The sequence below is a fragment of the Quercus suber genome, unplaced genomic scaffold (genome assembly GCF_002906115.3).
Source record: "Quercus suber isolate HL8 unplaced genomic scaffold, Cork oak 2.0 scaffold_369, whole genome shotgun sequence".
In the NCBI taxonomy this organism is placed as follows: Eukaryota; Viridiplantae; Streptophyta; class Magnoliopsida; order Fagales; family Fagaceae; genus Quercus; species Quercus suber.
In genome coordinates, this window is record NW_027069821.1 from 156,628 (window position 1) to 222,785 (window position 66,158).

At 35.8% G+C, this 66,158-nt stretch overlaps 2 protein-coding genes, 1 non-coding gene and 1 pseudogene across 8 annotated transcripts in view; 1 reads left to right on the forward strand and 3 right to left on the reverse strand.

Annotated features, from left to right (window-relative positions):
- The window catches only part of LOC112022572 (pentatricopeptide repeat-containing protein At1g18485), a 5,484-nt gene extending 1,205 nt beyond the window's left edge, over nt 1–4,279 (reverse strand). Inside the window, exons 1-2 of one of the 3 annotated variants that reach the window (XM_024055189.2) lie at nt 1,174–4,279; nt 462–547 (exon numbers count right to left, since the gene is read on the reverse strand). In XM_024055189.2, coding sequence (XP_023910957.1) covers nt 1,314–4,232 — 2,919 coding nt within the window. In that variant the 5' untranslated portion in view covers nt 4,233–4,279 and the 3' untranslated portion in view covers nt 462–547; nt 1,174–1,313. Of the gene's footprint in view, nt 1–350; nt 548–1,173 lie in introns of those variants that run through there. The other 2 variants (XM_024055188.2, XM_024055190.2) reach the window with 2 other exon arrangements.
- Nucleotides 4,280–9,067: 4,788 nt separating this feature from the next.
- Nucleotides 9,068–9,972, reverse strand: LOC112022530 (uncharacterized). The gene is made up of 2 exons (XR_010623821.1): nt 9,845–9,972; nt 9,068–9,718 (listed from the first exon to the last, which is right to left on the reverse strand). It is a non-coding gene; the product is annotated as an uncharacterized LOC112022530 (transcript).
- Nucleotides 9,973–12,185: 2,213 nt separating this feature from the next.
- Nucleotides 12,186–33,523, reverse strand: LOC112022560 (serine protease SPPA, chloroplastic-like; annotated as a pseudogene).
- A 3,762-nt stretch (nt 33,524–37,285) lies between these two features.
- On the forward strand, nt 37,286–54,623 carry LOC112022569 (alpha-galactosidase). Of its 4 annotated transcripts, XR_010623819.1 has the most exons (16): nt 37,286–37,671; nt 41,279–41,337; nt 41,568–41,624; nt 41,770–41,804; nt 42,027–42,130; nt 42,291–42,366; nt 42,593–42,651; nt 42,924–42,989; nt 43,247–43,330; nt 43,822–43,886; nt 45,084–45,166; nt 45,289–45,379; nt 45,448–45,497; nt 47,884–47,984; nt 48,070–48,241; nt 54,044–54,123. XR_010623819.1 is itself a non-coding variant. In XM_024055181.2 (15 exons), exons 1-15 carry the CDS (start codon nt 37,472–37,474, stop codon nt 54,429–54,431), a joined length of 1,311 nt encoding a protein of 436 aa, XP_023910949.2. In that variant the 5' UTR covers nt 37,286–37,471; the 3' UTR covers nt 54,432–54,623. The 4 variants fall into 4 exon arrangements, 3 of the variants coding, with proteins under 3 accessions (XP_023910949.2, XP_065616551.1, XP_023910950.2); XM_024055181.2 differs by lacking the exons at nt 47,884–47,984; nt 48,070–48,241 and adding an exon at nt 54,300–54,623 and having other exon boundaries at nt 54,044–54,193; XM_024055182.2 differs by lacking the exons at nt 47,884–47,984; nt 48,070–48,241 and adding an exon at nt 54,300–54,623 and having other exon boundaries at nt 37,290–37,671; nt 54,044–54,184.
- The last annotated feature ends 11,535 nt before the right edge of the window (nt 54,624–66,158 follow it).

The window sequence follows — 66,158 nt, forward strand, 5'->3', positions numbered from 1 at the left end:
TACACTTCCTCTTCAAATCGTGCAATTAGATTTCAACATACAATATCAAACATATTCTCTAGAGACTGATTGATTACACATTAATTTGAACTTTGCATCTTTGCATACAACACAGACACGATTACTTTTAAGCCTCTCATCATGATGCAACTACTTTCAAAGACATAATTCCGACATCAATGGGATTTATTTATCTAATTGATCGCATGGATCCTCCCAGCAAATATGCAATTAACTGCAACAAGCAACAAATGCTTGCGCATATGCAGCATGTACCATTCTCAGGAACACAGATTCACCTTGCCACAGCCAGGGCATAGCACACAGCAATGTTACTAAAACAGAACAAATTAGAGAATAGTTATAATATAACCACTAAATTTCCAAATTAATCTAACACACGACATTTATATATAAGCAATTTCACCTAAGTTTGTAACATATAATCTTTACAATGCTACCTGATTTTATAGAATACTTGCTATTGAAGCCTTTCACTGATTGTAGGAAAGTGTAGTAAGCGAATCAGCACTTCAGCATCAACTATCTAAAAAAAATCAAACAGAAGAAAATATTTAAGTTAAAAACTTTATAAGCATGTCAATATAAAGAAAATGATATTAAAAAAATACTACAAATTAGATGAGATACATAACAGACTAGTACAGAAAACAGGTTTAGAAAGGTACTTTTCTTAGCAAGATCTTAGATGTTTCCAAATCACCACATACTCGTTATTATTTGTTTTTTTCTTTCCATTACATAATAAATGTGCATGTATTGATGTGTCACAGCAGCAACTTAACCATCTGAGTGAACAAATCGTTACTATTGATCCCTAACCTCTTTATCATATTTAAACAGCAAGATATGACTCGGGCTATTAGGAAGCTATAGGGTGCTGCTTGGCAAATTATGCAGTAATTTGACTACAGACTACAGAGATGCTTCCCACCATTAATGGTAAAAAAGTCTGTTTCTCATCATTTAGAAAATAAGATCTTTGTATTTTACATAGCTCATATTTTCTACCTCCACCTTTTAGAAGTTCTAAATTTTAATCTACAATGTAAAATTTATTGTCTAGGAAAAGAGCTTCAATGAGGAGATGCACAATGTGTTTCACATAGAATATGCTCAGAAATTAGGACAATGTCAATTGAATTTAATTACCATACAAGTTGTAAGGACATGGGAGAACGTGGGAATAAGCTGAAGCAATCATTTGTGCAGCTAGAAACCCCTTGATACGCTCTGAGAAATTTTCACTCAAAATACGACTGGAGAATACTTGCCCAGCCCCACACATTCACCTACCAATAATCTTGACAAGAACAAAACCCATCTTTGAAATGGTGAAAGCGTTTGTTATCTCTCACAATTATTTCCCTTTCAACAGCCTTTGATATCAACTTAGCCGCATTATGACAATCTACACAAATGCGCAGATTTTTGCAGATCCTCAGTGTTGCACCTTTGGTCGTCTTTAACAACCCAAAAGAAATTGCAAGCTTCTCACTGTGTCCCCGTAACACCTCAATCTTCTCCTCTTCTCTCAATTCATGAAGCACGGAATCTGTGTTGGGTTTATATCCAATTATGCTAATCTTCTCCTCTAATCTTCTCCATACATCTCGGATCTCTTCTGACTCTGGTAGCAACTCATCACCCACAACAAAGCTAAAAACTTCCCCTCCAAGTTCAATCCAACTGCGGCCAGCATCTTTCTGAAGGCCAGTCTCCTTCATTATTTGCCGCACCCTTCTCACATCATCCCATTTCCCTGACCCAGCATATAAATTTGAGAGTAGAACATAAGTCTCTGCTTTGTCTGGTTCCAGTGCTAGTAACTTTTCTGCGACTTTTATTCCCATATCCAAATCACCATAAATTCTGCAGGAACTGAGCAATGAGCTCCAGATTCCAGCATCTGGTTCTTCAGGCATCTCTAGTATGAGCTTTAGAGCTTCATCCAATTGGCCAGCTCGACCCAGCATGTCCACAACACAGGCATAATGTTCCAGTTTTGGCTCTATTCCATACAAACTTTGCATCTGATTGAGATATTTTAACCCCTCTTTAACCAACCCAGCATGGCTACATGCCATTAGAAGTCCTATAAATGTAAACCCATCAGCCTTGTAGCCTGATCTTTGCATTTTTTCAAATAGCTCCATGGCCTTGTTTCCATGTCCATGAATTCCATATCCTGCAATTATAACATTCCACGATGCCTCATCTTTCTCCTTTAAACTGTCAAAAACCCTTTGAGATTGTTCTATGCAGCCACTTTTTGCATACATATCTATGAGTGAACAACCAACAAAAACGTCTTCTGTTAGGTTAGCCTTTAAAGTAAAGCAATGAATTTCTTTTCCCAAACGCAGAGCTGACAGCTGAGAACAAGCCCCAAATATAGTTGTTATGGCAATCTCATAAGGTTGAATTCCATTAGAAAGCATTTGACGGAAGAGATTGAGGGATTCATCAGGAAGTGCATTTTGTGAGTAACCAGCAATCATTGCATTCCAAGATACTAAAATTTTATTTTCCATCCTATCAAACAATGCCCTTGCAGATAACATTTTGCTGCAATGAATATAAAGTGATAGTAATGAGATTCCAATAAATGAATCCATTTCTAAACCATTTCGTAGCACAAATCCATGAATCTCTTTGCCATAATGCAAACATTTCAGGTGGGCACAAGCTAAAATAAGGCTACCAATGCTATACCAGTCAGGAGCTAAGCCTGAATATGTCATTTGAATGTACAAATCTAAGGCCTTTCTTGGATCACCATTTTGTGCATGGCCACCAATAAGTGCATTCCAGGAGTTCACTGTCTTAGTTTCAATTCCATAGAACACATGTTCGGCAGAGCTAAGTGACCCACATTTTGCATAAGCTGCAACAAAACCATTGGCCACCAATTCATCATCTTGAAGCCCATGTCTTAATGAATGACCATGAAGTTCCTTCAAGCAAGGCATTTCTGATTCCTCTAAACAAGCTTGCAAAACATTCAATATGGTGACCTCATTCACCTTCATTTTCCATGGTTCAATCTGCATCTCCCGTAACAGATCAAATGTTCTGCTTACATTTCCTTCCCCAGAGTAACCTCCAATCACGGTATTCCATGAAACCACATTCTTGTTATCACTCTTAGCAAATAAAGTTTGGGCTTCAGCTAAGTAGCCACATTTTGAGTACATGTGTATCAATGCATTATTCACCATTAAATCATGATTCAGCCCCAACTTAACTGCCAAACAATGAACTACCATTCCTATAACTACGTCTCCTTCAGCTGCACATATAGGTAATATCGTGACAATAGTCGCAACATCCGGTACCAAACCCTCCTCACCCTTCAAAATCTCCCTAAATGTATTATAAAACTCTTTAAAAAACCCATTCTCAGAAAACCCAGAAATCATGGAATTCCAAGAAACCAAGTTCCTCTCAGGCATATATTCAAACACCTCCACTGCATCCTCAACAAACCCACATTTCCCATACATTGCAATAAGCGCATTACCCACAAACACGTCAGAAATCAAACCCATCTTCATTGCCATCCCATGAATCACTTTCCCCAACCCCACATCCAAAAGCCCAGCACAAGCCTTAATCACACAAGGCAAAGTAAAATTATCTGGTTTAAACTCTGTAACCGAAATAAGCTCCATAAACAAGCTGATTGCTCCATCATAAAGCTCATTTCTAACGTACCCACTAACAAGTGCATTCCAAAGAAACAAGTTCTTCCTCTGTAACCCATCGAAGACTAGACGAGAATCCAAAGGAGAGCCACACATGGAGTACATAGTAACGAGACGGGTGTTGAGAACGAAGTCATTGCTGAACTGGGTCGACTTCGAAACCAGCTCGTGGACTTTCCGGCCAGTCTCGATGTCCTTTTGGCGACCACAGGCCTGTAATAGGACACCCATAGCTTCTGCATTGTTGAGAGCGTTTGTTCTTTGAAGGAAATTCAGAGCTTCAGTGAGGTTCCGAGACTCACAGAGCTTGTTTATTTCTTGAAGTAAAGGGTTGCTCTTTTTGTTGTGGGTTTTGGTGGACAGTGAGAGAGTTGCTTTTGGAGTGAAGATTGGAAGAAGGGAATGTTTGGTAGTGTTTGATATTGGGGTGTGAACGAAGGGAGTGTGGTGGTGGTGGCGGCGGCGGTGGTGTAGTGAGAGTGGTGGTGCCACTGTAGAAGCCATGTTGAGGTGTGCAGAGCTGGGGGACTCTTATCTGTAGGATTTGTTTAGTTCAGTTCTTGCAGTAATTAAAATCAAAAAATATATTCTATTAACCCTATTTGTTTCCTTATAAAATATATTTTCAATTTTTTTAATATTTAAAATATTTAAGACAGTTGAAAAACTTGATAAATATTTGAATTATTAGACATAAATATATTTTCAAATATGCTTTAAAATGTTGAAAATAATTATTTGAATATTACTAGACATAAAATTTTAAGAAAAATTTCATTTTACCGCCTAACCTATATTTCATATTACACTTTCATCCTAAATTATAGTCTTTATTACATTTTGCACCTTAACATGACATCAAGTTTACCATTAACTTGAATGAAAGAATATGTTATTATGTGAAAAGATCAAATTACTCTTCTTTTCAATTTTTTAAAAATAAAAAAATAAATTACACTTTATTACTATAAACTATACTCCTAATTATATTTTGCACTTTAGATTTTTAATTTCCATCAAAGTTAATAGCAAGCTTAAGGTTATTGTGTAATGTGTAACAAAAGCCATAGTTTATTGTGCAAAACATATATTCGAAAAGTTTATGATGCAAAATATAATATGAAACATAGTTTAGAATGATAAAGCGGAATTTTTCTAAAATTTTGGCTAAAGTCCAAATATACCCATTAAATTTGGGTTTCGTTGATTATCATTGTCATCTCTACTTTTTTTTCTTTTTCTTTTTTTTCATGTTTAAAGTGTTTTTTTTTTTGGCGAAAAGCACATTTTCGTCCCTACATTTTCACGCGATTTCTATTTTGGTCCCTAAATTTTTTTTTACCGCTTTTAGTCCCTATCCTGGAAAACGCGTTTCGTTTTTGTCCCTGCCGTTACATTAGAAACGGAAATTGCATAGGTGGCAAACGGAAGATGACGTGGCCATTAAAATAATAATAAAAATATTATTTGACATTAAAAAATGCCACGTCAGCACCTAAATTAAAAAAAATTAATTTATAAATTTTAACTAAATAAAAAGAATTAAAAACAACAACATCATACCCAAAAATAAGCCCAGCACCGTATCAAAGTCAAAATCAAAGAGCAAACCCAGAATAAAAGAACATGAAAATCAAAGATCATGAACATCAAACCTACTGCTATTACTACTTTCCTCCATTCCCCTCCTCCCACTCTCTCCGATCCCGATCCCGATCCCTTCTACAACAACGACGAATCGTCGCCTTCTCCGACGCTTAAGAGGCTGAAATTCCGATCGAAGATCGAATCCTTGGTCGCGAACTTCGCGCCCAAGTGAGGGCGAGGTTCTCATTCTCGCGCCTCTTGGTGAAGTAGTTGATGGCTAAGATGATGAGGAAAGTAACGCTCACGATCTCGATCGTGTAAGTTTTAAGCGAAAACGGTTCCGGCGACTGAACCGGTTTCGATTTCAGATTGAAGGGAGTGGCATTTTCGGTAGTTGTTGGGGTTTCCAAGGGCGGTTGTTGGATTTCCTCGATAGGTAAGCCTTTGAATTCGTCTTCGTCCCAGTACTCGAAGCTAGTTGGCTTCGGAGAATTCGAAGGGATTGGGTTTGAATAAAAGAACATGAACATCAATCTTCTTTTTTGGGTTTTTTTTTTTTTTTGGTTGTGGTTTGGGTCGATCTGTTATTGGTGGATTGCGGTAGTTATGGGTTGTAATGGGCTGCTTTTAACTAAAGAAAATTAGTAAAACAAGTTCTTCCAAAGAACATGTAAAATCATGTTCTGGGAAAGATCACAAAGAACATGAACATGTTCTTCCAAAAAATTAACGAAAAGGAAAGTATGTAAATTTGGTTTGTTGTTTTCATTCATTTTCTGTTTTTATTTTTTTTTAGTTTTTAATTTTTTTCTTTAGTTAAAATTAATAAATTAATTTTTTTTTTAATTTAGGCATTTTTTAATGTCAAATAATATTTTTTATTATTATTTTAATGGCCACGTCATCTTCCGTTTGCCACCTATGCAATTTCCGTTTCTAATGTAACGGCAGGGACAAAAACGAAACGCGTTTTCCAGGATAGGGACTAAAAGCGGTAAAAAAAAATTTAGGGACCAAAAAGAAATCGCGTGAAAATGTAGGGACGAAAATGTGCTTTTCGCCTTTTTTTTCATGTTTAAAGTGTACACTAGTTGTCCGCACCTTTTATTTTCATCTTTAAAGTTTATACTAGTTGTCAACCATGCTTCGCATGGATTATTTTATTTTCAAAAAGAATAAATTTATAAAAGGAGATGATTTGTTACAATTTTATATGCAGTAATTGCTAGTATAAGGTAATGTGACAGCCAAAGAGAAATGACAACAAATCATGTGTTAAGTTGGTTATGTGCATTTCACATAACTCTTGCACACCTATCACTTCTTTTTGGCTGCCATCTTATTCTATATGCAGCAATTGTTGCTGCATACAAGATTGCTATAAATCCTCTCTCATTTATAAAATCTATAATGGGTATTTTTATTATGAAAAATAAGCACGAATGTATTGTAAATTTAACTTATTATTTTTTAGCATCAACACGTAACTTAAATTCTTTTGAAAGATTTAGAAAAAAAAAATCTTCTGAAAAAAACATGTATATTAACTCATTTCTCTATTAAAAATGAAATAAGCAAAATTTATAGTTCAACTCCACCCATTTTCCGTATTTTCCTACCATCTACCTATATCATGCATTTTCCTAAAATTAAAATAAATAAATAAAAACTATATCATGCATTATTATTATTATTATTATTTTTTTTTGGTGAAGGGGAAAATACAAATAGACTAAGCCACTATATCAGTGAGTACAGAGTTAGAAATCCTGTTATATAATACACCAGCAGCATCAGTATTAACAAAATACAAAACATCAGGACTAGGAGGGGTATCAAAAACCAAAAATTCCTCAGCCATGTTGCTACCCAGTCTTGCAAGTGCATCAGCGCACCTATTCCCTTCCCTGAACACATGCACCACTCTGGTCTGGAGGAACTTGCTTAGTAAGTATCTGCAATCATTAAGAAGAGGAAGATATGGTTTATTAGCACCACCTGTGGAAGTAATGAGGCTAACCACTACTTTAGCATCCAACTCCACAACCAGCCTCTGAACTCCCATGCCTAAGGCCAGTTTTAATCCATCTCTTAACGCCCAAAATTCTGCAACAAAACTGGAGGCGAGCCCAATGGATCTCGAAAAACCTTTGATCCATTTCTCATTACAGTCTCTAATTAAACCACCACCCCCAGCCTTACCAGGATGCCCACTTGAGGCACCATCCGTGTTTAATTTAAACCACTATTCAGGCGGCTTGTTCCACTTCACAGGTATGAAAATCAATCGTTTCTTTCTCCCAGTTTTAGCAATACAATAAAAATACTCCCTTGCTTCATTGAGGCAAGCTCTATGGAGATTCAAATTAAGAGGGACATTGTCAAACACAACTTTGTTGCGGTGTTTCCAAATGTTCCAGACAGCAAGCGGAAAGATAAAATTCCACGGGATAGAGCTGCGATGACTTAACTTACTTTGACAGTTAGCTTGCAGCCAATCACTCATATTATGGATAGGTGTAGGTGAGACCCGAGGAGCATGAATATCAGCCTAGAATTGCCGAGCAAAAACACACTCTCTAAGCAAATGCTCCATTGATTCATCTTGCTCTTTGCATATGGGACATAGCTTGTTGCAGTTGATACCCCTAGCAGCCAAAACCTCCCTGACAGGAATGCTATTATGCAGACATAACCATAAAAAGCTTACAATTCTTGGATACATGTCTATCTTCCAAATCCAGTTGCCCCTAAAATTATTACCTTCTCCGGCACTACCAATAATTTGGAGATAAGCCGAGTTGTAGCTCATTAGTTTCCACAACTAGTCTGTGTCTAGCTTCATGGTGCTCTTCATTTCTGTTACTTGTTTAAGAGTCTTTCTTGTATTCAAACTCACTACTATTGGTTCAGCCTACTTCTCTTTCCACAAATCTCTCCACCATTGCCAAGCCTATTAGGTACCTCTGTAAGCTTGAATATTGAGGTAGCGAGGCTGAGGTCCCAAAAAGACCAGCAACTACCTGATTATAACACAAACTGGATGGCCATAGTCCATACCACCTTAAACAGTCAGTTAGACCAACTTTCTTGAAAATATGAAATAAAGAGAGCCCCGGAGTAACCAAAAAAAGAGTCATGCAACAGTAACTGGGCTATAGCTAGAACTAGAATTTCCACTAGATGAAACTTGAGTACAAAACTTAGGAAGAGTAAGAGAGGGTCAATTTGATGTTTTGAAATATTATTTACTAATTTTACAATGATGAATGGAAAAACCCCTGCTAGACATTGCAATATTCACCTTCTGTCCCAAATTGTTAGATTGAGCCTAACAAGCGGAAAGACAAAATTGAAAACAAATTAAAGTTAAAAGGATTGAAAAACTGTTGGATTGAACATGACAAGCGGAAAGACAAAATTGAAAAAAAATTAAAGTCAGAAGATTGAAATAAATAAATAAATAAAACGTAAAAGACCAAATTGAAACAATTTATAATTTATACAAGTTTTAAAATTGTTGGGCTGGACTGAAATGGAATCCATTTGATTCAATTTGTCAGTGTCAGCCAGCAATCCTAATGCGTATTTGTGAACTTTGAAAAAGCCTAATGCATATTTATGAACTTCATAATCAACTCTCCCACAGATAACTCAACATTGGTCACAACTATTTCTTCATCTATCATTTAAACATGGGCATTGGTGTCCTAATATTGGATATCATAGTTGTCAAAACGTCAATTGTATCGTGAATCAATTTTTTATTTTTTATTTGTATCGTGTATAATATCATAAGATATACAAATACCTAATTAAATTTGTAAAAAGATTATAGATATACACTGGTTGTTATACATAACATCTCCCAACATTCAAATGCAAGGAAAATTACAAACCTACGCTTCCAGTTTCCGCATAAATAATCAATTTACTAGGCAGGACAACAATAGCAGCAACTAATTTTTTTATACCCTTCCTCCAATTTCTCTTAAACTCTATGCAAGCTCACCATATTCTGTGAGTTCCAAAACCAGGTCATATCACATCCTTAATTTCATATAATGGGATATGAGCAGCAAGAAATAGCTAGCCAAACCAAACAAGCTACCAGTAGCAAAACCTGCAATGGAAGCTTCCCCGGCAAATTCCAAACAGTAATATATATATAACATAGGAAGCATAGCAGGTGCAAACATTAAATCTATACTGTTTTCAATGAACTGAACAAAACCCTCAAATCTCAAACGATTAACCACATTAGCCTAAGTAGCACAAATCTCTCTCTTACATCTATCCAACATTATCCTTGAGATGACATATGGAAGAATATGTCTCAAACTAAGGTGAATGTTCAGAAGTATGGACTGCAACGCATTGGCATTCTGAATCTTGGAACCTTCCTGCATCATAAATATTTTTGATGATTTACTCAAAAGATTTCAGGAAGTGCAGTCAAATACCAAATCTAGGAAAACATAGGGAGCAGGAGAAAACGACCAAGAGGAGGCAATTGTCAAGAAGCATACCCATATCCATAAGGGGAGAATACAAAGGGAGCAGGTATAAAGGGGCTTCTGGATTGCATATTGGGGTTGGGTCGACTAGCATGATATAGTTTCATCCCAGGTACATTGGTCCGTTTAGCAGTCACCTGCAAACACATTAAAAAGGTTCACATTTTTTTTTGGTGAAGGGGAAAATACAAATAGACTAAGCCACTATATCAGTGAGTACAGAGTTAGAAATCCTGTTATATAATACACCAGCAGCATCAGTATTAACAAAATACAAAACATCAGGACTAGGAGGGGTATCAAAAACCAAAAATTCCTCAGCCATGTTGCTACCCAGTCTTGCAAGTGCATCAGCGCACCTATTCCCTTCCCTGAACACATGCACCACTCTGGTCTGGAGGAACTTGCTTAGCAAGTATCTGCAATCATTAAGAAGAGGAAGATATGGTTTATTAGCACCACCTGTGGAAGTAATGAGGCTAACCACTACTTTAGCATCCAACTCCACAACCAGCCTCTGAACTCCCATGCCTAAGGCCAGCTTTAATCCATCTCTTAACGCCCAAAATTCTGCAACAAAACTGGAGGCGAGCCCAATTGATCTCGAAAAACCTTTGATCCATTTCCCATTACAGTCTCTAATTAAACCACCACCCCCAGCCTTACCAGGATTCCCACTTGAGGCACCATCCGTGTTTAATTTAAACCACTGTTCAGGCGGCTTGTTCCACTTCACAGGTATGAAAATCAATTGTTTCTTTCTCCCAGTTTTAGCAATACAATAAAAATACTCCCTTGCTTCATTGAGGCAAGCTCTATGGAGATTCAAATTAAGAGGGACATTGTCAAACACAACTTTGTTGCGGTGTTTCCAAATGTTCTAGACAGCAAGCGGAAAGATAAAATTCCATGGGATAGAGCTGCGATGAATTAACTTACTTTGACAGTTAGCTTGCAGCCAATCACTCATATTATGGATAGGTGTAGGTGAGACCCGAGGAGCATGAATATCAGCCCAGAATTGCCGAGCAAAAACACACTCTCTAAGCAAATGCTCCATTGATTCATCTTGCTCTTTGCATATGGGACATAGCTTGTTGCAGTTGATACCCCTAGCAGCCAAAACCTCCCTGACAGGAATGCTATTATGCAAACATAACCATAAAAAGCTTACAATTCTTGGATACATGTCTATCTTCCAAATCCAGTTGCCCCTAAAATTATTACCTTCCCTGGCACTACCAATAATTTGGAGATAAGCCGAGTTAACGGTAAACTCCCCATCCTTTGTATGTTTCCACAAAATTACATCCTTCTCATCACCAAAATCTTGGCAAGGAATAGCTCTAATTTTATCCCTGATTAAAGGAGGCAAGACAAAAGATAAATTTTCCCAATTCCACTCCTGGTTATCCCGAATATCAGCTATGACAAGCTTCATGTCATTCCTTGTTAATGGCCCCTCAATGAGTTCCCTTAAGGATTGTCCTTTAATCCAATTATCAGACCAAACACTCTTTCTTGAGCCATTACCAATCCCCCAACAAATGCCCTCAACAAAGGTAGGGAAACCAAGCTTAATGGCAGACCAATTAGGAGAAGAAGGAAGGACATCCGGGTTAGCAGCCCTTCTTCTAGAATTGGAATAATACTTATTCAATAAAATCCTCGCCCATACAGCATCTTTTTCTTGATACATTCTCCAGTTCAACTTTGCCAAAAGCGCAATATTTTTCGCTTTGGCAGATTGAATCCCCAAACCCCCTTCATCTTTAGGCCTGATAATTTTTGCCCATCCAACAAGATGCATTCTCCGCTTTTCAGTCGACGATCCCCAAAGAAAGTCTCTATTAAATTATTTCACCAAAAAGAAAGGCGTCTGCCATCTGCCAGGAAGGATTTCTTTTTTGCCATTTTAAATTAGCCAAGCCTGAGATATGACCTCTCTCATATCGCAACGGGAATGTATTGTGGTTTCTTCTCTTTATTTTATTATTATTATTTTCCATTTTTTCCTTTGTCATTGTTGGTTACTTCAGTGGTACTCAAAAAAATAAATTGACAGTAAAATTAGATTACAGCACAGTTCGTGTTACAATTTTGGGAGGCTTTAACTACAAAACTCATTTAAAGCAATACAATTGGTTGAATCAAAACCAAACAATGCATATAACCGAACGTAGAGTTTCAACTATTCTTTTTTAATTGTTGGATCAAAAAAGTCCGTCTCTACTTCCCTGCATTAAGAAAATCCCTCAAACATTAATTAGCATTAGAAATTGACAATTTCGGATGGCTTATTGCATATTATCCAAAAGATAAGAGAAAAACAATGAATATTTACAACACTATATTTTTCCCTTTCTTTTTGGTATTGCCTGCAAAGAACACTAGTACACTATATAATTCTCCATATTCATGTACAAAGGCATAGAGAAAATAGATGCAAACCAAAAGGGTAAAAAAATGAAGAGAAAAATTCAAGTAGGCTCAGTTGGCTTTCAGCTGTTTTCCAAACAAAGTATATATCCCAAACTAATTGCTTATGCCTTATTGTGCCAAACTTTAGAACACATAAATGTCCAACTAAAATTAGATTTTGGAGAAGCAGCAGCGAGACTGTATATAACCAATACAGGTTAGAGGTATTAGGATGGTTTTATCAAAATCGAGAAGTGAGACAATGGATAACCAATAAAGGTTAGAGGGAATTCAAGTAATCTTTTATCGACTTAAAAATGTTTCTTTCACTGAAACATTATTCCATTCATCCGGGCTTGAACTCCATCAGAGAATATCAACCCTTGCAGTAGTTCTTTCAGTGTTCTGTCAACTCCTACTAGAGTATTCCCAAGGCCACTTAGTAACTCTGATAGTGTTGGGGATGGTTTTGAAAGCTCCACAAGAATAACCTATACAGTCCAACCAAATGCATTATAACACATTCTGTAAAGACAGGCAAAGGCAATATTTACTTTATTTATCACTTATAAGCTGGTGTAGACTTCTGAATTCAGTGTTTTTAATCAGCAACAGTATATATCTGAAGTAAATTTGTGATACACACACAAAAGATAAAGAGAGAGAAGAAAGAAGAAAAATAGTAAACAACAAACCTGTCTGTCTAGACGTATATTAGCCTTCAGTTTTGCCATAGCAACAGCTCGAGAAAGTCCACCAATAGCAACAACCAACCTCTTGAAGCTGCATCTTTACCAGTCCAAATCCTCCCTTGTGCAACCTCCTCCATCTTATCTACCTAGCAACAATATAATTGGGAAATTGGAGACCTTTCAGATTTTATACAGGAAAAAAATTAAACGAAAAAAAATATTTTTAAGTGATTGAAATTCTTATTGAAAATTAAATGACCAACATACAGGCATTGATCTGGAAAAAGCTGCCTTGTTTCGAAATTGCTTATATGCATGCTGTGCATACTTAGCTAAAAGTTCTGCTTCATCTGATCTGTATATAGAAATTGTAACCAGTCAATTGTAAGAGCATAGAGGTAAACTCATGTTGAGTTTAAAGCATGCCTGAAACTACAAAATTCTGCAATCAACACACTTAAAGTAATAAATTAATATGCAGCTTAACCTAAAAGTAGCGTTTTGATTGTAGAAATTGCGGTTTGGGATGCACATTGTAAATGCCCTCATGATTTAGGGAGGATACTGCCCATTATACAATTCTCTTATATCTGGAAAAAGATAAAACTTTTATTTGAAATATCATACTCAATTTGTTATTTGAAAGCCTTGTTAGCTGAGAGAGAGAGAGTGCTGGGTATATAAAAATACAATTACTTTTTTGATATTAAAATAGACTGAAAAATTCATGGGATCTCGCTATACCCTTCTTGAACTTTGTTATTGAATTAGCATCCTGGATAGTGAAATATTTAGAAACTCAATTATTGAAGGACATCTAGTAATTGTGTCATTAGAGCATCTGCATCAGTAAATGCATAATTTCTAACCATTTTGCAAAAAAAAAAAAAAAATGTTTTTTCCATTTTACACACCTATTTTTACAAAACACCCACATCAGTTTATTTATTCTATGCATTTATTCAATAAAATATTCATTCTTAACTCAATACCTAGCCACCATCAATGATCAAACAAAGAAAAAAGAGAGCAGCGGCGATCATCAACCCACCCAACGACCATCATCAAGCCAGCCTCCATCATTAACCCACCCATCAAAATCCCAAAACCACTAATCAAAACCATCAAACTCACTAATCAAAATCATCAAAACCACTGATCAAAATCTCAAAACTATCAAACAAAGAAAAAAGATAGCAACGGTGATTGGTGAAAGCAGCGGCGATTGGCGAGACAACGGTGATTGGCGTGAGTAACGGCGATCGACGTGAGCAGCGGCGATCAGCTTGAGCAGCGGCAAGTGAGGTGATCGGCAGTGGCACGGCTATAGCGAGACTCGAGAGAGCAACAGAGCAATGGACCATTAAAACCCACTAATCAAAATCCCAAAACCATCAAACAGAGAAAAAAGATAGCAACGACAATTGGCGAACACAGTGGTGATCGGCGTGAGCAGCGGCGAGTGAGGTGATTGACGGTGGCAAGGCTGTGGCGAGACTCAAGAGAGCATGAGGTGAGAGTCAGACCAAAGAGAAAAAGAGAGAGTGAGATGTAGAGAGAAAAAAAAAAGTAAAATATTAAATGTAAGAGCTACAATAATCGTGCATATATGCACGATTATTGTAGTATTTGCGCATTTATGTACAATTTTACACCCACTAATGTGGGTGTTTTTTTGGTCAACATGTGTAAAATGAAGTGCTTTTTGTATTTTGCAAAACTTTACATCTACTGATGCGGATGCTCTTATAACAATGGGTCATCATATAATACTTCGAAATATGAATTCTAAATATAGTTGATATATTAAGGATTACGAATTCATGTTCTAATTCTAATATCCATTCATCCATAACTTCTCACATTTTTTTTTTTTTTGAAGCAGAGTAACTTCTCACATTTAAACCAACAATAATGTGTGCTTTTTTCAAAAATTAATGTGTGGGCATAACTGCACAATAAAAAAACAAGGAGACAAAATTATCTACGCAAAATAGGCTTACATGGTTGGTGGAAGACTCGTATAGGTTTCAATTAGATCATGAGATTTATTTGGACAACAGAATATACTATCCGTTCCTGTTTCACAAAGGAGACATCAAGCTAACAATGCAACAAGGCCTCTTTACCTTAAAGGTCTTTGTTCCGCCGCATGGAGCTCAGCACATTTTCCCCTCGATATGATTTCCTTGTTGAAACCAATCTTTCCCTATAGTTTCCCCAGGTTAAACCTCCCTATAAGCAAAATTACTAACACATTAACAACTTGCACAAGCCAAATTCATGTTACTTGAGCCAAGGGAAGGTATAGAAGGTTTTTTTTTTTTTTTTTTTTTTTTTTTTTTGAACCACAATGTGATTTGCTCGACTACAGAAACAATAAGCACAGATGCAATTTGGATTACGTAGAAGCATCTCAGCTAATAAAACTATACCTCTCTCTCTCTCTCTCTCTCTCTATATATATATATATATCTATGTGAGAGAGAGATTATGTGTATGTGTGTTGTTTCAAGAAACATAGAAACAGTGAGGGTAGAGTAAACAAACTTCTGAATGAAAAGTAATTTCTACCCACGGAGTGTTGCACATGCATGAGAAACAGTGCATTGTTGGAAAATTACTCGTATGGTCATATGACTTCTTTAGTTTTTAGAACCCCCAAAAAAAAAAAAAAAAACTTTAGTTACAGATCTGCAAGGCCATTTTCTTGATCACCAAAAGTTCAATCATGATTGAGCAAAGTGTTGGAGTAACCATTCAGAGAATGAACTTGCAGCTTTTACTGCTCAAGGATACAACAGTATGAGCTTACTTTCAGTTACAATCTTCCATGAGCAAATATTCTTTAATAAGAAAACTCATTAGAGATCATTACAAAAGTTAAACATATATTTGCCTAGTAGAATTCAATCTTTCCACATATATGGTATGCTCAGTGTTGTGTCTACCAATAAGTTATCATTATGGTTGTATTCTTTAGAAGAGGATAGATTCACGTCTCTCATATGTGATTTTCCTGTCTTGTTTCGAATAAAATTTATTTACTTTATAAAAAAATAAATAAGAAACTAAGGTCTTCCTTTAATGATGCATGGAGAATTTACATAAAGAAACTAATCAGAAGATTTTTTTTTTTTTTTTTTTTAATTTTTATGGTAAGAAGGGTTTGTGGAGAAGTTAACAGCCAACTAAAGCTTCTTGCATATGTCCTCAACTATATTTCACAAGTAATTGATAATTTAAAATAGGAAAAAAGAAAAAAATGAATCAGAAATTATGTATTTTACCAATACCTTCTGCACATGCATGTCAGCACACATATTTAGATTTTTTACTGTTATAACCCACAAAAATTTCTTCTATTTAACATTCCGACCAACTTTATATCTCTGAAGTTCACTTTTTTTTTTTCCTCGTTTTCTTGAAGCATTCTTAGGTTCACCTGTTACAACTCCAATGGAGCCAGTAAAGGTTAGATTTTCTGCAACAATAGTCCCTGCTGCCATTGCCATATAGTATCCTCCACTTGCTGCCACATCAGACATTGATGCAATGACAGGTTTTGATGCAGCCAAAAGTTTGATTTCCCTCCACATTCTGTACACCAAAAACACCGGGGGTAATAAGTTAGCCATAGGATAATTTTTGTAAATAATTCAATAAAGGCAACCAAAGCTCCCTTGCCAATCTTCGTATCTTATTCCTCAACTTTCCTTTTGCCTTCTTGTCTGAGTTTTTTATCAATTGACTGTACATGGAAGGTTGGTTCTTTGATTTAAATACCAATTGCAGACACACTAGGGTTGAAACTTTTGACACAGACTGGAGGAAGTTTTTAACAATGGTGATAGATAACTACATAAGTGCAGCTACCAGAAGCAACATGGGAAATAAATTTTGAAGAGTAAGCAGGAAGGCAATACAAAACAAATGGCAGGAAGGCCCATAAACTGTAGGCATGGCCAGCATCACAGCTCTAGCTTTTATTCTGTGAACTCTATATGCTGTGCCCAACGCCTACCTCCACTTTGCCTCATTAAATCCAATAGTAGGGGTCCACAGTCCAAACTTTTGATTGACACAAAACACAAAGTGGGACAACATTAAATTCTGGACTGTTCAGGTGCCTAATGAGAAACTACTGCAGGTTTTGAGAGCAGGAGTCTTCGTCTTAGTTTGCAAGCTAGATGTGGAAGAGGTGATCATGTTAATTGGGGTGTATTAGATTTGGGGTGAAAAAAAGAAAATGAAACACTTTCGGATTTCCACTATCAAGATTTAATTTCTTGTGAACAGAACAACCATCACTCTTCAACCTCCTTAACTATGAAACACTTTTGGATTTCCACTATCAAGATTTTATTTCTTGTGAAGAAAACTACCATAACTTTTCAACCTCATTAGCCACAGCCCACACATGTTTTAGAGTCACAGAATGCTTAGTGGGAGGACGGTACATTCTAGACTCTGTTTTGGTCCCTAATGAGAGATTAATGTGGGCTTTGAGAGAAAGGAGTCTAGGGCTTAGTTTGCAAGTTAGATGTAGAAAAGGCAATAATATTAATTGAGGTGTATTAGATTTGGGGAGATGCAACAAAGATGAAACACTTTTGGATTTCCACTACTCAACAACAACAACAATAAGCCTTAATCCCAAACTTTTGGGGTTGGTTATAGATCCTCAATAGATTAATTAGGGTCGGCTACATGTATTCTTTTCCTTGATTCTTTTTTATCTAAAATTATATTCTTTGTTACTTTCTTAATTGATAAGTTCTTTTTTATCTATACTACTATTTAAAAGGCTTCCTCTATTTGGGATCCTTATTTTTTTGGTTCAAAAATGCCTCTACACTCTTATGTTTAAGTAGAGGCAAAACTAAAGAATAATCCGGTAAAATACAACTCTAACTCCCATTAAAATAATGCCTAAAAAAATAAGGTCACTCTTCTGTTGATTTTCAAATTGCCTTTTCTACTTATAAATTAGATTCTCAAAATAAAAATTATATATAAAAATAAAGACAGATTTCTTTTTGGGGGGCTATAAAATAGGACCACTAAACCCAATGTCAATTTAAAAAAAAAAAAAAAAAAAAAGAAGAAACTAGACCTACAAAAAAAAAGCCTCATTGTACGCGTAAAGCGCGTGTGATGAGGCTAGTTACTTCTACTAATGTCAATTTGGGTCTCCTATACCCTTTTTTTTTATCTCTCTCAACTTAGATCAACTCACTCTTTCTTACTAGTGCATTAATCACTCACCTCTGACCAAACCATCTCAAGCAACCCTCTCTCATCATTTCATCAATAAGAAGTACCCTTATCTTTAAGCAAATTTCCTCATTTCAAAAATCCTATCTTTCCATGTATTTCCATTTTTCCATCTTAAAATTCTCATTTTAACTACACTCATTTTATGAATATGTTGTTTCTTAACTGCCTAATATTTAGTACCATAGAGCATAGTTGGTCGTATGGCAATCTTATAAAATTTTCCCTTTAACTTAATAGGTATTCTACAATAACATAATAATCTTGAGCACTTCTCCACTCCATCTACCCTTCTCTTATCCTATGAGTCACATCCTCTTTAATCTTTATATCTTTATGAATTATTGATCCAAGATATCAAAAGCTCTTACTCTTGGTCTGCAAAAAGTATAGACCAAGGACTTCCTTTTGAATCGATTTGGTGAGCTCATCCATTACTAATGCAAAGAGTTATGAACTTAATGATGATCCTTGATACAAACCTATAGTGATAGGAAACTAACTTGTGATTCCTCCGCCTATTCTCACACTAGTTTCAACCCATAAATATCCTTAATGAACCTAATATACTTTAAAATAACTCCTTTCTTTTCCAAAACCCACAACATAACCTCTCTAGTGACCCTATCATATGCTTTCTTTAGATCAATGAAAATCATATGAATATTTTCATTAGACATCTAAGTAAGAAAATAGATTCCACATCTCTTTTGGATTTCCACTATCAGGAGATTTAAATTCTATTGAAAAGAACTAATATCACTCTTCAACAGTTTGATAGGCCTAAGGCAAGGTAATCCACATTCGAACCTTTCTCAATTTTTGTTAGGAAAGTTCCCAGCAAATGTTGACTATGGAAGCTGAGGAAGGTTCTATATTAAGTTTTCCAGTTGGTAATAATCATACAAATTGAGTGCAGGTAACTTCAAATTTCTTTGTGCACATGAAACTACTGGTATTTTGGGGCTGATATAAAACAGGCAGTTTTCTCAGGTGTCTACTCATGTTTTGAAGTAGTTACAATTACGAGAGTTATTTTTGAGAAAAAATAATTAGTTTCAGTGGGAGCTACAGAGGGCTTGAAGAGTTTTTAGGATTTAGGGCAGGCTTCCTTCTCACGCATAGACTCCCATTGGGAGCTTTGTGGGACTCTATTATTATCCAGTATGAGGTTGCGTTCAGTGTAAGAAACTTGACAGAGAATACTGAATCACCAAAGAGTAAATTATAAAGAAAACAAAACATAATAGGTAACTTGTCTACAAAATGGCTACTATTTTAGTTCATGTATCATTGGATTCGTAACACATCTATTGAGGTAAAATATTCCAGAACTTACAAATCAGAAGCAAGAGCATCACCTCCAGGGCTGTCAATTCGGATTATTGCTGCCTTATATCTTTTAGACTCTGAGGGTGAGGCAAGGGAAAAGAAAACCAACATGATTGGAAAAAAATTTATGACTGCAAATACTGGGTAATTCAAACTAAGCAACTCCCATGTAGATAAAACATGATCCTAGTAGACTTCAGCTTTTGCTCTTAGACCTCTACAAGCAAAAATTATAGATGGATGTTGTGGATGCATAAGGATGTTACCATATATTCAATTGAACAGCACTAATTCTCTATGTTCTTTGAGTTCATTTGAGCAATTTTTTAGATACCTAGCCAGAGTTCTTCTCAACAGTCAAACTGCACATCTATATGTTTTCTTTCATTGCATCTTCTAATGGCTCCCCATGTTTCCACAGCGAATGGCATGGAGTAAGTATACACAGTTACAATGTTACATAGTTTTTACTTAACACACGTGTGACCAATGTTAACATGAACATAATTAGAACGCCACCATCTCAAATGGCTAGGTGCTAGGTCATATCTTAAGAGGAAGTTGATCATGCTTCCACTGTAAGAAAAAGAGCATTAGATCAAGCAAAGTGAATTATAAGAAAATATATTACCTCTCACACTACGAATCTTCTCAATGAAATTGTCCTCTATAATATCCGAACTAGAGTCACTAAATAGACTTCGTACGCGACTAATGCTCCCAGAGGCTCTGATTACAGCTATTTGGTCTTCACCGCCAGATAAACGGAGAGTCCATTTTCTAACTCTAGAATATTCTCTGTAAGTTAACATGACCCAAGAAAACCTTATAAAGGTTAATACTTAATATTTCACGTCTCCAAAAAAAATCCAAGCAATTGAACCAATGGAACTCTTAGATTGGTCTCAAGTCCCACAGAGACTAGTGAACATTTTCATATATCATTAATACAAAATAGATCAGACGACACGATTGTACATGTTTCAGAGTGTGTGATGCAACAAAGTTAGCACTTAGAGAGTTATGAATTGCCGTTAACAAAACCTCAATGTACCTTGCATTGTAAATCCAAATCATTAATCATGGATAAACATCATATAAAAATGGAAGAGTTGCGTGGTAAATATGGAAACAAAACATAATAATTATTCCTCTAAAACCTATTTAGAATCGAAATCATAAAATTGTTCAAACTTCAAATAAGAGGTAAGTGAGCCCCATGGCTAGTATTCACTCAAAATAATTAAAAGCTAAAACAGCTGCAAGTCGAAATAATTTTTATATGCCAGATTATGATACAGAAATCAAATACAGTTGGATGGACAATCTAAAGATTAGATGTCTAAACAACAGAAAAAAAAAAATATATATATATATATATATTAAAATTAAAGAAAATGAAAGCTTTAATTGGGAAGAAGGGTTGTCAATTTGCGAACAATGGCTCCAGGAAACAATACACTCCATTAGAACATTCATATTTGTAGGCCTCCAATAATACGTTGACTACCTGTAATCAACCATAGGGATCTGTTCATCCTTATATAATCCCAGTCTCTCCCTCAACATTGAAATAACCTGCAAGGACTACATGTTACTAAAAACCACCTGAAACCATCATATCAATGAAACTGGTAAAAAAAAAAAAAAAACCTTAACAGTTTTAAGGACACAAACCACTCCTAATACCAATGGCTGTCACACCCATGCTCTTCAACAGAAACTATTGAACAGGTATTAATGGCCACTATGTGATCAAATCTAACAACAATATGGTACAATTATATTAGAAGAATCCATTTAGACTTGATAATTACTATGCATTAGAAGTTTTAAATTTAACTATAACTCACCAAGCTTTAGAAAACCCTCTCAACCGGCTGTAAGTATAATGCCATTAAAATCTTGGGCACTGAACACTAAATGAAAATGCCATCTCACTCTTCAGATATCCTCAAGAATTCTTAATAAGTGCAGTAGCAGATATTGATTCTTCCTCATATACTTCAAGCCCCAACTTCTAGGAGTAGAATTCTGTACCTCATCATCATAGCGTTTGTTTGTTATCCAGCCCTCTTCTTTTAGCTTTCCTACTTGGTAAACACCTTGATTAATGAAGTTCTCCAGATCTTCCCTTGACTTTCCTACAGAATTTGCAGAATCCTGTCAGTGTAACTAATACTAGAAGATTCAGAAAAGCAACAGATGCAAAGGAACCTTTTGCAGAAGAAACTTTATACAGCCATTTCTCATAGACGTTATCGAGCAATGCAATCAGCATCTCACAATTTTCTTCAGAAAATAGTTTTGCAGGTAAGTTGATCCCCAGCACTTTTGTATTTGCCAATCCTTTCCACTTCTGGCTCAATTCCTACATTGTCAAGGACACCTACAATTTTTTTTTTTTGAAACCTCTATCAAAATTCAAATAATGTAATCGGAGCCATAAATTAGCTCAGACTACGGTTTTTAAGAAGTGGAAAATTAGGTATGGACTTTTTTATATGTTTCACTTAAAAACTCATGCAAGAGCATAAGACTCCAAGTACTTATTTTACAAACATTTATAAGATATACATGTGAGCACTCAGGATTAACCACAACTACTATAAAATGCAATCTATTTTCAACTTCAAATTGTGTGATAATAAAAGAGCCAAGGCCATGCTATCCATATTTCAACTCTTAATTTATGTAAAGAACAAAATGTCACAAAACTATACCAGAGATGATTACCAATTCCTTTAGATAGGATTTCATGCAACTTGCAAATATGGATTTTGAAAGCTGTGGTTGAAACATTTCAGATGTTGTCTAATAGTTGAACAACTCACTTTGGCTCATGAATCTCAAGAAATAGTCTAGCAGTTTTAGAATTCAGAAAACTTTTTTACTGCATAAAAATTCTGAAACAGAGATCAGTGATATAAGCAAGTCAATAGTGCACTAAGGAGACAGTGTCCTAGTGCTCCTAAGTATTTTCTCATTTTATTATGATATTCATTTGAAACCATAGAAAGTGGTAGATCTCAGCTTTAAATAACCCAAAAGATGTTACAAAATATGAAGATAAAATGAAAACCAATGAATATTCAATATTGTCCAAGTAATATGACCATGGTAATTAAAAAATATTTATAACCAGTTCCATGACAGGCTACTATAAGGAGCAAACATAGATAGAAAGATAAACTGCGTTGTGATGGCAGAAGAAATCAACACTTACTCCATTTTAGAAATTAGCTGCAAGTTCAGGCAAGCCAAATATAGATAGAATACCTACAAGGTTACATATCTGTCCTTGCAAGTTTTAGCTATTAGGAAATGATGAATTTAATCATTTTAACTATCATTGTAACAGATTATCAAAAACAAAAACTATCATTGTAACACTTCTCCACACGTGAACCCAAACTCCCCCATAAGAAATGGGGCCCAACATGTCAGATGTTTATTTTTTAGATGGTACATGTAGTAAAGACAGGGTTTAAACTCAAGACCACCTCTGATATTATGATAAATTACAACTTGTCCCAAAAACTTAAGCAATTAAGAAATGATGAATTTAATCATTAACCATAACTCTAACAAAAACTATGCAAGAACTAGGAAAAATCAACTTACCTCTAAGGAATGATGCTTCAACGGTTAAACCAAACAAAGAAAAATAAGCACTTGGAGGGGCATATATTTCTTCACATGCACAGGCAAGGCAATATTCTTCCTCACAACATTCAGGGACATATGCCACAATGAATTTCCCTGCATGTCAGGTATGAATAAAGATCAGGTTACTGGTTGTAAAAATAGATAATTTGCTGGCAGGTCACCATAGAAACTTGAAGTTTTAAAGAAATAACTCAGCTATCCAGTACTTTGGACATAACAAACAAAATCAATGACCTTGTGATGAAAAGAAGATAGAAAAACTAAAAAGGTATGAGGGGCTTCTTACTTTAAGATGATACAAACACAATTCCAATTTAAAAGAAACAGTGCACCTGAACCTCCAAAGAAGATAAATTACCTGTCATGTAGGTACATACAGACCACAATAAGCTCTAACTCGAACAGGTGGAGGGTGAGATTGTGGGTTCAAAACCATTAGGTCCAGGAGCAAATATATATCTGCACACAGACAATAAGTCAACCACTTTTCCAATGAGTTCTAGCTCAAATGGCACCTCCACTCCTTGTAAGAGTAAGGCAGAGGGTAAGGTCGAGGGTTAAGGTGAAGTCATGGATTCAAGACCCACTGGGTGCATTTAAAACTTAGGAATTAAAAAAAAAAAGGGCCAAGCTCTTCAGCTGCATCATATACATGAACCAAACCTCTTCAATCACATGCCATACAACAATAAAAAAAGAATTTGCATATCACTTGACTAAACATGTCTAATCAACTAGTTCAATGCTGCATGCTGCATGTGTGTGTTTTTGTACTCAGGAGTCAGCATCTCTTATTTTTTACAACTACAATAACCATAATTGATTGAGGGTCGGGTCATGCCTACCAAAAGACTGCACAAGACTGAGAAAGGTAATCGGTTGTATTTAACTCGTACAGAACATATATACATATTATGAGAAAAACAAATACCATGAAGATACTACCCGATTTTTTGAAATTCAATATATGCCTTCAGATTTCGTCAATCTTTGCGCAGCCACAACTCAAGGTTTCAATATGAAGATAGATACTGGAAATACGCGGATCATATGCTGCTTTTATAATGTTCTCACAAATTTGAGGTAGAGATAGTTCTGAAGAGTAACGGCTCTCTAGCTGTTCAAATATCTGAACATAAGAATGAAAGAGCAACACAATTTCAATTTCAACTTCTAAATAAAACATATATCATATATTCAGCATCTATTATCCAATAAAGTTACAATTTCACTTGCGTTTAGAAAAATGTTATCAAGTACTCTTTAGCTTAAGATATATTGTATCATAGTATTAGAGTCCACACTACACAGTCCAAAAAAAAACATGGCAGTACATTTCATTTGTTCAGCGGAAAACGCAAGTCAATGGAAATGTTTTCCAAAACATCACATACTCAAAAAAAATTAATAATAATAAAAAAAATAAAAAATAAAATCCATCACAAGTGTTTTCTAGCTCATTTTCAAGGTCAAAACCAAACACAGGAAAATGAGGTAATATAATTGTTCAAACTTTCAACAATGAATATATTAATAATTCTAAATACAATTAGCAAAAAATAAATAAATAAAAAGAAAGAACATGTAAAACTTAAACACAAACAATACCTAGATTAGGTTCCTGAATTAAATTCAAACAGTAATATCTTTGAAATTAATTTGTTGAACGTTGAATCAGGCTATACTATAACATGAGGAATGATATTGATGATGATCATCTAATAATGCATGCAACAAATCAAGGTTTGAGAAGTTAACCACAGCTTACGCTTTGCTCTCACTGTAAGCTAAATTTTCATCGATTTTCTTTTTTCTTTTTTCAAAATTAGAGAAATGGAGAAAGAGAAGCTTAACTCTCCGCGGATCTTCATGGTCAAAACGGTGGCGTTGGGAATGCGTTCTCTAGGCAATGCAGTGAGCATCTTGAGCTTGACAGTGAGCTTCCTCCACCAGCTAAACTCTTGCAACTGAAACTCACCGCTTGGATAGTCAGAATCTCTAACACTACTCTCGCTGCTACTATTATTAATCTTCTTGTTCTTGTTCTTCGCTTCATTTCCTACTTTATCTGCTTCTTCTTGTTCTTGTTCTTGTTGTTTGCTGTTCTTGGTTTTGGAGGAGAATGAGGAGCGGAAGGAGAAGGTTTGGAGGGGAAAGGAAGGAGAGGGAGAGAGAGACTGTGTCTGTGTGAGTGTGAGTGTGAGTGTGAGTGTGGGAGTGAGAGTGGAGTTGCAGAGAAGGGAAGTGACGGTTCGACTGTGGAGAAGAAGAATAAGATAAATTGATACTTTAATGAAATTTAATGTAAAATAAATAAAATAAGTTTTTGTTTTTTTTGAAGAAACAAATAATATGATGTTGAGTGTTTTGAAAATTATGGATCCGTTTGGATAGCACTTATTGTTGTTAAAAGTTGCTAAAAACTGATTGTTGCTGAAAATACTGTAGCAAAATAATTTTTAAATGTGTGAATAGTATTGTGGGACCCACTTTTAATATTAAATATTGCGTGAACAGTGCGTAAACAGTGCATGAACAGTGCGTGAACAGTACGTAAACAGTGAATTTTGTCCCCCAAAGTCAACAGCTACGGCAGGAAAAAAAAAAAAAAAAAGGGAGAAAACGCAGAAAGGAAACGCGTCGTGCCTCTATATCCAAACCCTCACTATGTAAAATTGGAAAAGTAAGTTTTTATACTAAATTAAACAAAAATATTTACATGAGAATGAGACTATATAAATGTTGGAACTTGGAATAACTCAAAGAAAAGAAAAAATTTAGAATTATAAACTGTTTTAAAACTTTTTTGCTATAATTGTTACTTGGCTTAATGCGTGGTTGAAAAAAAATAGTTTCAATAAAATCACTCAAAATTTTAAAAATTGTGAAATAGTAAGGGAGGGTTATGGACTGTCACCATTAGGAATGACAATGAGTCGGGTTCGAGTCGGGTTTTTTAATACCTGGACCCGACCCGCGGGCCTGGACCCACAACCCAGACCCGGCCCGACTATTAATCGGATTTTTTTGCAGGACCAGACCTACCCCGCCAGGCCCCGTTAAGCCACTTCGGCACTTCCACCTTTTATTTAGAAGCCCAATCCAATCCAATATTTTAAAAAAAAAAAATTACAATCACAGAAATCACAACCACAAACTGTTTCGATCACAAACATAAATAGAAATACAAATCACACCCATAAAAAAAAATATATATACAAATTACAAATAGAAACTATTTTCAATCTTCAATATGATATTGTTTCATTTCATATACAATTTATAATTTAAAAAAAAAAAAAAAAAGAAAAAAAAAAAAAAGAGGGGACAAAACAAAGGATATAAATGATTTTAAGAACGGTTCTAGAGACTTCAGGTGTTGAAGCAACGAAGTGATGGGATTGTTGAGAGGCTCTATGCTGCGATGGTGCTGTTTCAATCTCATTGTGAGATTTGTGATGAAGATGATGGTGTAATGCCAGTAATGAATTGAAGATGACGACCACGACGACGGCGATGAGAGATGATGACGGCAGCAGGGATTTGGATTTGTATTGTAGTTTGTTCGAAGATCAACAAAAGTAGGTGGCCGGCAGCAGTGTGTGAGAGCCTCTGTGAGAGAGAGAGAGAGGGGCGGCTGAGAGGTGAGGGTTAGGGTTTGTAGGTGGCCGGTGGCAGTGTGTAAGAGCATCTGTGAGAGAGTGAGAGAAAAAATGGAGGGTGGCTGAGAGGTGAAGGTGAAGGTTAGGGTTTGGAAAATGAAATCTANTTGCCATCCCTAGTCACCATTCGTCATCTCTTAGAGCATCCGCATCGGATTCTATATCCTATCTTATTTTACCATCTTAAAAATCTACTTATCAATTATACCATACCATTTACAATATACTCAACATCCCAAAATTCTATTTTCCTATTCTACTCATTAAAATAATATATTATGTAATAAAATATTTTTTTGTTTTTTTTTCTCAATTTTCTCCCCTACTGGGCGTCATCCTCCATTCCTTTCCTTTTCACCTTCTTCCAGCCTCCTTCTCCAAATCCATCTATCCATATCAACCCAACTCCTCCACACAACTCCTCCATCATCCATATCAACAACCCAGATCGGCGAAACAGAAAAGAAAAGCAAAAAAAAAAAAAAAAAAAAGCCGATACCAGCAACGCCATCCACGATCTCCGCCACGCCACGCTGATACCAGAAACCCAGAAAACCTCCCGTCTCGCCACGCCACAGCCACCACAACGCCGATACCAGCAAACCATAAAAAAAAAAAAAAAAAAAAAAAACATATACCAGCAAACCCACACCGGATCACAACCCCAACGCACCACAGCTCCACCGATCTCGCCACCACCATCCCGCAGCCACCACCAACGCCGATACCAGCAACCCAAAAAAAAAAAAAAAAAAAAAAAAAAACCAGCAAACCTATACCGGATCACAACCAACAAACCACCAGTCACCACCACCACGCCACACACCCACCGGAAAAATCCATTAAACCATAAACCAACAAACCCATTAAATCAGAAAACCAACAAACCCCATCGGGACGGAACGGATCTCCACAGCACCCACGCGATCAAAACCCCATCGGAAAGGAACCCATGCGATCTCCTTCCACCGATCAAAATCCCATCTGAACCCACCCAAAATCAAAACCCACCTTGCCAAACTGATCTCCACGCACGACTCGGTCACCATGTCAACACCACCAAACACCGATCTCCACTGCGCTAACCTCCGGCCATCACGCCGATCTCAGCCGCGCCACCAGCTCGCCACCACGTCGATCTAGAAATTCGATCTGACGTGAGCTCCGATCTGGCTTGGTGATTCGGCAAGAGAGAAAGGGGATGAGAAAGAGAGAAGGAAGAGAGAGAAAAGAAAGAGAAAAAATGAGAGAGGAGAGAAAAATTTGCCGGGTAAAAAGGATTAAAAAATTATTTTTTTTTATAATATTCAGCTATAGTATCATCTTACATTTGAGATGGTACTGTAGCAAAATTTCAAATTTTTTTTGACATATGCAATATGCCCTTCCCATTGTGGAGCAATTTTGAGGCTTAAATGCCAAATGTTACTAACATTTGGCATATACAAACTGGGCTGAGGATGCTCTTAAGTGTGAGTTTGGATTGTGTTCCAAACCATCACGTTAGGTGTTTGCGCTCAGCAGTTGGGTCTCATGCATTGTTCATGAGACCTAGATATACGGAAAAACACAAATTATTCATCATTTAAAAATTATTCATGAGACTCACGTGCACTATTCATCATTTAAAAATTATTTTACTCGAGTATTTTCAATAATAAGTTTCTAATTTTCAGCAATAATTAGTATTCAAACGGATAATTATTAGATATTTTCGAAGTATTATAAATACGTACTTTCTCCTCTCACATAAATATGAGTCCCAATAATTAAATTTATAATAAAACTTATAATTTATATGAAATGAAAAAGTACATATTTATAATATCCCTAAAATATTTAATAATTTTCCTATTCAAACAAACCAGCAAGATAAAGGGCACGTTTTCACGTGAAAACGTGAAAATCAGTTTGTTTGGCTTGCGCCTCTTTTTTTTTTTTTTTTTTAGGTAAAAAAAAAAATTGGCGCATCTTGAAACTAATGGCACGTTTGGATGTTTAAAAGGAGGGGGAGTAGAGTAGAGGGAGGAGAGTAATGCAATTACCTTATTTGGAAGTTTTTTAAAGGATGAGGGGAGGGTTTGGAGGAGTTTGGAGGGGTTTGGACTCCCTCTAGCCCCCCAATTTTAATTCTCCAAATTGGAGAGTTGGAGGGGGTAGAGTACATAAACTATTGACCAAGTAAATTACCTAATTTACCCTTATTATATTAACAAAATTACACAAGGGGAATGGCTAATTAATCCCTTCCCCCTTACTAATTTTAAAACATCCAAATAAGGTGGATGTGAATTATTCTCCTCTACTCTCCTCCCCACTACTCCCCTTCCCTCTACTCCCCTCTACTCTCCTCCCTCTCTAAACTTCCAAACAAGCCATAAAGGTGAGAATTCACAAGTGCTTTTTTTGGCATTTTGTGGACTGCTTTTACAAATGTGATTTGTCACAAATACCCTTGGAAATCATCGAATATCTATATCCATTATAATTTTTTTTTTTCGTTGAGAAAAATCTCATTGTAGAACCATCGCACCGTCACAAACGAAAAATGGAGTAACACAGAATGGTCAAAGTAACGAAACCCTTCAAGCCAAAAATACTAGTGTAAAGCCACGCATAAGATATTCAATCTAATTGCAAGATGATATTTAAATAGGTTGTGATGAAGAATGTGGTGATAGTAGTTGTTAAGAGCTATGTAACTTAATTGGCACATTTTCAAACATAAAGTACTTAAAAATTTAAGGAAAAAAAAAAAGGGAAAATGTCTAAGCTGTTGAATTAACAGCACATCGTAACTAAAAAAAAAAAGTATATGACATTAGGACTCTCATCTTTTGTTTTTTTTTTTTTTTTTTTTAATAAATTTCACTTTAGTACCTTAAACTATATCTCGAATTATACTTTGCATCATAAACTTTTCGAATGCATGTTTTGCACCCTAAACTATGACCATTGTCACACTTTGCATTCCAACGTCAGGTTTGTTGATAACTTAGATGGAAATCCAAAGTTTAGGGTACAAAGTGTAATCGAGCATATAATTTTGGGTGAAAGAATATAATTTCTTCTTTGTTTTTAAGAGATTTAGACGATGGCCAATTTGGTCTTTTCACGTAATATTATACTTTTTAATTTAAGTTAATAGCAAACTTAAAGTCAAGTGCAAAGTGCAATAAGGGTCATAGTTTAAGGTACAAATTATAATTTGTGGTATAGTTTAGGATTGTAAATTGTAAATTCTCCTTTTTTTTCCCTCTTCTTTTGCAATACTTTTTTTTTTTTTTCAATTTTAACTTGTGTGGGAATTTCCATATTTTTTTAAAAGAGAATTTTAGCCTATGACGTCCACTATTGATGATAGTTTTTTTATCATCAAATTAATACACCAGTCAGTTTTGGTGCAGGTGGAGATTGAATTAAAAATGATAAGGTGTCCAGATGCTTAAAAATGGGAACTATAATGGTAATTTTCACTTGAAACAACAATTTTTACCAGTACTGTCCAAATGCATAAAAATAGAAACAGTATTTCTTCAAATTTTTACAAACAATTATATGAGATTTTAAAAAGCACACCGTTTAAAACAAATAATCCGAACAGACACTAAAAATATATCCCTTTTTTATTATAGTAAAAAATAAGAGTATAACGCTATAAATAAGAGTTTGTGAGAAAATAATCTGCCGACTTGATCACTTCTGAGTTCTGACTTATCCAGTGATGTTGAAAATAATTATCAATGGTTTTTGTCTTTTTGTAAAGTCGATTTCTGCAGTGTGATCGTTAATATATAGGAGATTTGAAAAGCTGACAAAACTACACCAATCTACTCCTACAATCCACATTGATTGGCATTCCCCCACTTCACTTCAATATACCTAAACTCTACATAGATAGGCTCTTCCTACCTTTTAACCTATCCATTCTTACCACTGCAAATGTTGAAGATCCAGGCAAGGGCTTTGTGGTTGAAATTTTCATGCATAAACTGCTTGGAGTCTAGAAAGGAAAAGGTTCAAGTTGAGGTGTTAATAGCATACTTATCTATTCCTACCACTACAAATGTTGAAGATCTAGCCAAGAGCTTTGTGATTGAATTGAGACATTTTCATGTACAAAGTGTTTAGGAGTCTAAGGATGAAATGTTTCGAGTTGAAGCGGTAGCACTTAGCATTATGTTGTAACTATATATATATATATATATATATTGAAGATCCATATTGAAGGGGTCCTCTTGATGAGAATGCTAAGCCTTAGCCTAACAATGCTTTTTGTGACAAAACCAATCACAACAAAGCTTATACAAATGAAGTTCATGTCAAATGAGTTATAACTTTTTTAAACTACAAATAGGTAAATTTTAAACTGTTTATGTCACAAGCGGATAATTTGTAATTATCCTTTAAAATATTTTAAAAAATCATTTTTAAATATTTTATATATGCGATGAGATATGTAAGGAGACAATGCAATATAATAAAACTCATCATTTTCAACTTTATTAAATAACCTTAAACAGAGCTGCACTAGGTATAGAGTTATTCCATATATAATTTAAACATTTAATAATATATTATTAGACTAGTAATAATAAATTTATTTTATGAAAATAAATAAATAAATAAATTTAGAATTGAAAACTCAAAAATTTATGTATTTTTCTTTTTTGATTTAAGAGTTTTTGTTTATTTGTTTTTTTTTTTTTTTTTTTTTTTTTGAGAAAAAGGTAAGTTCTTATAAATTAAGAAAAATCAGTTTGGAATACACTCTCTAAATCAAAGGGTAGTTCTTCTACCTAAACATCTAAACCTGCAGATGAAATTGCTCTTCTAGTGAGGGCATGGGCTAACTTATTCCCACCCCGATGCACATGAATAAACCTACAAAAATGAAATTGACAAGCTTCACGATGAGTTTCCTCTACCACATTCCCATACAACGTGTTGCAGCTGACCGAAGAGTTCAAAGCCAAAACCACCCTAAGACAATCACCTTCCATCATCACCTTAGAGAGACTTAGTTCTTGCACAAAAATAAGTGCTCGACGAGCAGCCATGGCTTTTGCCATTTCCATAGAAAATGGAATAGGAATCCTCTGAGATCATGTTGCAATGATCTCACCTTCTGAATCTCTAATCGCCACTCCAATGCCTACACTACCAATATTCTCAAACAAGGTAGCATCGAAGTTCACCCTAAACAGACCTTCTGGAGGACGAGACTAACACACATGAGCACCAGAACCCCTCGCCAACGCATCAAGTTTGCACAGGTCAAGGAATTCTCGAACCAACAAGACAGCCCTCTCACCCACTTCCTGTAATGGCCAAGTGGGTTGATTCTCCCTCAATTTACTTCGCCTTTACCACAAACACCAAGAAATAGTTGAGAACAGAGCAACTTGAAATTTCGAAGCATTATCCAAGACTTCCTCTAATAATTAAAAAAAAAAAAAAAAAAAAACTCCTATACTGCTTCCTATAAAACTGGACAAAGTTAATGTTGGATTTCCACACAGCCTGGGCATGCTCACACAACCACAAACAATGAATTAGAGATTCCGAATGCTCATCACATGTAGAACAGGAAGCTTCCACAGGTACATGACGATATCGAAGATTTTGCTTGGTTGGTAAAGAATCATGAGCAGCTCTCCAAATGAAATGCCGAATCTAATTCGAAGTTTTGATCTTCCATTTCCCCTTCCAAACCTTGCTCTGCCCATCCACTAAAGATGACCCTGGATTAACACACCTTGCAGTAGATTCCAACATTTGGTAAGCGCTCTACACATTATAATCCCCAATAAGAGTTAAAGGCCAAATCAACAAATCAGCTACGGACTCTTCACACATTGGAATTCTTCGGATCAAGTCAGCCTCCCAAGGTAGAAAAAGTTGCTGCACTAAACTCGAATCCCACACCCTTCTACTTGCCAAAAACAGATTCTTCACAAAAATAACATCAGTATTTGTTCTTGGAGTGACAACCTTGCTATTTGAAAGCTCCAACAACCATTTATGCTCCCAAATTTTTGATAGATTCTCCATTCCTCACTATCTACACCGACTTTATTGATGACATCCTTCGCCTGTAAAATACTCCTCCAAGCAAAAGAACAATGTGGATGAACCGGCGCTTCCAAAATGCTACTATTGGAGAAATATTTTGCGCTAAAGACCTTATAAAGTAAAGAATCTTTATGATGTAATAACTGCCAAACCTGTTTTGCAAGAAGAGCATTATTAAAATTCTGAATATCTCTAAAACCCATTCCACCCACAGACTTAGACGAACAAAGAGCACTCCACTTTACCCAATGGATTTTTTTTGTCTCCCCTTGCCCCCACCAAAACTCCCGAATCATTGCTTCAATATCTTTACATAGACCAACAGGTAATTTGAACACACTCATGGAATAAGTAGGTATAGATTGAACTACTGCTTTTATCATAACTTCCTTTCTAGCCTGAGACAGAAGCTTCTCCTTCCACCCTTGCATTTTTGCCCAAATCTGCTCCTTTATTTGCATAAAGCATGCTTTTTTCCCTTTACTAACAAAAGAAGGCAATCGCAAATACTTCTCATAATGCTGAATGGTAGGGACACGCAAAGACAACTTTATTTCCTCCATAGTCTGTGCATCGGTATTCTTACTAAAAAAAAGAGTTAGCTCTTTTTACTCTTGTTTATCATTTGGTCTTANATAGTCTGTGCATCGGTATTCTTACTATAAAAAAGAGTAGTTTTACTCTTGTTTATCATTTGTCTTGAAGCTTCTTCATAGGAACCCAATAATTCTTGGATTTTTTCACACTCGGTCAATGTGCTCTACAAAACAAAAGACAATCATCTGTAAAAAAGAGATGGGTGAGTTTTGGACCATTCCTGCAAATAGAAAACCCATGAATTTCTCCTTTTGAGGCTGCCTCTTTCAGGATTGCATTTAAGCCTTCAGCAAAAAAAAAAAAAAAAAAAAAAAAAAAAAAAAAAAAAAAAGGCAAAAGAGGATCCCCTTGCCTAAAACCCCTTGAAGGCCTAAACAGGCCCTTTGGCTCTCTGTTAGCAAGAATAGAATAGGACATTGTCGTAATACACTCCATTAACAAAGCTACCCAATCTTCATGGAAACCCAATTTCAGAAGGATTTGTTCAAAAAAAGCTCACTCCACCCTATCACATGCTTTGCTCATATCTAGCTTAAGAGCCATGTAACCCTGCTTGCCTGTACAATTATTTTTCATATGATGCAAAGATTCAAAATCAATTAAAATGTCATCTGTGATAAGCTTATTTGCAACAAAGGCGCTCTGAGTTTCAGAGACAATAGAATCCAGTAAAGGTTTGAGACGATTAGCAATAACCTTACTGACAATCTTATAAATCACATTACACAGGCTAATAGGCCTAAAATTAGACACCCTTTCTGGATTTTGGACTTTTGGAATTAAAGTGATAAAAGTATGGTTAATAGATTTCAAGATGGATCTAGAGTTTAAGCAAGAAAGAACAGCCTGAGAGACATCCATACCTATATCAGTCCAATAAGTTTGATAAAATAAGGGCGGCATCCCATCCGGTCTCAAGGCCTTTAACGGAGCCATATCCTTAATAGCACATTCCACATCTTCCACATTGAAGGGCCTAGCCAAGGTAGCCCTCATCTCCTCAGTCACCACCAGTTGAACCCTTTCCAAAATCCGCTCTAGATTGCGAGGATTGGAAGTAGTAAACAAATTAGCATAGTATTCAATCAACAAACCCAAAACCACCTTCTCATTTTCCTGCCAAGTTCCATTCTCATCACCCAACCCCTTTATAAAGTTCCTTCTCTTTCGTTGGTTGAGACACCATGGAAAAATTTAGTATTCTGATCACCACTTTGCAACCACTGTACTCGAGACCTCTGATGCCACATTTTTTCCTCTTGTGCACACAATTCATTAAGTTCATTCTTTAACCAATTCACCAAATCAACATCCCCAGATCTAGCAGAATCTACTTCAGCCCTCCAAAGCCGCTCCTTTAAAATTTTTATTTTTTTCAGCACATTACCAAAGTGGCCACAGTTCCACGCCGTAAGCATCTTCTTACTTTTTTTTAGCTTTTTTGATACCACGTGCATGGGAGTACCCTCCTGATCAACAGCCCAAGCTCTTGAAATAATACTATTGCACTTCGAATTAGTTAACCACATAGCCTTAAAACGGAAATGCTTTCGTCTCCACCTTTGATGCTCCCCATTCGGATTCAAAGATAATAGAATTGGGCGATGGTCTGAAGTAAAACTATTTAAGTGCCTAATGCTTCCTGCAGGGAACCGAGCAAGCCATTCATAGTTGGCAACCCTTGATCCAACCTTTCCTATATCAACTCACCCCTAGGTCGCCCATGCCAAGTATAGTCCAGACCAGAATAGCCTAAGTCCACAAACCCAAAATGATCAAGAACATCCCTAAAAGCCTGCATAAGATTATGAGCTCGAAGTGCACCACCCTGTTTATCTTCCACTTGTAAGAACTCATTAAAATCCCGAAACAACACCATGGAAGTTTTGGCTTTGACCCCAACATACGCAACATATTCCATCATTCATTTCAAATTCTTGTCTCTGGCTCTTCCAAAAACCTATTAATCTCCATGCATCCTTCATACCCCCCTTAATAATAGCATCTATATGATAGGAAGAGAAGCTATTAACCCAGACATCGCTACTATTTTTCCATATCAAAGCCAACCCACCACCCCTAGCTTCATTAGTCACAGTAAACAGACCATCAAATTTAACTTCAATTTAATACGCTCCATGTGTTTCTTAGTGGACCATGTTTCAGACAAAAACACAATCCCGAGATCTTTTGCTTGAATAATTTCCCAAAGCTCATCAACTGCACAACGGTTCCCATGCCCCCAGCAGTTCCAAGCCAATAGATTCATTGCTATCAGCGGGGCTGGGACCCAGCCACCACCGTTAAATCATCAAATCCCACTTCTCTTTGCTTTTTGTTAAAATCTGTCTCCTTACCCTTCCCTTCTAAATCTTGAAACGTTCTATTTAAAGAAGTCACGCGCCTGCCTTCCTTAGGACTACAAGAGGTAATAACACCCTTCCCTTTAGTTTGGTTTCTAATAGTTGACCGTGTATACCCACTTTTAACCCTAAGTTATCTAAACAAATGATATTCCTGACCATAAAAAAAAAAATAAAAAAAAATAAAAAACATCTGGTCAAACTCCAATTATTACCTTTGCTAGCTCAAACACTAACACCACAATCAAGTGATTCCAAGGAGGACAAATAAAGAAGTGTATTGAAATAGAAAAGATGATGAGTTAAAGAGAAAACAGTTGCCATATAGTAGTAGATCGATGAGGACAATGAATGATCATGTTTGCAATAGAACATGGCCTAGAGATAGCGACAAAATCATACGCCAAGAATTGAAATCCTTTTTATCACTACTCCACTGTGACTCCAATGTTCATCAATAAAAGAAAATAAAACAATGACTTCTACTTGATGGAAACTAGGGAGAGGAAAATGTTGTTTTCCACTTTTGGTTGAGGAAAGAAAATAGAAGAGATAGAAAACAGGGGAGAAAGTTTTCCCTCCCGTACCCACTTTTTTTATCCTCTCAAATTGGGAGGAAAATGGGAAGGGAAAAGTGCTGTGAAATGCATTTTACACAAATACCCTCTTACCTACCCCTCACTTTATTCATGACCTGATAACTTTTGTCTTTTCTCATCCTTATCACTTTACCTTCTCATAGCACAGCAATGTCCAAGTTCTCTTCTATCTCTTTTTTTTTTTTTTTTTTTTTTGGCTGACCGCATTTGCTGACCAAGTTTTTGCTGGTTACAAAATCTTTTGCTCAATTAAATTTATATGTACACTATTGTAATTTTTACATTATAATAATAAAAATAATAATATAAATTTATATGTATGATGTGGTAAATTTTATATTATTTAATGAGTACAAATAAATCTATTTCTTACATATTATGTAATAAGGGTATAATAGTCAATTTTTATAAATTACATTTTCTATCATTCTCTTTTTCTCTTAAACCAAACAAAAGAGTTTTCCATCCCTCCAACCAAACACACAAGAGAGAAAACCAAATATTTTCTATCATCCCACAATTTTTTATCTTCCCATTTTTCTACTCTTCCAACCAAATGAACTCCTAATGAAACCATTTAAAAAAAAACCTACAAACTTCTTTAAGTTCATATATATGGAAATATGTGACACACAGAATCAGATGAGGCATTTATATATTAAATTTTAAATCTCCCAACTAATAGTATATATATATATATATATTATCAGACAGAAACTAATTAATAAAACAATAAAATTAGCAAAAATTAAGAAAACAACAAATGACTTTGAGAAAGCCGTTGTCCAGCTGAGCTGTGTGGGTGGGACAAATCTAATATTCCTTCTTATTAATTCACTATAAATAAATACTTCTTGTCATGAATCCAATTCATAATTAAGCTCTTCGATCTTAACCACCGCCAATTAATCTCTCTCTTTTTCTTTGTTCCTTTTGTATTTCATCTTTGGGTATGGCTGCTTATTATATATCTTTATTATTACGTGGAGGCTGGTCATCATCAGCTATGGCTGTGGGCTTTGCTATATGCATCCTTGTGCTATCGAATACCAGTACTTGTGGTGTTGCTGCTGCTCGTCAGATGGAGGAGATCCCGTCGTCGATGCCGAGAAGTCTTCTGGCAAATAAACTTGCTCTAACGCCACCTATGGGGTAAGCATTTCCTCTTCCCTTTCTTTCTTTTTTCTATGTTAACAATCCTGCTTTTAGTGTTGTTTCCTTTTTAAGTAATTGTATGATCAAAATGCGCAGTACCAAAAATGTTCGGTCTTTCTTATCCCTTCCTCTTTAATTTGGTTAGGAATGATCAAAAACTTAATTAATTAGTTGAAAAATTATCTTTAAAATGATCCTAAGTATGTTTTTATGTCTAGAGTCTAGTGCATGGCTCACGATGAGCCAACTTGTTTATTTAGATCCGATCATTAAAAAAAGACCATGTGATCCATCCATCTACTTGATTAGAGTCTTCTGAACTGAATATATTTTCGTTTAAACTCCATAATAAAATTATCATCGTTCATGCTTAAATGTTGGTTAGTGTTTTAACTTATAAGTTAAAACCCTAATTTGTCTTTTAAAAAAATGGTTTTTTAGAGAGAGGTTATTGAGAGGGATGGTATATACAATCATTATACAAAATATAAATGGTTCGATTTAATCAAATAAAATTTGATATATAATTGAGTAAATGACCAATGGATTTTTATTAATTTTGTCATATTTTAGAGTTTGGGTTATGTGAAAAATTCTAAAATTTCCCATGATAATTGAATAAAAAGAAATTTCTTGGTATTTTTTTTTTTGAGAAGTATCTCGTTTATGTCATCCGTTGATTCAAGAGGATCCTGGACCATATGGGTTTCAAGAATCGGAAATAAGATTGGGATTGGGTACATACCTCAACTACTTTCAATATAACTTTGACAACTCTATCTATCCACGTTGCTATCAAATTAGGTATTCCATTAAGAAGAAGAAATATCATAAATAAATACATTAAAATAAAGATAAAAAGCAAGCATTCTATAACTAGTGAAATTAATTATGTGGTCCTTTGAGAGCCATACAATTGGGTTTATAGTTCTGATGGCCCTAAATTGGGAGCTATCTCCTCCATCCGATCTTAAACATATGTGGATGATGAAGGCCACACAATATATATCTATATATCAAATACATAAAATATTTATAATTAATAAATTAAAAATATGAGCTTCAAGTTTGAAGAGGGGTCAAATATAATATGAATTTAAAGATAAGGGATCTAGTTGTCACATCTAGTCTAACACATATAGCTCTATGATTTTTTTTTTTGGTCATGATGAATCCAATAACATGTTGGGATGCTCATATTACTTGTCGGCATTCGTAAAGTCTTGTGTTGAAGCCTAGGATCTCATCTCTCTTGGTGAGAATTATCTTCATTTAGAGCAGTTAATATCTCTTTCAGTGACCACTATCTTTATTAGAGCAGTAAATACCAAGCCCTTTAGATTGTTCACCTTTTCTTTTTATAGAAACAAATTTTCACTCTTTTTAAGACCTAAGATGTGACACATTTGCAAAAAAAAATTTATAATTCAACTAATTGAAATTTTTTTAGTACTTTTAAAAGAGATATTTAAGATTTAATTGCAATTCAGGTTAGACATTTTTAGGCTAGGCCCCACTGCCTACCGTCAAGTGACAAAATGTTCGCTTTTTCATATTGAAAAAAATCGCAAATTTTCCGCCTTTAATGCGTGTTGGTGGAAAATATTTACTTGGAGAAAACGATTTTTAATTTTTTTTTTTTTTTTTTCATGTGATTGTTGCTTAGAAAATGATTTAGAAAACCTTTTTCCAATATAACTTAAACCGAAAATCATCAATTTTTCATGTTAGTAGAAGAGGTGATGAGACTGTAGTTGTAGTGGTGGTAGTGGTCCATAAAGTGGTGATAATGGTGTGCTGATAATGATGACAATAATGATAGTTGTTATATTGGTGGGGTTAGTTAACGTGGCAATACAAAATAGTAGATAGGTTTAGAAAATGAAAGGAATATTAAAACGTGTATCATTTTCTGAAAATTAAAGAAATATTTTTAATTTTCTTTTAATAATTTTCTGTGATCCATTTATTTTTTCTGCCGTATATAATATGAAAAAAATGTGGATAATAATTTCGGACAAAATGTGAATCTCCTGTACAGGGAAGAAAGGATTTAATCTTATTAATAAATGGGAATAAGAATTGTACCAAACTTGCTTTTAGTCATGCAAGTGATAGGAGGTTGAAGTGTCTAACAAGTCATGCATATGATATAAGTAATGTGTTTGACCTTAGTGAGAGAGTGTAATTAGTTGTATGTGTTTAAATGTTAGTTTGTTTCTTAAAAAAAAAGTCACACGTAATGTTACTTTTTTTTTTCATAAAAAGGAAAAGAAAAGAAAAAAGTCACAAGGAGATTGCCAGTTGATCAACGTTGGCCTTAATTTTCTTTTACTTCTTTTAAAAGAAAATAAGGATCTTCTCTTCTGGTGTACCAGTGCCATCCACGTCATCATCTCTAGTGTTTTTAATTTATTTAGGAAACACCAACATATAATAATTATTAGAGGGCAAGATCGATGTTCTAACTTCTAAGTCTAGACGCTGTACGTCCCATACATAAGATTTTTAAACAACTCTCTTTTTATAGTAGTGATATATAATTGATCTATTTTCTACCAAAAAAAAAGATATATAATTGATCTATAACTATTTTTTCTTCACCTTTTTTTTTTTTAATATTTATTTATTTATTATTCTTAAAGAGCTTAAAGGCTTTTGTTCATTGCTCTTGTACACTATATACTAGGTTTAAGCTATAGTCATTTTAGGACATATATTTTGTCAATGTCTCCTCCACTGCACTAGAGGGAAGTCAACCCAAATTTCGAAACTCATTCTTACCATAAGTCCAATAACGCAACGAATTTCGTTATTTTGTTTTCAAAATTGTTAAGCTACATTTTGTAATTCATTATAATAAAATTGATGTTAATGGTGGGCTCATATGATAAAGATGTTACAACAATTACAACTTGTCTGTAATGATCAACTAAGTTAGCAAAAATAAATAAGTAAAATAATTTTTTTGATCCCTAGAATTTATTTCTCCAGATTTTATTTTATTTTATAGATAGAATAAGATATATATATATATATATTTTTTTTTTTTGAATTCACACGAATTCATACTAGAGCATATGAAAAGCAGTAAGCATAAAAGCATGACATTTTAATTTTAATTGTTGATATAGTCTATTATGATTTATAATAAAAATAGTGTCAATAGTAAGCTCAAAACAGAGAGCTTAACATTTTTTTCTTTGTCTTGTCTTGTTTTGTTTTTGTTTTTATTGAGATAGTTAGAAATATATACATTACTATGCTACTTGAGATTGGAAGGTGCCAATTGAGCTACAAGGCTCTTGACAAGTGCGTAACCTTCTTATATTGATTTATACTTGGCAATGTGATCAATCTTCTTCTTCTTCTTTTTTCCTTTTTCTTTTTTCTTTTTTCTTTTGAATACACAATGTGATCAATCTCTTTTTTTTTGCTAAATACAATGTGATCAATCTCGTATAGCTCTTTGTGTGAAATTCTTTTCTTGTTCGTGTTAAATAAGAATCGTGGAAAAAATGCAACTTCTGTCGTTCATATTTATATTTGTAATCAAATTGTAAGTTTGATCTTAAATTTGACTACAATATTGAGTTGTGATCAGATGGAATAGTTGGAATCACTTTGCCTGCCACATCCAAGAGGAATTGATCAGGGAAACAGGTAATCACATTGTCTATCATAAACATTTGTACGAACTACAAAGGAACTAAATTCGAATATGTATTCACAAGAGTTGTAGCTCAACGCAACTCAACAGAGATGTTTATGATTCGAATTTCCTATCCCATTATAACTATCAAAATTTTTGGAAATTTTTTTTTTTTTGAATAGGTTTTTTTATAATTAAAAAAAATTGAACATGTATTATATGTTTTATTCCATTATTACAGCGGATGCAATGGTGTCAACCGGACTTGCAGCACTGGGATATGAATATATAAATCTAGGTAATTAATAAGCAGCTGCGTTGAGTAGTTATTATAATTAAATTAACATTATCGTTTCAGAATTAGCTAATCGTTTCTTCCCTCTTTTTTTTTTTTTTTTTGGTGGGGTGGGGGTGGTGGGGGGTGTATTTTAAACATTTTTTAGATGATTGCTGGGCTCAACTCAAAAGAGACTCTAAGGTATATGTGCTGCACCGTACCCTTTTTCCTTTAAATTATTAGTTTATTTGTCTTCAAAGGGTCACATTCTATTTTATTGGTATAATTAATTGTACTTCTATCAAAGTACAAAAAACTTCGAGAGTAAAAATTTTAAGCTTCAATAATTTATTAGTTCTAAGTAGTTAAATAACAATTCATAAATTCTGTCAATCTTTTTTAACAAAATATTAATTCTGGCAGGGAAATTTGGTATCTAAGGCTTCGACGTTTCCCTCTGGAATAAAGGCATTAGCAGATTATGTCCATAGTAAAGGGTTGAAACTTGGGATCTATTCTGATGCTGGGTAATGATTTCGTGAATCGAATTTTTTATTTTATTTTATTTAATTAACAATGTAGTAATGTATAATAATTTTAAGTGCCAAAAATTTCGTTCATCTCCACAATCTATATATTATCAGCCAGTGTTTATCAATATATATATATATATATATATTTATGTAGAAATGAGACCTGCAGTGGACAAATGCCCGGATCACTAGGTCATGAGGAACAAGATGCAAATACTTTTGCTTCCTGGGTAAGATTAATTCCTTTTTAAAAGTACTGATTCTTAAGTATTGCCCTAGTTGTTAACATTTAGCTTTTAGCTTTGGGTCTTCTAATTGCGACTTTTTGGTGTTTCCAACCGAGATGTTAGTGTTTAAATCTCCATTTTCCAACTATCAAATTATTTATTAAAAAAAAAAAAAAAAACTTCTACAAACAATTTCATTAGGCTAAGTCATAATTTATCCTATACACAGGGGGTTGACTACTTGAAGTATGATAACTGTCATAATGATGGCACAAGCCCAAAGGAAAGGTATTGCTTCAAAATATACAAGCTTCTGTTGTTATTTTGAATATTCTGTAGACTTTCATATTATGAAATTCGAATTTATATGATTTGAACAAGAAATAGGGGCCCATGGTTAGGAATCCAAAAATCTATAAAACTAAATTCTTTTGCAAGAATAACATTATAGTATTAGTATGGACTAAACATTTGTAAAGCATTACAGTTTTAGGAAAGTCCCATTCTTCCTTTGCATAATCTTTATAGCTTTAATCATACTTGCTTATAATGTGTAATAGGTACCCAAAAATGAGCAAAGCTTTATTGAATTCTGGAAGACCCATCTTCTTCTCTCTATGTGAATGGTGAGTTACATGGTGATGTTTACATTACATTTACATCAAGCAATTTTTGCTATTTATATAACATTACATGATTTCCATAACATTGTTTTGCAGAACATACAACAGATCATGGTTTTGTAATTGGTAGAAAACTTTTTTTTTTTTTTTTTTTTTTTTTTGGGGTTGAATATATATTGCAGTGAATATTAATGTGTAGTCGACGGTGACACTTTTTTATTTTTTATTTTTGTATTTATTAAATTTGTTGCCAACTTCAGGGGACAAGAAGACCCTGCGACTTGGGCTGCAAGTATCGGAAATAGTTGGAGAACGACAGGAGATATTCAGGATAGCTGGGAGAGGTAAGATAAGAAAGTGCTACTTCATATAATTTTTGCAAGCCAAATGTTAGTCAATATCATAGTTCAAGATAAAACTTTGATTCAATAGATTTGTTACTAGTGTTTTATTTTTTAATATAAAACATTTACACAAAATACGTTTTCCTCTATTTCAATTTTAATCGAGTGTATTCGTTCTACAATATAAGAATATTTCAAATGGTAAACATAGCATCAACTCAAGTTCTAGTATTTACAATGCTATCATAACATATGGTAAATACTAAATAAACATAGTACTGTATGTGCTTCCAAAAAAAAGTGAAACTATTAAAATTGAAATGTAAGTTAAATAAGCTAGAATAAACTCATCCAAATATGCTTGTAGCAATGGTACAATTTCAGCTTCAATTTTTAATTTTGCCACAAAATTTGAAAATAACGAAATAAGTTCCTTGTTATATATTCTCATGATTCAATCTAAGAAAAGTATTTTTACATGTGTTTTTTAGCATGATATCTCGTGCAGATCAAAACGACAAATGGGCATCTTATGCTGGACCAGGAGGATGGAATGGTACTAAACTTTATTTATTTATTTACTATTTAATCTATGATGCTGAACAGAATCAGTAGGCTGAACAACTCGGCTTCGATGGATCAAGAGTGGTAGCGAAGGCTTGAAAAGCAAACACACTGTCAGAGGAGACCGGGGTGGACCGGCCTAAGACCCTTTGATGGCTAAGTTAGTATCTTCCTCACCAACGAAATTCTCACTGTCTTGTCGTAATATCAGAATAGTTTGCGTACCTATGCCTGATTCAGACCAACCCTTATATAGAGAACCTCGGGCAGCGTGTTTGCTTTTCAGGCCTTCACTACCGCTCTTGATCCATCGAAGCCGAGTTGTTCAGCCTACTGATTCTGTTCATCATCAATCTATAAACCCATTTTTTATGTATAAACAATAAAAACTTAAACTTTAAATATTTGATTGATGACATAGTTATTGATTTTTTATTGTCTTAAAATTTTGCAAGTATAAATAATATTTGAAGATTATGTAATCCAACAGTGGATTAGGCAAAATTTGAATCCAATAAAAAATATTGAGTGGTGTAATATTACTTTTTTATATGTGTGTTGTCAACTATGGAAGGAAAAAGGACACGCAAGCATATGTCATTCTAGACGTTATCATAATTACAGTCATTGATTTTGTTCTCTATCATTTCCATATGCATTACCCAAAATTTTGACACGAATCCTCTATTATTCGAGTAATAAGAAATAATTCAGAGGATTGTTTGTTTCTCTTATGATAAATAAGAAATTATGAGTTGTGTAAGCCCTCCATTTTCAAGTGATCGAGGTGGTACCACGTAGCCCCTTGGCTTCAAAATGTAAAAGTAACTTATGATAGTGTTAGTTTTTGAATAATAACTATGGAAGGAAAAAGGACACGCAAGCATATGTCATTCTAGACGTTATCATAATTACAGTCATTGATTTTGTTCTCTATCATTTCCATATGCATTACCCAAAATTTTGACACGAATCCTCTATTATTCGAGTAATAAGAAATAATTCAGAGGATTGTTTGTTTCTCTTATGATAAATAAGAAATTATGAGTTGTGTAAGCCCTCCATTTTCAAGTGATCGAGGTGGTACCACGTAGCCCCTTGGCTTCAAAATGTAAAAGTAACTTATGATAGTGTTAGTTTTTGAATAATAAGTGGTAAGTCAGTTTTCCAACTAACTAATTGGTTTCAGATCCTGATATGCTTGAAGTTGGAAATGGAGGAATGACAACAGAGGAGTACCGTGCACATTTCAGTATATGGGCGTTAGCTAAGGTAGTCTGGCAAATATTACTAATATATTTTTTTTGAAATCATTCATATACCACATTTTAAATTAGAATGTCAGTTTTTAAAATATGCAGTTGATCAAACCAGTGTTTTGTTCATGTTTATAGGCTCCTTTATTGATTGGATGCGATATTCGATCAATGGACAATATGACATTTAAATTACTAAGCAACAAGGAAGTTATTGCAGTTAATCAAGGTACATCAGAAACATTGCTTATCTTCCCTAATACATCTGAAATTGCTTACGATGCTATATTTGGACAGATAAACTTGGAGTTCAAGGGAAAAAGGTTAAGAAGGATGGAGATTTAGAGGTAAGCTTTTATCATATTATTTTCATTAGTGTGTAGCCCTGTGCACATGCTCAGATACAATTAAAAATAATAGCATTAATTATACAGTTCAAATTATATTTTTTAAAAGAGGTTCAAATTATACATAGAATTAACTTATACTTTTATAAAATTATACATTTCCAAAATATGTAATGGTTTCTCATTATATATATATGATTTAGAATTTAATTGGTTTTAGACTTTTCGATTTTTGCACCTAATAATTCACTTACCACAAAAATTAAAAACTTAGACAGACACGTGGTGGAAAATTGGACTACAATTCAAATCTAATTTAGAATCTAATTGTATTTGGACTCTTCAATTTTTACATTCAAAAATTCACTTGGCACAAAATTAAAAATTAAATGGGATACGTGGCACAAAATTGAGAATATAATTAAAATCTAATTGGATTTTCTCTAAGTTTTGGCTATTAGTATTGATGATGCACAAGAATCAGTAGGCTGGATGCTTCGGGCTACGGTGGTGACTTGATGACCTGAAGAGAAAAAAGAGATTGTCAAGGGTGACTGGTGTGAACTGGTTAAGAACAATACGACGGTTAAGTCAGTTTTTTCTCTAGATAAAACAAGGATGGTGAATTAGTGAGTAGTAGAACTTACCTTGGTTCAATAAGACTTGATCATTTTATAGAGAGTTAGGAATGGGTCTACTTGTTTGGATCCATTATCATCATGGGGAATGTGTAGAGTTAATAGAGAAAATGGAGCGAATTTCGGGGAATCCTCCCCACATTCTGGAATGGCAAATCGTGGTCTGATTGCATAGAACCTGTAGAAAGCTCCTTTGAAATTGGCTAAGTGTTGTTTGGTCGTCCATGCCCTTGTACCATGGACGACAATCTTGATTTGGACGATCACGATATTCATGGACGGACCTTGTTCATGTTTATGGTGCTTCTGTTGGCCTTCCTTCCTTATAAAACGTTTTGGACACGATCTGGTCATGGACGACTACCATGGACAAACTAAACATAATTTGAACTCCCATTAGTTCCCCCCTTGTCCTTGTGTCGTCCATATCACTGTTACCTTGACATGTGGCGATTTTTTTATTGGTTGAAGGATTTTCCAAGTGGCATGTCAAGGTGATTTGGGATCAGACGTCTTGGATGTTGACACGTGGCGTAATCCTAGCAGTCTACAGGTCACGTTGTTTTGGTCTTCAAAAAATTACCACGTGGCATATTCTGGTTGACTTGCGTCGTTTTAGTGTCCCACCCTGTTGCCTATAAATAGGAGAATACCTTTCCTACCCTCTCACATTTCTCATATTTTCCTCTTTAACATCAGTCGTCCTTTGCTCCTTGTCTAGGAGTTTTCTTCCATCCTTAGTCCTCTTCATTTAGAACCAAGTATCCTCTTTTCTTCGTCTGTAGGTTTTCTTTAGAATTCTTTACAAAATGGCTGAGAAAGTAGTGTCTTCGTCTAATGATAGGGATGAGAGAGAGATAGACAAGTACCAGGATGAAAGCAACAGTAGTGATAACAATAGTGAGAGTAATAGTAATGGTAGTGATTCTACGGACGAGCAGTACTTGTCTGGAATCCTTGGAGTTCCCTTAAAGGTTCTTCAGAAGGAGTTGAGGCAGAAGGCAGCATCTAGGTCGTTCACTAGTCCATCCACCAGTGCCTAACCATCCTTCCCCTCCTCTAGTGAGGAGGAGGACATTTTGTATTGCTGCACCATGGACATTCCTTTAGAAATAGATGAGAAGAGGCTTTATATACTTAGGGATAAATACCAAATCCCGAACGAGGTTAATCCCCATCTTGCTGCTTCTGGTGAATGGTGTTGTACCTCGAATTCAAGGGTTGTCATATATGAGGCTTACTTGTTAGGGGGTCTTAGGCTGCCTCTGAATGCTTTCGCTAGGGAGCTTCTCCATAGGTTAGGTATAGGACTAAACCAACTCAACCTCGATGCATGGAGGATCATTGTGTCCATGCAAGTGTTGCAGAGAGAGATTTTCGATGGGAACCGTCCTCTTACTATGGATGAGTTCTTATATTGTTATAAACCTTCTAAAATAAGCAAATCTTTAGGTTTCTACCAGTTTTTAGCTAGGGGTTCTAGTTTTAGGTTAATAAGGTCCCTTCCCTCATTTGATAAGAGGTGGAAGACGGTGTTCTTCTTTGTCTCTGGGTATTGGGCAGGGAACCCTGTTGAGGTAGGCATGGACCTATTTCCTCCTTACACCGGTGAGATGGGTCATTTGCTTTCCAAGGGTATATTACCTTGTCTAACTTCATTTTTTTCTTTATTTTTCAGCTGTAAGACGACCTTCCTTGACTAACTTCTTCCTAAAAAGCATCCAACAAACGCATTCCTTTGTTGACAGGACCTTCTATTCCATAGCGATGCTTCGCCGTCTAGCGACTTAGGGGCTTGGACTTGAACCTACAGAAGAAGCATTAGCCCACAAGCTTACTACTCATCAATGTAAGTTATTTATTTTCTTACACTTTTGCTTGTTCCTACTCATTTAGTTCGTCTAGACTCTGATGATCCTCTTTCTTTTGTATAGAAATAGCAACTATGAAGGAAAATAAGGGGAAATGTCTTGCTGTTGGTGATGAGGTCGTGCAGTCTGGGGAAAAGGTCCCTATCTAGACTCATCCACCTGCTGGCCACATTGAAGCTCGTCCCTCTAGCCTCGTCGGAAAAAAGGAAGACTGTGTTTAAGAAACTGGACATAGGTAACCTTCCTAGCCGTTGAGGCAATAAAAAGAAGAAGGTTGATTCTTCGATGCCGTCCACCACTCTTATCGTGGTTCTTAACCCTGCCACTCCTACTGCCAAACTTATGGTCCCCAAGATCGATGCTTCCCTCACTCGTCCTGATGCAAAACCGTGTAACCCTTTTCTTAAAGCCCCTCTTTCTGACGATGGTCCCTTGACTTTTCTAAGGAGTGAGAACCTAGCTTGGAATATGTTCAAGCAAGTGGTGAGAAATGAGGACATCTCCATATGCTACGATATGTCCATCAAGGAATTCGAGCATTCCACAATCCATGATCTCTTCAAGATAACTTTTCTTCGTCCATATTAAGTCATGTACTTCATCTTCAAGTAACCTTTTGACGATACATATTTTGCGTATACTGCAGGTTATGACTAAGTTCATGGCGGCATCTAGACAAGCCATGGATTTGGATAAAGAGAGGATCAGGATGAAGACGAAGATAAGGGACATGGAGGAGTCAAGTCGTAAGGTTGGGGAGACAAGGAAGTTGGGGGATGAGGTGAAAGAGTTGAAGAACCTTGCTGAGGAGTTGAAGGTGGACATTGTCGAGAAGGATACTTGTTTGGAACATCTTTAGAAGCAGAATGACGAGCTCAGGTCCTTTCTGAGTAAATCTAAAGACGAGTTCATTAAGGAATTCAAGACATCAATTAGTTTATTGACCTCCTGGACAAGAACTACGCTGCGGGCTTTGAGGGCTTCCATGTGGACGCCGTCGAAGCTTTTCCTGGAGTGGATTTTGATTCCATCAAGCTCCCTACTATTGCTGAGAGTTCCTTACTCTAGACTAGCTCAGAGGACGTAAATATTGAAGACTATACCTCTACCCCTCATCCCACGAAGGACGACTGAAAGTATGGGGGTGTTGCCCCTAGTGGTTTATCCCAGTAGTTTAATTTGTAAGCAAAAATTTATTTTCATCATCATCATTTTCTTCTCTCTCTTTTTTTTTTTTTTTTGGTGGGGGGTGGGGTCCGTTGTTTTGGACCATTTTAAATTTCTCCAAGTACATTTACTCTGTCCATGTTTAAGGACGGAAGTTTTAAACACTTTCCTTTTTGGGCTTATTACTCTTAAGGGTTTTTGGATGGTGGTCGTCTATCCTTTTTATTTATAAATACAAATCTCGTCTATCTTTGTTTGTTTTTATCCCTTTTGTTGCTAGCTTTATTGTTCAAGTATTCATTCGTTCATGGTTTGGACTTCACTTATTTAGGGACTTTGAAATGGTTAAGTGTTTGCTCGTCCATTATTGGGACTTCACTTGAGATAAGACATAATGGGAATGGTCCAGTTGGCTTCTCAGTCCATATAATGTACCTCCAGAACGTCTATAGCAGCTGCGAGTCTCCCTATTGGGACTTCACTCCAAGTGACTTAGCTAACTCTAAGCTTTTGAGGAGGGCTTTCATACTCAGCTTCATTGTTGGTCGTCTGGAATTGTAGACATATTGCGTACTCTAGACAATCTCCTTTGGGTGATTGCAAGATTATACCAACTCCTCTCGCATACCGAGTAGACGAACCATCCACGTGGACAATCTACTGTTTTGCCCCTTGGTCTCTACTCTGCTGATCATGGGTAAGAGTGAATTCTGCGATAAAGTCTACGAGTACTTGGGCTTTTATTACTTCTCTAGGGTGATATCTTACGTCAAACTCACTGAGTTTTACTGCCTGCTAGATCAGTCATATAGCTGCTTCCAGCTTATTCATAACCTTCTTGAGTGGATGATTTATTAGGATGATGATGTGAGCTTGGAAATAAGGCCTGAGTTTTCTTACTGTTATTACCAATGAAAAGGCTAACTTTTCTGTTGGCAAGTATCATCTTTCAGCTCCTCTTAAGGCCTTGCTGGTGTAGTAGACGGGCTTCTACACCTTTTCTTCTTCCCTAATTAAGGTTGAGTTCACTGCATGAGGGGACACCGCTAGGTACAGATATAACTCTTCACCTGGTTTGGACGGGCTCAACAACAGAGTTGAAGTGAGTTTTCTTACTGCTGTTACCAATGAGAAGGCTAACTTTTCTCTTTGGGGACTCTATGCTCAGTATCGCCTGGATTTTGCTAGGATTTGCTTCAATTCCCCTCTGTGAAACCATAAAACCAAAGAACTTTCCTAATGAAACTTTGAAGGCATATTTGCTCGGATTCAACTTCATGTTGTATTGTCTAAGCATGTTAAAAGTCTCTTGGAGGTCGTCCAAGTGCTGCATCTCCTTCGCGCTTTTGACCAGCATGTCGTCCATGGACACTTCAACATTTTGCCCAATTTGTAGACGAAACATGTGGTTGACTAGTCTTTAATAAGTGGTTCCTGCATTTTTCAAATCAAAAGACATTACTTTGTAACAAAACAAACCTTGACTTGTGATGAAGGATGTTTTCTCCTGGTTTGCCTCGTCCATCTTGATTTGATTGTACCCCGAGAATGCGTCCATGAAACTTAACAATTGGTGTCCGGCTATTGAGTCTACCAGCTAGTTGATGCATGGAAAGGGATAACTATCCTTAGGGCATACATTGCTCAAATCTATAAAGTCCACACACATCCTCTATTTGCCATTAGTTTTTTTTACCATCACTACATTAGCTAGTCAATTAGGGTAGTAGACTTTGCAAACAAACTCTGTTGTTACCAACTTCTAGACTTCTTCTTTGATGGCATTGTCTTACTCTAGGGCGAACAATCTCCTTTTCTGACAGACATGCTTATAAGACGGGGACACATTTAGACGATGAGTAATCACACTTGGGTCAATCTCAGGCATGTCTCTATGGCTCCACACAAAAACATCCGTGCTCTTCTTGAGGAATTGGGCGAGATCTTGCTTCGTCTTCTCTTCTATGCTTGTTCCAATTCTAGTAAACTTCTCCAGGTTAGACTTGTTGTCCAAAGGAACATCTTCCAATACTTCAATATGTACAGAAACTGTTCTTCTTTCTTTAATGTTCATCATTTGCATCTGCTTGTCCATTGCTAGCTAACACTCTCTAACCGCTAGCTGGTTTCCTTGTACTTCTCCAATGCCATATTCCATTGGGAATTCAACGGAAAAGTGATCGGTGGATGTTGCAGTCTTCCAACTGTTCAAAGTTGATCGTTTATGGGTAAGAGTTGACTACGATTGGCAAGGAGATACTGCCTACTGGTAGAACCTCAATTCATCCAAACCCAATCGAAGACATATTCACTGGACGAAGTAATTCCTTATTAATTCTCATTTGCTGGAAGGTTGGATAGTAGAGGATATTTGCTGAACTCCAATTATCTACTAACACTCTTCTTGTTGTGTAATTTGTAATCGTCAAAGTGATAACAATTGCATCTTCATAAGGATGATGCAGTTTCCTTGCATTTTCGTCCGTGAAAGTAATAGCAGGCTCGTCTACTCTGGACATCCTTGGTGGGAGATCAGTGAGTTGAACATTCTGAACTACCCGTAAGTAAGTCTTCTTGGTTTTGGATGAGCTTCCGGATGACATTTCCCTTACAATAGCCCTTATTTCTCCTAGTGGCTGACACATTGACTCTTTCGCTTTGCCTTTCAATGGTTGCCTTTTGTCTTTGTGGTCTTGTCCAAGGAAATTCTTCAATTTTCCTTGCTTAATGAGAACTTTAATTTGCTACTTCAAGTCATAACACTCGTCCGTACCATGTTCGTGATCTCGATGGAAGCGACAGTACTTGTTTTTGTTTCGTTTTCTAGGATCTCCTTTCATCTTCTCTGGTCATTTCAAGGACGGGTTGTCTTTGGTTTGCATCAACACTTGGTCAAATGGGGTATTTAAGGGAGTGTAGTTGGAATATCGTCCTGAGGATGATCCTGCCTTCCTGCTGTCTCGATCTCTTTTCTCCCCCGTCTTGGCCTTCTTTGGACAAGGGCCTTGCTCTGGATGGTGTACATATCCAACTTCCACTCGTTCAGTCTTTTTCTTTTTCTTGGCAATAATCACATCCTTAGCATTTATGACACTTTAGGTTGAGTGTATCAACTTGGCCATCGTCTTTAGCTCTTGGTCATACAACTTATGGATGAACAAATTTGAAGTAACTCTATTGTAGAAGGCTGCTAAGAGGATCTTATCGTCCATCTTGTTTACCAATAAGGCTTCCCAGTTAAAATGACTGATGAAAGTCCGAAAACTCTCGTTTTCTCCTTACTCTATGTTTAGTAAACTGGACGAGGAACGCTTATGCCTTTGGCCTTCAACGAAGTTGTTAACGAACAACTTACTTAACTCCTAGAATGAAGTTATGGTGTTTGGTGGTAGTTTACCAAACCACACCTTGGCTAGGCCTTTCAACTTGGTAGAAAAGGCTCTGCACATGATTTCATCTGGTACGCCTTGCAGATGCATGGTTGTCTTGAATGTGGTGATATGATTGCAAGGGCCTCGCGTTCCATCATATGAGTCCATGGTAGGCATTTTGAACTTGGAGGGTAGAGGATGACTGTGATGGATGCGATGAAGGGAGAGTCAGTTCTATGGATGAGATCATCCACCTGGTTTGCTCTCCTTATGGAGTCCTTCATCTCCTCCATGGCTTTCTTTATCTGGTCCATTTCTCTCTCCAAGTGTGGCACCATTCGAGTGATGGTACCTCTGGGCTAATCTCCTCCTTTAACACTGTTCTCCGCCCCTCCATTCTCTGGATTTTGCCCGTGCTCCTCGCCGCGTCATTGTCGACGTCTGTTGACTTCTCTAGTTAACTCCTGGTTTTGTTGCATCATGTCTGCCATTGCAGCTGTTATGGACTATAGCTATTGTTGGACAGACAGCAGTGGTGGTGCTGGTGCACGATTTGGATGACTGGAGGCATTTCCACTCTCCTGGTGTTCTGGAGTGGTGGCCATCGACCTAGTCCGAACCATGTAGTCTTTTTTGTCTTGGAAAATAAGGTGGTTAACACATAGAAACTTTGCTTACTCCCCACAAACGGCGCCAACTGATGATGTGCAAGAATCAGTAGGCTTGATGCTCCAAGCTACGGTGGTGGCTTGATGACCTGAAGAGAAAAAAGAGATTGTCAAGGGTGATCGAAGTGAACCGGCCAAAAACCCTCCGGCGGTTAAGTCAGTTTTCTCTCTAGAACACAAGGATGATGAATTAGTGAGTAGTAGAACTTACCTTGGTTGAATGAGATTTGATCCTTTTATAGAGAGTTAGGAGTGAGTCTATTTGTTCGGATCTATCATCATGGGGGATGTGTGGAGTTAATGGAGTGGATTTCGGGGAATCCTCCCCGTGTTCTGGAATGGCAGATCGTGGTCTGATTGCATAGAACTTGTAGAAAGCTCATTTGAAATTGGCTAAGTGTTGTTTGGTCATTCATGCCCTTGTGCCACGACTATTATGATTTGGACAATCATGATATTCATTGACGGACCCTGTTCATGTTTGTGGTGCTTCTGTTGGGCTTCCTTCCTTATTAAACGTTTTGGATGCGATCTGGTCATGGACAAACTAAACTTAATTTAGACCCCCATCAAGTATATATATAAATTGATCATATATGAATCCATGTTTATATACGTGACATTTTGTGCATGTATAACTGGCTAAATCATGGGCATCAACTAAAAAAAAAAAAAAATGAAACAAAAGGTTGAGCAAAGTATAATCGACTTTTACTGCTAGAATTTGCATTGCATAAATGGAGTCAATCAATTCTTCATCCATAGTTAAACGTCTAATTATAGTATAAGATATAATTACATAAATTTTTTTAAAATAAAACTTTTATGTAGGTTTGGGCTGGTCCTCTCAGTGATAACAAGGTAGCAATAATCCTGTGGAACAGAGGTTCATCAACTGCTACGGTTACTGCTTATTGGTCTGATATAGGCCTCAAACCAGAAACTGTTGTCAGTGCACGAGATTTATGGGCGGTAAGATTTGTAAGTTGTAACTAGGATTTGATTTGATTTATTTATTTTCCAAAAATGCGAGAAGGCATATTATACTCTTCTATAGTGTTATTTAGAGCTTCCTTGATTTGTGCAGCATTCAACACAATCATCAGTACAGGGACAATTCTCACTCAAAACGAAAAAAAGAAAAAAATCAGTACAGGGACAACTCTCTGCCAATTTGGAGTTCCATGCATGTAAAATGTATGTCTTAACTCCTCAATAAAGATGGATTTCGTCCGACCTATTTCAAGGCAATCAGATAGATATGACTTGTAATATCTGGTGGTTTGTTTAAATCACTTAACAGACTGATCATTTAAATATAAAAATAATGGATGGGAGTAGATTATAACAAATTAATTTGGAAAACACATTGTTTCATTCTTGGAGGCCCTACTGGCTGCTATTTTGCTCATATTTTGCCAAAACATATAACATAAAACAGATCAAATAGCCTCCTAAGAAATACTTTGCTTGCCATTGTAAAGTCCAGGATCCATAATCCAAAAAATTGCATATATGAGAAAAATGAGAGACACCCATGTCGATTTTCACTCAATAAAGTGGAAACTACCAATTTCATAAGATTTTTTTTTTTTTTTTTTTGGTGGGGGGTGGGGTCCATTGTTTTGGACCATTTTAAATTTCTCCAAGTACATTTACTCTGTCCATGTTTAAGGACGGAAGTTTTATACACTTTCCTTTTTGGGCTTATTACTCTAAGGGTTTTTGGATGGTGGTCGTCTATCCTTTTTATTTATAAATACAAATCTCATCTATCTTTGTTTGTTTTTATCCCTTTTGTTGCTAGCTTTATTGTTCAAGTATTCATTCGTTCATGGTTTGGACTTCACTTATTTAGGGACTTTGAAATGGTTAAGTGTTTGCTCGTCCATTATTGGGACTTCACTTGAGATAAGACATGATGGGAGTGGTCCAGTTGGCTTCTCAGTCCATATGATGTACCTCCAGAACGTCTATATCAGCTACGAGTCTCCTTATTGGGACTTCACTCCAAGTGACTTAGCTAACTCTAAGCTTTTGAGGAGGGCTTTCATACTCAGCTTCATTGTTGGTCGTCTAGAATTGTAGACATATTGCGTACTCTAGACAATCTCCTTTGGGTGATTGCAAGATTATACCAACTCCTCCTGCATACCAAGTAGACGAACCATCCACGTGGACAATCCATTGTTTTGCCCCTTGGTCTCTACTCTACTGATCATGGGTAAGAGTGAATTCTGCGATAAAGTCTACGAGTACTTGGGCTTTTATTACTTCTAGGGTGATATCTTACGTCAAACTCACTGAGTTTTACTGCCTGCTAGATCAGTCATATAGCTGCTTCCAGCTTATTCATAGCCTTCTTGAGTGGATGATCTATTAGGACGATGATGTGAGCTTGGAAATAAGGCTTGAGTTTTCTTACTGTTGTTACCAATGAAAATGCTAACTTTTCTGTTGGCGAGTATCGTCCTTCAGCTCCTCTTAAGGCCTTGCTGGTGTAGTAGAGGGGCTTCTACACCTTTCCTTCTTCCCTAATTAAGGTTGAGTTCACTGCATGAGGGGACACCGCTAGGTATAGATATAACTCTTCACCTGGTTTGGACGGGCTCAACAACAGAGTTGAAGTGAGTTTTCTTACTGCTGTTACCAATGAGAAGGCTAACTTTTCTATTGGTGGGTATCGTCCTTTAGCTCCTCTTAAGGCCTTGCTGGTGTAGTAGATGAGTTTTTTCACCTTTCCTTCTTCCCTAATTAAGGTTGAGCTCATTGCATGATGGGACATCGCTAGGTACAGATATAACTCTTCACCTGGTTTGGACGGGCTCAACAACGTAGATGAAGTGAGATACGCCTTAAGGTCTTCAAATGTCCGTTAACACTCGTTCGTCCATTCAAATGTTTTCCTTAATACTCTGAAAAATGGTAAACATTTATCAACAACTTTTGAGAAGAACCTGTTGAAGGCTGCTACTTGTCCAGTGAGGCTTTGGACTTCTTTGACATTCTTTGGGGACTCTATGCTCATTATCGCCTGGATTTTGCTAGGATTTGCTTCAATTCCCCTCTGTGAAACCATAAAACCAAAGGACTTTCCTAATGAAACTTTGAAGGCATATTTGCTCGGATTCAACTTCATGTTGTATTGTCTAAGCATGTTAAAAGTCTCTTGGAGGTCGTCCAAGTGCTGCATCTCCTTCGCGCTTTTGACCAGCATGTCGTCCATGGACACTTCAACATATTGCCCAATTTGTAGACGAAACATGTGGTTGACTAGTCTCTGATAAGTGGCTCCTGCATTTTTCAAATCAAAAGACATTACTTTGTAACAAAACAAACCTTGACTTGTGATGAAGGATGTTTTCTCCTGGTTTGCCTCGTCCATCTTGATTTGATTGTACCCCAAGAATGCGTCCATGAAACTTAACAATTGGTGTCCGGCTATTGAGTTTACCAGCTAGTTGATGCATAGAAAGGGATAACTATCCTTAGGGCATACATTGTTCAAATCTATAAAGTCCACACACATCCTCCATTTGCCATTAGTTTTTTTTACCATCACTACATTAGCTAGCCAATTAGGGTAGTAGACTTTGTGAACAAACTCTGTTGTTACCAACTTCTAGACTTCTTCTTTGATGGCATTGTCTTGCTCTAGGGCAATCTCCTTTTCTGACAGACAGGCTTATAAGACGGGGACACATTTAGACGATGAGTAATCACACTTGGGTCAATCTCAGGCATGTCTTTATGGCTCCACGCAAAAACATCCGTGCTCTTCTTGAGGAATTGGGCGAGATCTTGCTTCGTCTTCTCTTCCATGCTTGTTCCAATTCTAGTAAACTTCCCCAGGTTGGACTTGTCCAAAGGAACATCTTCCAATACTTCAATATGTACAGAAATTGTTATTCTTTCTTTAATGTTCATCGTTTGCATCTGCTTGTCTATTGCTAGCTAACACTCTCTAGCCGCTAGCTGGTTTCCTTGTACTTCTCCAATGCCATATTCCATTGGGAATTCAACGGAAAAGTGATCGGTGGATGTTGCAGTCTTCCAACTGTTCAAAGTTGGTCGTCCATGGGTAAGAGCTGACTACGATTGGCAAGGAGATACTGCCTACTGGTAGAACCTCAATTCATCCAAACCCAATCGAAGGCATATTCACTGGACGAAGTAATTCCTTATTAATTCTCATTTGCTGGAAGGTTGGATAGTAGAGGATATTTGCTGAACTCCTATTATCTACTAACACTCTTCTTGTTGTGTAATTTGCAATCGTCAAAGTGATAATAATTGCATCTTCATAAGGATGATGCAGTTTCCTTGCATTTTCGTCCGTGAAAGTAATAGCAGGCTCGTCTACTCTGGACGTCCTTGGTGGGAGATCAGTGAGTTGAACATTCTGAACTACCCGCAAGTAAGTCTTCTTGGTTTTGGATGAGCTTCCGGATGACATTTCCCTTACAATAACCCTTATTTCTTCTAGTGGCTGACACATTGACTCTTTCGCTTTGCCTTTCAATGGTTGCCTTTTGTCTTTGTGGTCTTGTCTAAGGAAATTCTTCAATTTTCCTTGCTTAATGAGAACTTTAATTTGCTACTTCAAGTCATAACACTCGTCCGTGTCATGTCCGTGATCTCGATGGAAGCGACAGTACTTGTTTTTGTTTCGTTTTCTAGGATCTCCTTTCATCTTCTCTGGTCATTTCAAGGATGGGTTGTCTTTGGTTTGCATCAACACTTGGTCAAATAGGGTATTTAAGGGAGTGTAGTTGGAATATCGTCCTGAAGATGATCCTACCTTCCTGCTGTCTCGATCTCTTTTCTCCCCCGTCTTGGCCTTTTTTGGACAAGGGCCTTGCTCTGGATGGTGTACATATCCAGCTTCCACTCGTTCAGTCTTTTTCTTTTTCTTGGCAATAATCACATCCTTAGCTTTTATGAAACTTTAGGTTGAGTGTATCAACTTGGCCATCGTCTTTAGCTCTTGGTCATACAACTTATGGATGAACAAATCTGAAGTAACTCTATTGTAGAAGGTTGCTAAGAGGATCTTATCGTCCATCTTGTTTACCAATAAGGCTTCCCAGTTAAAACGACTGATGAAAGTCCGAAAACTCTCGTTTTCTCCTTGCTCTATGTTTAGTAAACTGGACGAGGAACGCTTATGCCTTTGGCCTTCAACGAAGTTGTTGACGAACAACTTACTTAACTCCTGGAATGAAGTTATGGTGTTTGGTGGTAGTTTACCAAACCACACCTTGGCTAGGCCTTTCAACTTGGTAGAAAAGGCTCTGCACATGATTTCATCTGGTACGCCTTGCAAATGCATGGTCGTCTTGAATGTGGTGATATGATTGCAAGGGCCTCGCGTTCCATCATATGAGTCCAAGGTAGGCATTTTGAACTTGGAGGGTAGAGGATGACTGTGATGGATGCGGTGAAGGGAGAGTCAGTTCTATGGATGAGATCATCCACATGGTTTGCTCTCCTTATGGAGTCCTTCATCTCCTCCATGGCTTTCTTTATCTGGTCCATTTCTCTCTCCAAGTGTGGCACCATTCAAGTGATGGTACCTCTAGGCTAATCTCCTCCTTTAACACTGTTCTCTGCCCCTCCATTCTCTGGATTTTGCCCGTGCTCCTCGCCGCGTCATTGTCGACGTTGTCTGTTAACTTCTCTAGTTAACTCCTGGTTTTGTTGCATCATGTCTGCCATTGCAGCTGCTATGGACTATAGCTATTGTTGGACAGACAGCATTGGTGGTGCTGGTGCACGATTTGGATGACTGGAGGCATTTCCACTCTCCTGGTGTTCTGGAGTGGTGGCCATCGACCTAGTCCGAACCATGTAGCCTTTTTTGTCTTGGAAAATAAGGTGGTTAACACATAGAAACTTTGCTTACTCCCCACAAACGGCGCCAACTGATGATGTGCAAGAATCAGTAGGCTTGATGCTCCAGGCTACGGTGGTGGCTTGATGACTTGAAGAGAAAAAAGAGATTGTCAAGGGTGATCGAAGTGAACCGGCCAAAAACCCTCCGACGGTTAAGTCAATTTTCTCTCTAGAACACAAGGATGGTGAATTAGTGAGCTTACCTTGGTTGAATGAGATTTGATCATTTTATAAAGAGTTAGGAGTGAGTCTATTTGTTCGGATCTATCATCATGGGGGATGTGTGGAGTTAATGGAGTGGATTTCGGGGAATCCTCCCCGTGTTCTGGAATGGCAGATTGTGGTCTGATTGCATAGAACTTGTAGAAAGCTCCTTTGAAATTGGCTAAGTGTTGTTTGGTCATTCATGCCCTTGTGCCACGACTATTATGATTTGGACAATCATGATATTCATTGACGGACCTTGTTCATGTTTGTGGTTCTTCTGTTGGGCTTCCTTCCTTATTAAACGTTTTGGATGCGATATGGTCATGGACGAACTAAACTTAATTTAGACCCCCATCAAGTACATATATAAATTTATCATATATGAATCCATGTTTATATACGTGACATTTTGTGCATGTATAACTGGCTAAATCATGGGCATCAACTAAAAAAAAAAAAATGAAACAAAAGGTTGAGCAAAGTATAATCGACTTTTACTGCTAGAATTTGCATTGCATAAATGGAGTCAATCAATTCTTCATCCATAGTTAAACGTCTAATTATAGTATAAGATATAATTACATAAAATTTTTTAAAATAAAACTTTTATGTAGGTTTGGGCTGGTCCTCTCAGTGATAACAAGGTAGCAATAATCCTGTGGAACAGAGGTTCATCAACTGCTACGGTTACTGCTTATTGGTCTGATATAGGCCTCAAACCAGAAACTGTTGTCAGTGCACGAGATTTATGGGCGGTAAGATTTGTAAGTTGTAACTAGGATTTGATTTGATTTATTTATTTTCCAAAAATGCGAGAAGGCATATTATACTCTTCTATAGTGTTATTTAGAGCTTCCTTGATTTGTGCAGCATTCAACACAATCATCAGTACAGGGACAATTCTCACTCAAAACGAAAAAAAGAAAAAAATCAGTACAGGGACAACTCTCTGCCAATTTGGAGTTCCATGCATGTAAAATGTATGTCTTAACTCCTCAATAAAGATGGATTTCGTCCGACCTATTTCAAGGCAATCAGATAGATATGACTTGTAATATCTGGTGGTTTGTTTAAATCACTTAACAGACTGATCATTTAAATATAAAAATAATGGATGGGAGTAGATTATAACAAATTAATTTGGAAAACACATTGTTTCATTCTTGGAGGCCCTACTGGCTGCTATTTTGCTCATATTTTGCCAAAACATATAACATAAAACAGATCAAATAGCCTCCTAAGAAATACTTTGCTTGCCATTGTAAAGTCCAGGATCCATAATCCAAAAAATTGCATATATGAGAAAAATGAGAGACACCCATGTCGATTTTCACTCAATAAAGTGGAAACTACCAATTTCATAAGCAAAGAAAAGAAAAGAAAAGGAGGGACACCCGTACAGAGTTGTGGTTGTTGATCGTTTTTCTTCATTGAGTGAACCCAGATCCTGGAAATTTCTTGTTTGTTGATGAACTTGCTCCCTCCTTCACTATTGTTTAGATTAGATTCGACATCATCTTGAACATCAAGGCACACAACTCTTCTTTGTTGGCGTTGGGGTTCATTGGATTCTGTCACTGACCTACTTTGTAGGTTGTTTTTTTTAAATACAATTTACCCATGGCTTTAGATCTTGTTCTTTATTAACATGTGGATGAATAAAATCCATACACTACCATTTTTCTGGAATATTGCCACCGCCATCATAAGAGCATCTTCATGTTTGTGGGACCAAAAGGATTGGGATGGCAAAGAAAGAAAGAGTTTCTATGAAATCTGGTTTTTTTTTTTTTTTTTTTTAAGTATAAATTTTATACCAAACTAAGAAATTGGTAAATGATGGTATTGGAAAGGAAGGGACTTAAAAATTAAAATCCTATCATTTATGAATTTCTATGAATTTATCAATTTCTTCACCCAAACACAGGTGAGTGAACCCAGATAAAAATGTTATTCTCAAAGTGTGAGAAATAGTCCCCCAGGTCAGAGAGAACAAATAAAATAACAACTTCAACACTCTGTCACTTTCTTTCATTTGCTCCAACTCTTTGTTTTCTTCTTCATTGTCTTTGGTACCAAACTCCCCATTATATTTTGGATAGTGGGATTTTGATTGGTTGAATAATATGTAAAGGTTTATACTTTATAGAAGAAAGGGGGACCTGGTTTTTTTTTTTTTTTGTTAGTGAAAGCATCTACATTTCGATTATTTGTAGTAGTGGATGAGTTTGTGAATCTTAATCATGAGATTTTTAGTATGATTGAGTTTTGTTTTGTTTTTTTATCTATTTATTTATTTATTTTTGAGTTCTGGATTTGAAGGAGGAGAGAAATATAAAAGATTATTGAAAAAAAATTATTCCTATTTTTCTAAAAGCAAGGAGAGAGGCAGGTTATGGTTGTTTAAAAAGGACATCTCATGGATTATGTAACACTTTTTAACCACGTGTAAGCACTATTAAAATGGCTAACCAAAGGTGGGTTAATTGCAATTGCCCCCTACACTTTTTACACCATTCTAATACAATGGTCTCAAGAAAACAATTAATTCCTTTTATCTAGTTGCATACAAGCAAATTAAATGATAAATGATTGAGGTTTTCTTCTCACTTGAATAACAAAAGAAGCAAAGGTTTTTAGATATTAAATGAAAAAATTCATGCTAAGATAACCTGATTGTAGTAAAGTTAACAACATATATTTGAAATTGTTAAGTTGTGATTTTTCTTGTTTTATGTGGGCTATATATGTGCCAAATTTCTTTGTAATTTTATGCATAATTTCTTGGTCATCTGACCAGGTACATCAAGTTGGCTTTGATCCATTTGTCGATCCCCGATTATAAGTTTTCTTCCTTTTGCAAAGGCTTATGTATAGAGTTACATTCAATAATTCCTAGGCTTTCTAATTTTGGTCCCTAAATATTTACCAAAAGTTTTTTTTCATCCCTAAATTTGAAAATGTTATATTTTTTGTCCTTAAACTTTGTAATTTGTTTTTCTTAATAGTTTAGAGACAAAAATAGGGACAAAAAAATGAACATTTTTCAATATTTTAATGATGAAAAAAAAAAGATATTTTTAAAATTTTAAGGATGAAAAATGAAACATTTTCAATAGTTTAAGAAACAAAAGACGAACTTTTCAATAATTTAGAAACGAAAAAATAACTTTTAAAATTTAGAAATGAAAAATATTTTGGTAAAATTTAGGGACCAAAATAGTATTTTACCAGAAAAAACAAAGACAAAAATACAAAACAATGAAAAAAAAAAAAAAAAAAAAAAACCCTGCTCAATATATTTAGAATTGGCAAGGTAAAACTTGATAGGACAAATATTTATATAATGCATGGCAAGATAGCCATGTGATCCATCAAGTACTCATGAATCCTCAAAGCAAGGTAACAATTCCGCATATGCTTTTATCTTATAAATACTTCTCTTCTATTGCATCTTGTATGACTCTTTTTTTCTTTTTCTTTTTTTTAAGAAACAAACATACGCACATAAACACACACATAAAAAAAACCAAAGTAACTTTTAAGCGAGGGTGGAGTAGGTTATGCTATACACAACACATTCCTTCTTTCGATTCCCATTACTTTCAAATATTATTCTAATTATTTTTTGGTACCCCCAAAGTTCTCTTTCATCAATAAAGCCTAAATGTGAGCTTCTTTAAATTCCTATAGTATATTACTCTTAAACTTTGTTCTTCCATAATCATAGTTGATCAATTCATAACTCTTGAACCATAGTGACCTTATGAAATTGTGAATTACATTGATGTAGAGGGGGAAAATTCTTGATATAGACACTTGATTTTGCACCCATAATTTAGTTTTGGAAGATGACTAAAATGACAATTTTAAATACCCAAAAATCATAGTTGCATTACACGCATTAAATTATTCATTGCATATCATAAAAATGATTTTGAGATTCTAACAGTCACGATGATATGCCCGATTCTCAAATTGGACCGTCGGATTGAAAGATATCACAAGATCAAGTTTTCATGATTTGCATGCATTATAAAGGCGTGAAGCCGATCACGTGTGATTAATTGAAATTAATTCTAATTGGTTAAACAATTAAAATTAATTAAATAATTGTGTGATTGATTGTTGGTTTTTATCAGAAATAAACTTGGTTGCATAGGAATAAAATGGATAATCAGATAACAAGAGAATTGTTGATAATTAAGTCTTTTTAGAATATTGATCTATCAGATAGTGATTGTTTTTAAGGACCTAATTATCAAAATAAAAGGGCTTAATTTTAGTGTACGAGTTAAAAATACGTCCAGGTGCAATTCTCGACTTAGACAATCCCTAAAAAAGAGTCCAGATCGAACAAAAGTTGGGAATTGGGCTCGACACTTAAGAGTGCCAACTGGCACTCTTGGAGTGCCAATTGGCATATGGCAAGTGCCAATTAGCACTTTCCAAGTGTTGATTGGCACAACTTCGTGGCTTGGCCCAGAAATGTTCTGATCAAGATAAAATGCATCCAGTTTGAATTTTTAGGGATAAGAATGCAACCTAATTCGTATCTGATCCAATCCAACTTATTTTTTAAGCGCCAAACCTCTATTAATAGGGAACAAAAATAGAAATCAGGACCTTTTTTCTGACTTCTCTCTCCCTTTATGTAAAAGAAGTTTTAGAAGCTTTGCATTAGGAATTTCTTTTTTGCTAAGAGGCTTCACTTAAATCCTTAGAAATTCACTCCCTTTGATCTCTATGATAGTTCTCTACTAGTGGATTAAGTTCATGCAAGTATAATTCTAACTTTGTTTCCATAACATGCTTTCATATATGCTTTTGTACGACACTAGGATATCCAGGCCCGTTTGGGCCTTGAGCTCCAACCCAATAGTATGGCCCATACCGCCCCTAAGCCCAGGCCTTAGGCCACCCTAAAGCCCATTGGGCAAATGATCTTCATCAGTACATACCATGCTACGTCACCTGGACCACGCCCGGTGAACCACTTCTCGAGCAAAGAGACAACTGCCCGGGGTACCATCTCTCGGCTTCCAGGCAGTGCCTTAGGGCGTACCACTGCCGAGCAACTCTACTGAGGTGGGAACTAGTTCCAAGGCCACTCATATCACACCCTACTGCCACCTAAACACCAACTTAAGGTTAACGACATTGGACCTCCTTTGCCACTAACCATGAAAGTAATCATAACTCCCCACTAATTATTAAGCTATAAATATGAGAAGCTAAAGATGAAAACGGGAAAAAAAGGCTCACAAGGAAACTGAGAATAAAGAGAGTAAGAAAGAATAAAGCCAATGCAGTAGTAGGATAGAGGGAGGAAAACAGTTCAAAGGGAAAGGCAGCTCTGTTGGGTCTCTGTGCTGAGAACGACCTAAAGTAGGAAATCCTAAGCTCACTTCACAAATAAGTTGTGAGCCCAAGTAAGGTCCAGCCCATTAGCCTCATTCTTGGCGCGCACTGCTTTATTTTACATGGATGTGATGTTGTTTCTTTTATGTTTAGATAACCATGTTTTTCATATGTTGTTACATGTTCTCTTTTGCTTTCAAAAATTTTCACATGATTAATTGATGAACATGCCTAGTTCTAGGGTTGAATCTTTCCTTAAGATTTTAGATATGTAATTTTCTATGTTTTTCTTGAGTAGTTTTCAACAGTTTTTCATGATCAAACAACCATCATATGAATATGATAGATAGAGATTGATATCAAAACTGAATTCAATTGATGCTATAGCCTTAAAGTTCAATTTAACATACTTAAACTCAAACTTAAACAACATCATACATCAATATCAGTTTTCATCAAACAATAATTTCAACAACCATGCAAAAAATTAAATATATAATCTTCTAACAACATTAAATGATTATCTCTACTTCCAAAACTCATAAAGCATGTTATACAGATTCGAAATTGAAGATCACTCTGATACCAATTGATGGAAAAACACATGTTTATATCGCATACAAAACATACGCAGCAGAAAATTAACGAATCTACTTTATTCACAATTAATAACATGTATCATGTAAATTTCAGAATATAAGAACAAGAGAATATACTTTGATGCGGTGAAATTCAAAACAAAAGATTAAAAGTACTCAGGAACACTTTTAATCTTTACTCAAATTCCATTTATACCTAAGAAGTGTGGTCTTTTAATCAGTTTATATTGTATTTAAGGAAGAATAGAAAGTGTCCAATACTCACATACAAACCATTTCATTCACTTACAAAATTCTGTATGTTTCTCTTTTTATAACTGATTATCTAATTGGGTTAGCTTTTTGGGCTTTTCCAATTGGGTTTTAGTATATGGCTTGGAGTGGGACCAAAATGGAACGAATAAGACACTAGCTCTAATGAGCCTTAAGCTTTTCTGTTAACTCTTGACAAGCTCAAAGTTACCATTAATTATATTTTCAATTCTTAACAAGTCCAAAGTTACCATTAATTATATTTAATACTACTATATAAATATAATTGCACTCTAGGCCTTATTAATAAATTATATTCCAAGAACGTTATTCTACATGTAACCCCTTCATAAAATATTCGTAGTAACACAAAGTTATGAATATAGACTGCCACTTTAAAAATTACTACATCTTAATCCTTGAGTACTCGATTTAATCCTTTAAGTTATTTATCATATATTTATGAAATTCAATTTCATAAATATATACTTTAGTTACTGTTTACTAAAATAGTTAGGCCTAACATGTTACCATTAATTATATTTTCAACTCTTAATAAGTCCAAAGTTACCATTAATTATATTTAATACCGCTATATAAATATAATTGCACTCTAGGCCTTATTAATAGAT

Excerpts from the sequence above, each read along its gene's own strand:
- LOC112022569 (XM_024055181.2), top strand. The coding sequence starts at position 37,472 with ATGGCTGCTTATTATATATCTTTATTATTACGTGGAGGCTGGTCATCA. Across the intron at positions 42,367-42,592 it reads CAAATACTTTTGCTTCCTGG|GGGGTTGACTACTTGAAGTA; the intron begins GTAAGATTAATT and ends TCCTATACACAG. Across the intron at positions 43,887-45,083 it reads TGGACCAGGAGGATGGAATG|ATCCTGATATGCTTGAAGTT; the intron begins GTACTAAACTTT and ends AATTGGTTTCAG.